Genomic DNA, 70,943 nt, shown 5'->3' on the forward strand with positions numbered 1-70,943 from the left:
ATCAAGCTGAGCAAATCACAGAGTGGAGGGGTGGGGGGGAGTATCAAGAATTAGATTGAGGAAAGGACGCAGACGAGCCCCTATAGTGACTCAGAAAGTTAACATCCCGATTTAAACCATGTGTTAATGTTCCGAATTTGAATATATATGTCAATTCGTCCGCTTCCCTTTCTAGAAAGGAGCGATAATTTCTTTTCAGTAACACACATACCTTGAGGTCCTTGACAGAATGGCCCATTCCAGAAAAAGGTTGACTAACTGGTTTGTGGATGCGGAGTGTTTTAATGTCTGTTTTGCGCCGTTGACCCTTTGTCTAAGGGAGGTAGAAGTCTGTTCAATATACAAAGCATCTGGGCATTCTTGACACATGATGGCATATATGATGTAAGTAGAGGAGCATGAGAAAGTGCCCGTGATTCTGTGAGTTACCTGGTTAGGTCGAGTGATGGTGTTTGCAGAGAAGATACGTGGACAAAGCTGGCAGCTGGCTTTGTTGCAAGGAAAGGTTCCAGGCCTGGTGTTCCTGGGGTATAGACTGTGGCTGTTAGTAAGGATCCTCGTGAGGTTGGAAGGTTGTCTGCACGAGAGAACAGGCATGTCACCCAGGGCCTTCTGGAGTGTAGCATCCTGAATAAGAATAGGTTGTAGGTCTTTAATAATTGGTTGCAGTGGTCTGAGTTGGGGGCTGTAAGTGCTGAGCAGTGGTGTTCTGTTCTTGGCTTTTTTGGGCTGATCGAGGAGGAGCTGGTTTCTGGGTATGCGTCTGGCCCTGTCGATTTGTTTTTTTACTTCTCCTGGTGGGTAATTCAGGTTTATGAATATTTGGTTAAGTTCTTGTAGTTTTTGGTGTCTGTCAGTTGGATCAGAGCAAATACCATTATACCAAAGAGCTTGACTGTAAAGAATGGATCTAGTCACATGTGCAGGATGGAAACTGGAAGGGTGTAGCTAAGTGTAGCGATCCGTAGGTTTTCGGTACAGTGTGGTACCGATTAGGCCATCCTTGATTAGTACTGTAGTGTCCAGGAAATGTATCTCTTGCATGTTGTAATTGAGGCATAAGTTGATGGTGGGGTGTAGATTGTTAAAGTCTCTGTGGAATTCTTCTAGAGCCTCTGTCCCATGGGTCCAAATCATAAAGATGTCATCAATGTATCTTAAGTAGAGGAGTGGTAATAGGGGACGAGAGCTGAGGAATCATTGTTCCAGGTCAGACACAAATATATCAGCATATTGTGGGGCCATGCGGGTGCACATAGCAGTTTCACGAATTTGGAGGTCTAAATTGTCCCTAAAACGGAAATGATTGTGTGTGAGAAGAAAGTAACAGAAGTCAGACACCAGATTGGCTGTGGTGGCATCAGGGATGGTGTTCCTGATTGCTTGTAATCCATCTTTATGTGCAATATTTGTGTAGAGAGCCTCTCCATCCATTGTGTCAAGGATGGCGTTATGAGGAACTTTTCCGATGTTTATTAATTTCCTCAGGAAGTCGGTGGTACCTCGGATATAGCTGGGAGCGTTGGTGGCATAGGGTTTGAGGAGGGAGTCCACGTAACTGCATAGTGCGGTGGTAAGGGTGCCAGTACCTGAAATGTTAGGGCGTCCAGGGTTTCGAGGTTTTTGGATTTTTGGAAGTAAATAGAATCATCCAGGCTGTGGCTCAGATGGTGTGTGTGAGTGAATGAGGTCCCGAGTAGCAGCAGGAGGGAGTTCCTTCAGTCGTTGCTGTAATTTCCTTTGGAATTCCCAAGTGGGATCAGCGGAGAGAGGTCTGTAAAATGTGGTGTTGGAGAGTTGTCTGGCTGCCTCCTGTTCCTAGTCTGACTTTTTCAGGATTACAACAGCACCCCCTTTGTCAGCTGGTTTGATTAGGATGTCTTGGTTCTTTCTGAGACTCTGGACAGCATAGCGTTCAGCGTAGTTGAGCTTGTGTCTCCTTTGGCATTGTTTGTGTATAATGTCAGACTGAGCACGGTTGCGGAAGCACTGTACGTAGAAGTCCAGGCTTTCACTACCACCTTTAGGGGGAGTCCACGTAGAGTAGTTCTTGTTTTGTTGTTGGTAGCGGGGGTCGAGAGAGTCAGACTGTTGTTGCTAGGTGTGCTGGAAAAATTCCTTTAGACGGAGGCGGCGAAAGAAGGCTTCAGGGTCCCCACAGAATTGTATGAAGTTTGTGGGGGAAGTAGGGCAGAAGGAGAGACCCCGGGATAAGAGAGACTGCTCTGCAGGGCTGAGCTGGTAGTTTGAGAGGTTAACAATGTTGTTGGTTGAGCTACTGTTATTGTGGTTGAAGTATCCTGAGGACTGAAGTTATGAAGAAAATTTATTCTCTTTTCTTTTTTATAGATTCATAAATATCTTGTCTGGCACTGGTCAAGCTTCGTACTGTGGGGTCTTGTGTGGATGCCTGTTCGTTGATGATAATTTCAAGTACAGAGAGAGAGAGTCCTGAGAACTGATTCTCAGGGCTCCCACTTCTTTGGAAGCTGGCAGCCTGCATGCATGCAAAAAAAGTTTCCTTTTAGATCTCACTCTTGCCTCACTGCTTTGACCTGCAGCCTTGGACCTTTGGGGGACAATGTACCCCAGGGGAAAGTGGCTTCCCCGAACACTGGCGCTGTGAGCATGATGGCTTGGAACTCCAGCCGGAGAGGTCGACGATGAGGAACAGGATCGGGCCACAGCACGCATTTGAAGGGTAAGGGATCCATTTAAAATTCCCTGGTCCGCCTCCCGGTTCTCGTCCCCGACTGAACCAGCTGGCGGTAAGAGTCATCTTTTGTTCCTAAATTTTCTCCAGGAGGTTTGAGAGAGATTTAAAACGTTGGGAAAAGCTAACATAAGGTATTGGGTTGGTGCTGACTGACTGGTGGCGAGTCCAAGCGCATGGTTTTGAGTGAGTGAAGTCCGGAACAGAACCGGAGCTGCACTGGCACTGTCAGTGCTACTGAACAGCTGCTGAAAGGAAGGGAGTTTTCTCCCTGGCGCATAAGAAGTCTGAGTGATGCTGACAGTCTGTCTGGACTCCCACACTATCCTTGGAGACGGTTGTGTTGCTGGACGCCTGTGGTGCCCTTTGAGAGGGTAGTGCTGCTGGGCTATTGTGCTGTCCTTGTATGGGTGGGAATCCAAGTGATACATGATACTGTGCTATCATGGGTGGGAATGCTCCCTCGAGATGGTCTCCAGCTGAGGGGAAAGGCATCTCATAGCCTGGGACTCCCTTGTCTCAGATGATCAGAACTTCGAGTGAGCTAGGGAAACTGCCAGCAGGTTTGAAACTTAGGAGACAAGAAATTGATGAACATTTGGAATGACTAGGCTTACGGGAATGCCTGGAAACAGTGGCCACTAGGGGGAATTTTTGATTTGGAAAAGCTTGCCTGTCTTAGAGGTTTCCTCAAGGAAACACATCCTAACCAGATGGAATGTTGGTACCTCTGGGAGGATGTGGTAGAAAAGAAGAAGAACCAAAGCATAATGGCTCGCCAGAAACACTTTATTGAAAAGCTGCAGCAGGAACTGGGTACTCTAAGGAAACAGTCTGATTCCCCAGAATCAACGTCTGTGCTCCCCACTCTACTCAGCAATGGCACAATTATATCCTCAGTTGCCTGAGAATAAGGCTACCCCAACCCCAGTCCCTGACCTGCCAGAGGACCTTCTGGATCTGTGGACAGGCGGGCTACCACCACCCCTGCCTCCCACACATCCACCGCCTCCACCAGATCAGGCTTCTTCTGCACAAATAAGCCAGACACTGTCTAATCAATCAGAGCAGACCCCATCTCTGCGCCAGAGAGAAGCACCCTTCACCCCACTTGAACCGGGCCATCCTGACATGATTTATGACCCCATTAAGCCCCTAAGGGAACATACTCTTCAGGAGTTGATTCCTAGCTTTTACCTTGAGTTGCTTAAATCTGGCTGGAAGCCAACCGGTATTTGCACGGACACAAACATTGTTATCATTGCGAAGGATGCTTGCTCATTTGAAGTTTCGTTTCAGCAACGCTGCTTCCCGACTTTATGTAAGAACTCACAAGAGTCACCAGCCATCGATGTTTCTGATGAGGGAAACTCATCACAAGTCATAGAGGCTCCCCTTAGTATGTTTCCAGGGGCTTCAGGAGAGGCTCCACAGCGGATCCACATCCCATGCAGTGCTGCTGACATTTGAAACTTGAAGAACATTTTGCTTCCTTTCCAAGACAACCCCCAAGGATTCCGTGAGGAAATACAAAGGCTTCTTAACATTTATAACCCCGCTCATCGGGACATGGGTTGGCTTTTAAGAGGTAATCTGCCTCCACATGACAATGCAGCTTTAATTTGGCAACATCAGTTAGCAACCCCACATCATGAGGCTGCTCAACAGGCAAATGATCCTCTCCCTGGTCCACCCCCCCACTAATGATTATTAACAAAATGATTTGAACAATGACTTGAAGGGATTCCTTAATGCAATTACAGAGCTTGTCCCAGTGCGGAAGGACTGGTCAAAAATACAAGCTGTTAAGCAAAAGCCAGATGAACCTCCTGTCTCATACATTGAACGCCTCCTGTCTGCCTTTCGCAAATTTTCCCAAATTGACCCAGAAGTGGAAGATAATCATCCCATTATTATCACAGTTATAGTGGGCAATCTCCTCCCTGAAATCAGAGACAGGATTAAAAATAACGTTGCAGGCTTGAGAGAGCACACAATCCTTCAGATGCAGGGGGCAGCAATGCAGTTTGGGAAAGCTTGCAAGCTGACAAAGCAAAGAAAAAGGAATTAGAAACAACTCCCATGGCCATGCAAATAACAGATGTGCAGAAAAAGCAGAACCCTAAACAGCGCCCAACTTATGCACCGCCGTCACCTAGAAGTTGAAACGTTATTTCATTTTTTGTCCGACTGAACTTTCCCCAACAACAACAACAACGCTCACTAGCTAAGCCCCAGGGACCCCTAAGAACTGGGCACTGTCATTAATGTGGCAAAAATGGCCACTGGAAAAATGAATGCCACAAATGCCAGCAGGACGTGGCACAACAAAATCCAGGGTCTCTTACAACACCAGAGACAGCTCAATCCTGCTGCTGCTCCCTGGCCTGATCCTCCGAGCAGCCAAGATCTGCTTCAACAGACTATCCCCACGTGTTAGCCACTTGGGAACTGACCAACATTATGCCTGTAATTATTAACAGTGCCTTGAGGTCCTCACATTACCCCTTCGGACTTCCCCACAAGTTCCTGATCCTTTTATCTCAATACCTGTGAATGGACAACCCCACACATTTTTCCTTGACACTGGAGCGACCCTTTCTACTTTTAGACCATCTGAAACCTCCTGCCAAAAAGCTTCTTCTGTGATGAATGTTGTGCGAATAGGAGGTCAGTGTATTCCCCCTCCAGTCTCAGAAACCACACCTGTGACTCCTGGGCCCTTGTCAGCTGAACATTCTTTCCTGTTCTCTCCCTGTTCTCCTGCAAACCTTATGGGACGTGACTTGTTGTGTAAATTGGGAGCAAAGCTCTATTGTGGAGAGGAAGGGATATTTGTTGACGTTCCTCCCTATCAGACTCCAACTTTGATGGCATTACTACTCTCAGTGAAATCTCAGATATCCCAGAGACATTGTGGACCACCAACACAAATGAACTTGGGTTGCTTGCCTCTGCAACACCAGTACAAATAACATACAAACACAACATGCCTTTCCCAAGGGTACTCCAGGATCCGTTGTTGAGGGAGGCAGAAGAGGGCATTAAGCCTGTAATCTCTTCCCTCCTTGAACACGAGATAATTGTTTACACAACCTCACTATGTAATACACCTATACCACCCTTGAAAAAGGAGGGAAAATTTGATAACCAGGGGAAACAAGTCCATAGGTTTGTGCAAGACCTGAGAGCCATCAACAAGTTTGTAATCCCAGGTTTCCAGTTGTATCTAACCCTGCTACTATTCTTACCTCTATTCCAGCCACATCTAAATGGTTCTCTGTAACAGACTTATGTTCTGCCTTCTTCTCTCTTCCAGGTCATGAGGATTCCCAATTCCTCTTTTCCTTTTCTTTTTAGGGTCATCAGTTAACCTGGACACGTCTTCCCCGAGATTATTGTGAAAGCCTGACTTTGTTTTCTCAGTTTCTGAAAGATGACCTTGATTCCATACCTCTCCCCTGTGGATCTGAACTGGTTCAATATGTTGATGATGTGTTGATTGCCAATGAGACTGAGGAAGGATGTAAAACTGATGCTCTGCAAGTGTTAAAATGGTGAGCTGAAAGGGGTCACAAGGCCTCCAAAGCCAAACTGCAATTTGCAAAACAACAGGTTCAGTACTTGTGACATTTACTTTCAGGAGATGGCCGCCATTTAACACCTGAGCGGACCTCACAAGTACTCTCCGTTCCTCGCCCATTAACCAAACGTCAGGTCCCCTAATTGCTGGGTGCTGCAGGATATTGCAGATGGTGGCAGGGGGAATGTTATATTCTGTTCTCAAAGAAACATTGTTTTGTAAATGAATGCCTACTGATGTTCCCATGAAGTTCAATATTGTATTCAGCATTGTTAGTGAATCCTCCTTCATATTCTCAGGAAATTCAGCATTGTTTTGTTAATGAAATCCTGTTCATGTTCTATACGACTGAATAACTCTACCTCCCTGTAACTTACCTTCTGTTAATAATCTACAGGAACTTTACCTCCTGCTCCATAGGGAATTACCAAGCAGAATGTCATATGAGCGGTAGGAATTCAGTTTGAGCTGGAGGAGTGGACAAGGGAATTATGAGAAGGTCTCCCCTGGTTTGTTGGGAGGGGGGTGAACAAAGGAGGAGAGGAGGTATAAGTATTGCTCACTTCTTGTTGTAAGGTGGGCAGGCTTTGTGGAATATATCCCCCTGCACGCTATTTTGGAATACCAAATAAAGTACTTAGGCTAATCTCTTCCACTCTCGGTGTGTTATTGGGCCAGCGTTGCACACCGGGCAGGAACTGCCACTGTGCCACCTCGAGGAGGAGGCAACACAGACAATGGATTCCTAATTTCTCTGGACTCACCAGACCCCTTACTGTGCTACTCTTAGACTCAGCACCTGATCCTGCGAACTGGTCTCCGGATTGTGAATCTGCTTTCCTTTCCCTTAAAACCCTTCTCTCGCAGCCCCCAGCTCTTGATTTACCTGACTATAGTAAACCCTTCATCCTATTTTTGTCATGAGCAGGACGGAATCCCAGCAGGAGTTCTCTGTCAACTCTTTGGGCCCACAGCCTGCCCAGTAGCTTATTTTTCAGCAACCCTGGACACAGTAGCCGGTGGGTTTCCACCCTGCCTGTGAGCAGTTGCAGGTGCTGCTGAATTACTTGAACAAGCTCAACCTATCACATTTGGCGGAGCTGGCTTTTATATTCAAATTCGGCACATTAACACATGGTTTAAATTGTGATGGGAACATTCTGAGTCACAATAGGGGCTTGTCTGCATACTTGGCTCAATCTAATTCTTGACCTTCCCCCCCACCCCTCCACTCTCTTATTTGCTCACCTTGATTATCTTTTTCTGATCTGTCCTCCTTGCTTACTGTTTTTGGTTCTCTGTGTCTTAAATATTGAGTCTGGTCTGGTCTGGCTATTGTCAGGGAAGCCCCTTTTCCCTGGGGTACAGATTTCCCCAAAGGTCTGAGGCTGGAGATCAAAGCAGTGAGGCAAGAGAGAGATCCAGAAGGAAAGTTTATTTCCATATATGCAGGCTGCCAGCTTCCAGAGAAGTGGGAGCCCTGAGAATCAGTTTTCAAGCCCTTTTATACAGTTTGTTTAGATCGTTTGGTAATTAAATGGCGTTTTTAACATACGAAAGTCTCAGCCAAGTTATCCTGAGATCTGTCTGCAAACACCAGCTCTGCTGACTTCAGTTTACCTAACAAAGGTTCATGTTGACCAAAAGAAAGGAGTCTTTAGGGTAAATTGTCTCTAAGTGTCAATATCCGGGAGGGCGCCACCACGGCCGCAGGCCCCACCACCCGTGCCAGCGCCCACATGTACGGCTCCACGTGTAGCGAGGCAGCTGACTCCATGCCTCCTGATGAGCGAGGGAAAGGGGTCGCGACCCTCAGGAGAGGGTAGTCCTGGCTCAGGCGGAAAGAGCAGGGTGTGAGGCAGCGGCTGACACCTGCATGTACGACCTGGGGGCGGAGGAGTCAGAGGCCCCAGGATTGGTGGAGGAAACAAAGGGACAGGGAGAAGGGGAAGCTGCGCTGGGTGTTTGGGCAGCTGGGATGAGAGCCCCCGCCACGGGAGGTTTGGCCTTCCAGGTGGGGCTCTTGCCTTTTTTGGTCCCCTGCCCTTTTGGGGGGTGAGTTCGGGGCAGCGGTGCTGGAAGACGCCGCGGCGGGGGCAGCAGAAGCCCTGCAGCCTGCACTTGCACTCTCGACAGACGTGGTGGCAGAGTTACTGGCAGTCCTGGACGACTGGGCCACCTTTTCAGGGGTGGAAGGGGTGGCAGTGGAGGGGAGGGGGGCATCGCTGGATGACCCCCCAGTGAGCATGTAGGCCATAATAGTGGGTGTAAGAGGGAGGGAATTTGTTGAGGGAGGGGACCTTTAAGAGAGAGTAGGAGGAGGGGAGAAGAGAGGAGAAGGAAGGAGGAAAGTAGCTGCTCCCTCCCACTCCACTGGTTGGGCTGAGGACCCAGTCAGGTGGGGGAAGGGCAGGCGACAGGAGGAAGGGAAGTGAGACCAGGGAAAGGGGATCAGAAAAGTGGCCACAACTCCCAACACAAGACGGTAAGATGGCTCCTTTTTCTGCACTGGAACATGGGGGGGCAGAATTCAGAGAATGGGCGTGTGGTGGGGGGGGCTCAGGCACCTAACAAAGCAAAAAGGGGGGCCCACAGGCACACAAAAGAGGAGGTGGGGGTTAGGAGGAGGGGTGGCAGAGCCAACCCATCGGGGGGCGCTTAACGGGGAGAGAGTGTGCCCACGGGCGCCTGAGAGGTGGGCCCACAGCAGCTGCTGCAGAGCTTCACAGAGCGAGGGGGAGGAGGAAGGTGCAGATGGTTGGGGGGGCCCAGATATGGAGGGCCCCGGTGGTAGCTGGGTGTGGAAGGGCAGAAAGGGAGGTGTTAGCCGCATGGGTGGGGCAGGGACTACACCTTAACGCCCCACCCCCAGCTGTGCAGCCACCCCTCTGGAGCCCCAATGGGAAGGGGCCCCGCCCAAACTCACCCCTCCGTCAAACCACCAGCCACCGCCTGAATAAGTCCCTTACCACCTCCAAAGCAGTGAGGGTGCAGCAGCTGCCCGATGAAAGCATGGGCCCAAATACGGGGCCAGCAGTCTCCCCCCAGGGGATGAAAGGGGGGAGGGGGGCCCTCCTGCCAAGGGGCAGGGGGCAAGAGTCCCCCACACTCCACCCACCCAGCAGCTCTTGAGGAAACTAGCTGGAAAGGGTGGGGGAGTGTGGGGGAGGAAGGCGCTGCCTGTCCGGGGGAGGAAGGCGCTGCCTGTCCGAGGCAGGAGGGAACCTGGCACAAGAAGGAGGGGGGTGGGGGGGCAAAAAGACAGCCCCATGGGAGCTTGAAGCATTCAAGGGACATCCACCCCGCCCAGAACCGAACCTCCCAGTTGCTGGGGGTGGAGGGTCCCAAGGGGGATCCCATGGCAGCCCTGCAGGAACCAGCCATGAGAACGAGAGGGAAAAACTGTTGGAGGACGAGGAGAGACCTGCGAGAAGAAACGGCCTCACGTGAGTTCGGGGGACAACAAAAGAGAAAAAACAGGGATGTGAGTGAGGGTCAGAGGTTCAAAATGAGGGACCCAGAGGGGGACACTGAGCAGAGAACCCCAGAGAGCGCCCACCTCTCCTCCAAGGTATCGTGGGAGTGGGTGGACGCCGCCCAGAGGAACTCTGCCCAGATTCGTGACTGGAGGGAAGAGCAGAAGTAGGCCCCACAGTTGCCCCCTCTGCCAGCCTCCTCTCTCTAGTCTTATAAATGGCCTTTTCAGCCACAGCCAGGAGGAGGCTGACGAGGTGGTCTCGCGACTTCGTGGGGACATGGATTGGGTGTGAGAGGATGAGAAGATGTGGGTAGAAATGCAGCCAGACCCTCAGAAGGAGGTTCTGGAGGAGCTGGAGGAGGGGCTGCTGCCTTGGCGCATTTGATGTCAATGTGCGCCAGGTTCTCCCTCATGCTCCAAAAGGTGCAAGTGTCTGGGCTGGGGGTGAACAGCGCCAGGTACATACCAGTGCTCACCGCTCCATGGAGAACTCCAGCTGAAGCCCCCGGCAGGCCGCGGAACCAATGTGGCATAGAGGCTGGCCCACCGGGGCTCCCCACGCTCTGAAGGCATTGAGAGGTCCTGTCGTTTATGGTCAGGGTGGGACATGAGGGTGGGGAAGTGGAGCGTGTGAAGCACGAGCGTGTACAAGAGATGTCTAGGCGTGGTAAGGAAGGGGATCGGCTGCAGGGTATGCGGCCGGCTGGGATGATGAGGGGGAGGAGGGAGGGTGGGGGTGCGAGGCCGGGGGCCCACAGAGAGGTGCGGAGGGCAAGGAGTTAGAGGGGGCGGGGCACACCCTCTCACAGGACTCGCCCGAGGTAAACCTGAGCAGTAGGCAGCAGGGTGGCTTTCACCTCCTCGAGTAAGTGTCAGGGGGAGCATAGGGTGGAGAGCCCCAAGCTCAGGGCGAGCGCCGGGGCTCCCATCCAGTCCCCGACCACCAGGCCAGAGCTCTTGACCCAGCTGACCCGGGCAGAGGAGGCTGCCGAGTAAAGAGCTTGGCAGGCCTCCAGGCGCACCAGGTCTCCTGGATCATGAACCACAAGGAGCACGTCTTTGGCATACGCCGACAGGACCAGCCACAGCCTCGGCTATGGAAGCACCATCCCTGTCGCCCTTCGGCGAAGGAGGCACAGGAAGGGTTCGATAGCCAGGGCGTAGAACTGGCCTGAGAGCGGGCAGCCTTGTCGTACTCCCCGTCTGAAGCTGACCGGGGTAGTCTGGGTCCAGTTGAGCTTGACCATGCACTCTGAGGCAGCGTACGGCACCCGGAGAAACCTGAAAAAGTGAGGCCCGAAGCCGAAGGCCTGCAGGGTGCCCAGGAGATACCCATGGTCCACCCTGTCAAACGCCTTCTCCTGGTCTTAAGACAGGAGGGCAAACCACAGGCCATCCCTACACCTAAGCTCAAGGAGATCCTGGACCAAGTGCAGATTATGGAGGATGGTACGGCCCAGGACGGTGTAGGTCTGGTTGGAGTGAACCAAGTCGTGCAGCACGGACCCCAAGCGGCGGGAAATGGCTTTAGCGATCATCTTGTAGTCCATGCTGAGGAGTGAGATGGGACGCCAATTCCTGAGGTAGCAGGGGTCCCACTTCTTGGGCAGCAGGGTGAGGACGGCTCGCCTGAATGATAGGGGGAGGACCCCACTTTGCAAGGACTCGGAGCAGACTCTGAGCAGGTCTGGGCCGAGGACGTTCCAAAACACTCGGTAAAACTCCACGGTCAGCCCATCCATGCCCAGGTATTTATTGGCGGGCATGAGACGGAGGGCTTCCGAGAACTCGGATAGACTGAGAGGAAGCTCCAGCCGGTCCCGGTCGCCCACGCTGACTGAGGGGAGTTGGTCCCAAAGCACCCTGAAGGCATCGGCGTCGGTCGGATCTGGGGAGAAAAGGGTGGCACAGAAGGCACGGGCCCTCTCGCGCATCTCCACCAGATCCGTAAGAAGGGTGCCATCCTCTGCAAGAAGGCAGAGGATATGTTTCTTGCCAACCCTCTTTTTCTCCAGGGCATAAAAGAAGCGGGAGCCGCGGTCCATTTCCCAAAGGAGTTGGATTCGCGACCTCACCAAGGCCCCCTATGACTGAAAGGCGTTGAGGGCCCTGAGCTCGTCCCTCTTCTCTCAGTATGTGCCGTGAAGGGATGGATCTCTGTGGCTGGAGGCTAGGCGCCTCTCCAGCTCAAGAACCTCCCGCTCCAGCTGCCCTATCAGTGCATCCCGCCGCTGCCTGGCCCCCCCCGAGTACACTTGCAGCAAAAGAGCTGCGCGCGCACCTTTCCCAGATACCACCACCGCCGTGCCGAGGGTAAGGCGCACCGTTGCCAGTGCCACGCCAGCCAAAACTCCCAGAAGGACGCAATGAAGCCCACATCCTCCAGCAAGCTGTTGTTGACATGCCAGTAGGCTGACCCCCGTTTCCCCAGTGAAAGGGAAGCTTTTATGACCACCAAATTGTGGTCCAAGAAGGGGGCCGGCTGCAGGCTGGAGGAGTGGGCCCGAGAGAAATGTTGACGGGTAATATAAATGCAGTCCAACCAGGAGCATACAGATTTATGGCCCACCACCCGGACGTAGGTGAAGATGGTGTCCTTGTCTGGGTTGTGGCTGCGCCAGACGTCCACCAGGGAGGGATGGTTGATGAGCCCCCTGAGGATGTCCGCAGCAGCCTGGCACTGCTCAGTCTCCGTGCGGTCCCGTTCTTGGAGGGTGTAATTGAAATCCCCGCCGAGGCCAGGCACTCACGAGGATGAATAGTGCCGAGGAAGGCCGCCACCTGCCGGAAGAAGGGTGGTCTCTCCGGGGGGAGTGTCAGGGCATGGACGTTAAGAGGGTGAAGGGGTAGCCCTTCCACCCGCACCTGGAGATACAGCAGACGGCACGGCATGACCTCGGACGCTCCCCAGCACCTCGGGCTTCAGGTCTGAGGAGAACAGCGTCGCTACCGCAGCCCGGTGGGCCAAGAGATGGCTAAAATAGACCCTGTCTCCCCACTCCAGCCGCCACTTGGCTTTGTCGGCTGGGATAGTGTGGGTCTCCTGCAGAAAGGTGACCGAGTACCCTTCCCCGCCAGGAGGAAGGAGAGCACTCGGCACCTGTGGAGACCGGCCCCCTCAGCCCCTGGCATTTAGTGTGGCAAAGATGATCAGCGCCATTTGGAGGGCTGGGAAGGATCCCCGCCAGACGGAGCGCCGACGGTCCCCCGGGGCCACACAACAAACCGTGACCAACCCCAAAAGCAATTAGGGTGTCACAAAAGCTGCGGGCCCACTGGTAGGCTGTGGCATCCCTCTTCCCGGTCCCCTTCCCCTCCTTCAGAAGGGCCCTCACGGACTCTAGGCTGGAATGGAAGTCGCCCCAGTGCTGGAGGGCGAGAGCTACCTTGTTCTTGGAGCCGCGAACATCCTCCAAGAACTGGCGCATCTCGCCCAGCAGAGCGTGGGGGGCCGAGCCCTTGGGATCCTGGGTACGCATTGGCCTTGTGTTCTTCTAGGGCCCATGGCTGGAAAAGAGATCTAGGCAGGGGCTTGGGTTTAATTTTGGGAGGGACGGGGGCGGCGGAGGGAGAGCAGCCCCAGAAGTGCTGAGAGAGGGCGATGCAAGGCGGGCCTCCTGAGGAGTCGCAGCCTCAGGGGCAGTTATTGATAGGAAGGGATGTGGGGGAGGGGTGGGGAGAGGAAGGGTGGGGACAAGGAGGATGGAGATTATACGGGGAGGGGGAGGGTCGTGGGGAGAGGAGGGAGGGGAGTAAGGGGAGGGTCTGGAGGGGGTAAAGTTGCAGGGTCTGGAGCAGGACATTGGTTGGATGAAGGAGTTGGGGTGGGAGTGAGGGGAGGCGCTCAGGTGGGAGGGGGGCAGGGGATGTGAATGGAAGGGGTGTCGGGGGGGGCTTCCTCAGGTGGTGGGACAGGAGGAGGGGTTAAGGGCAAGGTGCCAGTGCACTCAGCGGCAGGCACCAACAAAAGTGGAGGGGTGGGTGTCAGGGTTTTTGGCTCCAGGAGGGGAAGTGTGGTACAGGGAGAACGCCAATTCCTTCGGGGCATCCAGGGGCTGGCCAACCCACGCTGGGAAGTCACCCCTCATTGGGGGAGCGGGTCTCACCCTGCAATGTTCTGGAACAAGGTGGGGGTGGTAGTTGGGAGGTCACTAATGGGCAGGAAGAGAGGGAGTGAGGGGAGTGAATGAACGGCCCGCAGGCCTCCAATAGTGTGCCGTCTGCGTCCAGGGCCACCAGGGTAAGACCAGGGCTTCGACCTCCTGTGACAGGAGGGCGAGGCCAAGGCTCACCTCCTCCGGACGCTCCACAGTGGCAAGCTGGGCTGCTTCCAGAGCGGGGTGAGGGAGCAAAGGAGGCCATCTCCACTTTTTGGGGTTCTGGCTCCAGAGCAGAAGGGATGGTATCGTTCATTATCTCCATGGCGGCGGCGGCAGTCATCCCTGGCAGGTGGTCAGTGGGTATTCGGCTGGTGGTCTCGGGCTAGCGGCCCTTTTGGGTGCCTTGCGGGGCACATCCACCCCGTCCTTCGATGGGATGGACTGCCAGGCATGCACATTCCTTTTCTTCCTCTTGCTCCATGCTAGCACCCAGTCCTCCAAGGAGGGGGGCTGGGCGGGAGAAGCGGAGGGGCCAGGGGACTGAGGCAAAGAGGGGGGAGGGAGGAAGGGAAAGAGAGGGCAGGGCAGCAAGGGAAGGGGGCAATCCTCTCCTCCACGGGGTTGGCTTTAGTGCCCGCTTGGGCACAGACACCCGCTTCTTCTTGCTCCTCACCTCACGTTCGGGTGTCCTCCATCACCCAAGTGGCCATAGATCCATCCAGGGCAGGAGGAGGGGCAGTCCCAGGGCCTGCTGTGGTTGGGGTGCCGCCGGTCTCATGGCTGACGCCCCTCCGGGTCAGAGGTGGTCCCGGGCTCCTCTTTGTGCCAGGCCAGGGGGCAATCCCTCCGGACATGCCCTGCCGCCTGGCACACAAAGCACCGGGCCTCCCCCAGCGTGTAAAAGACCCGGTACTGGACCCCTTGATAAGGCACCAGTATAGTTCCCTCTTGGACTACCCAGCCCTGTGCTACTGCCGGCGGAAGTTGGACATGGGCCTGCCGGCGGGAGGAGAGCACATGCCGAAGGGCGGGGTCTTTACAGCCTTGGCCGAGGGGATTCAGGACCAACAAAGGCCGTCCCAGGGCAGGAAGGAATGGCAGAAGGGCGGAGTTGGGGAGGAAGGGTGGGACAGAAGAGAACACCACCCACTTACCCAGGTCTTCAAGCGGCTCCAGGGGCACATGAACGCCCCCAACCGCCAGGCCCCTCTCCACCGCCTCCTGGGAGGCAGCCTCCGATGCCAGGAACAAAACGAATTTTTGGAACATCCGGGAGGCCGCCACCACAGCCACGGACCCAACCTCCCGTGCCAATGTCCGCACGTAGGTCTGCACGTCGGGCGAGGCAGCCACCACAGGCAGCGGACTGCGTGCCTTCTGGTGAGTGCGGGGAAGGGGCCACGACCGTCAGGGGTAGTAGTCCTGGCAAAGGCGGAAGAAGCAGAGTCCGAGGCAGTGGCCGCCACCTGGGCGTACGACCTGGGGGCCGAGAAGTCAGATCCCCCAGGATGGGTGGAAGCAACTGGGGGCGGGAAGAAGGGGGAGTTGCATCGGATGTATTTGAAGCTGGGGTGAGAGTGCTTTTTTGGTCCCCTGGCCATTCCTGTCCTTTCGGGGGGGGGGGGTGACATCGGGACGGGGTCGCTGGAGGACGCTGCCACGGGTGTGGCAGGAGCCCCAGATCCTGCGCCCTTAGCTGCTATGATGGTAACAATCCCGGCAGCTCTGGACGAGTGGGCCACCGTTTTATGAGTGGGAGGGGTAGCAGTGGAGGCAAGAGGGAGGGGGCATCAATGCATGACCCCCCAGTGGGCATGGAGGCCATGATGGCAGCTGTAAGAGGGAGGGAATTTATTGAGAGTGAGGGTCTTTAAGAGAGTGGGGGAAGGGGGAGAGGAGAGGAGAAGGAGGAATGTAGCTGCACCTCCAACAGTGGCCAGGGACCTGGTCAGGTGGGGGAAGGGCAATGGAAGGGAGAAAGGGAAGTGAGAGAGGTAAAGGGGAGCACAGAAATGGCCACAACTCCCAGCACTAGATGGTGAAGATGGCTCCTGTTTCTGCACTGGGACGTGGGGGGGGGGATTCAAAATATGTGCATGTGTGAGGGTGTGAGTGGGGGGGGCTCAGGTGCCTAACAAAGCAAAAGGGGGGAGCGTGGGCACTCAGAAGAAGCGGGGGAGTGGCAAAGCTGACCAAGGGGCGGGCCTTAAAGGGAGGGATGTGCCCATGGACATCTGAGGGGTGGGCCCACAACAGCTGCTGCAGAGACTCACAGAAAGAGCTGGGGAGGAGGAACGGGCATCTGGTTGTGGGGGGCCCACATGGAAAGGGCCCCGGCAGCAGCTGGAGGTGGGGAGTGCAATAAGGGAGGCAGTGGCTGCAGGGGTGGGGCAGGGACCGAGCCCTAACACCCCACCCTGGCTATGCAGCCACCCCTCTGGAGCCCCAGTGGAGAGGGGCCCCACCCAAACTCACCGCTCCCCAAGCCACTCCACAGGAGGCTGTGGAGTGGAGCCCAACTGCCGCTTTAAGAAAGCCCCTTACCTCCTCCGAAGCAGTGAGGGTGCAGCAGCTGGTAGATGGGAGTGTGAACCCAAACAGGGGGCCAGCAGTCTCCCCCCCAAAGGATGGAAAGCAGGGGGCCCTCCTGCTAAGGTGCAGGGGGCAAGAGTCCCCCACACTCCAGCCACCCAGCAGCTCCTGAGAAAACTAACTGGAAAGGGTGGGGAAGTGGGGGGGAGGCAGAAGCAGCCTGCCTGCCGGGGCAGGAGAGAAACTGGCCCAAGAAGGGGCTGGGGTCCCAGGAAGACAGCCTCACGGAGGCTTCAAGCAGCCAGGGGCTGCCCACCCCCAGCACCACACCTGCCCACCATGGGAAGGGTTTCCAAGGGAGGGGACAGACCCCACAGCAGTCCTGCAGGTCTCCTGCAGGCTGGGAGCACCTACTGGAAGGCTTTGTGGGTTGGTGGACGCAGCCCGCCCACAACTGAAAGACCCCTCTCAGGACAAGGAGGGACCCACTAAAGGAACTGTGGCTCCAAATAGACACGGGGGACAACAAAAGAGAAACCAGGGCAGGGGTGAGGGTCAAAATTTAAACTGAGAGAACCAGAGCGGGACACCGAGCAGAGAACCCCGGACAGTGCCCACCGCTCCTCAAAGATGTCCAGGGAGTCAGTGGGCGATGCCCAGAGGAACTCTGCTGGGATTCGTGAGCAGATGGAGGAACGGAAGTAGCCCCCACACTCGCAGGTTGCCCCCTCTGCCAGCCTCCTCTCCCTGGTTTTGTAAATGGCCACTTTGGCCATGGCCAGGAGGAGGCCGACGAGGAGGTCCTGCCACTTTGTGGGACCACGGCTAGGGTGTGATAACATGAGGAGGTGTGGGGAGAAGTGCAGCCAGAACCTCAAGAGGAGGTTGTGGAGGAGCCGGAAGAGGGGCTGCAGCCTGGCGCACTCAGTGTAGATTTGCGCCAGGTCCTCCCTCATAGCACAGAAGGTGCAGGTGTCTGGGGTAGTGGTGAACCGCGCCAAGTACACGCTCATGCTCACCTCTTCGTGGAGAATCCTCCAGCTGATGTCCCCGGCGGGCCAAGGAATCAAGATAGACTAGAAGCTGCCCCACCCTCCGATGGTGGCAACGGGTCCCGCCATTTATGGTCAGAGCGGGACAGGAGGGTGGCGAAGTGGAGCGTGTGAAGCACGAGCATGTTCAAAAGATGTGTAGGCGCAGTTCGGAAGGGGACCGGCTGCAAGGTGTGCAGCCAGCTGAGATGATGATGAGGGGCGTGGTGGGTGGGGTCATGAGGCTGGGGGCCCAGGGAGAGATCCGGAGGGCCAGAAGTATGAGGGAGGCGTGGTGCACCCTCTGGCAGGACCCAATCGAGGTAGACATGAGCAGTGGGCGGCAGGGCAGCCATCACCTCCTTGAGTACGCGCTGGGGGAAACATAGGGTGGACAGCCCCATACGCCGAGTGAGGGCCGGGGCCTCCATGCAGTATCCCCGGTCGTAGTCCAGGAGGTCTCCGACCCTGATGATTCCACCGAGGACCAACCTCCAGTGCACGGCGGGAGACTCTGATGCCTGCACATAAAGGTAAGGGTTGTGTAGCAGGGGTTCCATGAGGAGGTCTTCCCCCGTGGCGACCTCTAAGGACCTGGAGGCTGCGAGCAGCCGCCAAGTGTGCAGGAGGTCCTGGTAGAAGGCCGGCTGCTCCGAGAGGCCTCGCGGACAGTCTCTTGGGTAAATAAAGGAGCTGCTGGTCGTATTGGAGCCCCCGGTAACGGTGGAGGAAAGCATGTGCCAGCGTACTCCATGCCGGACTTTCTGCATTGCTGGTGTGGAGCAGTCCCTGCAAGGCCTGCAGGCGGAAGACGTGGACCTGAGTGTGCATGCAAGTCATGCCCTGTCCTCCCTCCTCCAGGGGAAGATGGAGTACCCCTGCAGGGACCCAGCACAGTCCTGGCCAGAAGGACCCCAGGGTTGAACTCTGAAGCTGGACCAGGAACTCCGGGAGTGGGACCAGGGTGTTGAGGTGGCACCAGAGCATGGACAGGATCAGCTGATTGAGAACCAGTGCCCTCCCGCGCAGGGAGAGACAGCGGAGGAGTCCTGTCCACCTCTGCAACGTCTCAGCCACCCTGCTCCCTAAACCTTGCCAGTTTTTCCGGCGGGGAGGGATGCTTGGTGGATAAATGAACGCCGAGATAGAGCAGCAGACCCGCGCTCCACCAGATGGCCTGGAGCGTGGGTGGGGGCGCGGCTCGTCTACCATCCAGCTCCGACCACCAGGCCAGAGCTCTTGACCCAGTTGACCCAGGCGGAGGAGGCTGCCGAGTAGACGGCTTGGCAAGCCTCCAGCCGCTCCAGGTCCCCCGGGTCCTGAACCACGAGAAGCACGTCCTCGCCATACGCCAACAGGACCAGCAGCAGCCTCAGCTCTCAAAGCACCAACCCCGTCAGCCTTCGACGAAGGAGACAGAGGAAGGGCTCGATGGCCAGGGCGTAGAGCAGTCCTGAGAAGGGCAGCATTGTCGTATCCCCGACTGGAGCGGTCAGGGTCCAGTTGAGCTTGACCATGCACTCCGAGGCAGCGTACAGCACCCGGAGACAACCGACGAAGAGGGGCCCGAAGCCAAAGGGCTGCAGGGTGCCCAGGAGATACCCATGGTCCACCCTGTCGAACACCTTCTCTTGGTCCAAGGACAGGAGGGTGAACGACAGGCCATCCCTACATCCAAGCTGTAAGAGATCCTGGACCACGTACAGGTTGTGGAGGAAGGTGCGGCCAGGGACGGTGTAGGTATGATAGGGGTGGACCACGTCCTGCAGCACGGACCCCAAGTGGCGGAAGATGGCTTTGGTGATTATCTTGTATTCCGTGCTGAGAAGCGAGATGGGACGCCAGTTCCGAAGGTCGCGGGGGTCCCCTTTTTTAGGCAGCAGGGTGAGGACAGCCCAGCTGAACGACAGAGGGAGGACCCTGTTTGCAAGGCCTCAGCCCAGACGCTGAACAGGTCTTCGCCAAGGGCATCCCAAAATGCGGTAAAACTCCACGGTCAGCCAGTCCATGCCCGGGTATTTATTGGCGGGCATGAGACGGAGTGCTTCTGAGAACTCAGCTAGAGTGAGAGGAAGCTCTAACCATTCCCGGTCACCCGTGCTGACCGAAGGGAGTCGGTCCCAAAGCACCTTGTGGGCGTCGGCGTCAGTGGGATCCGGGGAGAAAAGGGTGGCGTAGAAGGCGCGAGGCATCTCGTGCATCTCCGCTGGATCCGTAAGAGGGGTGCCATCCTCCGCAACAAGGCAGAGCATATATTTTTTGGCACCCCTCTTTTTCTCCAGGGCTTAGAAGAATCATAGAAGCCATGATCCATCTCCCGAAGGAGGTGGATTCGCAACCTCACCAAGGCCCCCTGTGCCCGAAGGGCATCGAGGGTGCTCAGCTCATCCCTCTTCTCCCGGTTTGTGCTGCAGAGGGATGAAGCTCCGGGGCTGGCAGCTAGGCACTTATCCAGCTCAAAAACCTCCCGCTCCAGCTGCCCTATGAGCGCATCCCGCCGCCGCTGGCCCCCCGGGTATAGTCACGGCAGAAGAACTGCAAGGAGGGAGGGTTGCAGGTTTTTGGATGGCACGTTGATTGGAGAGGGGATCAGGGATGGGGGTAGGGGCTGGGATGGGAGCGGAGGGGATCTCGGGAGAGGCAACTTTCACGGGCGGTGGAAGGGGAGTTGGGGTTAGGGGGAAGGTGTCCGCACACTCGGTGGCGGGCACTGATGGGGTGGGGGAAATGGTGGTAGGGTCTTCAGGTCCAAGAGGGGAGAGAGGGCATAATGGGAACACCAGTTCTCCCGGGGCGACAGAGGGAGTCTCTGTTTTTTGAGGCTCCGGCTCCGGGGCAGAAGGGGTGGTGTCCATTCTGGCCATCCTGCGATGGGGTGGGGCGCCGGTCACACGCACCTCTTTTTTTTCTTTTTCCCTCTACCAGCACCCAGTCCTCCAAGGATGGGGGCTGGGCGGCAGAGGAGGAAGGTCCAGGGGGCTGAGGCAACAAAGAGGGAGGGAGGCAGGGAGGGGCCGGGACAGCAGGGAGAAGGGACGGCCCACCCTGGGGTGCGCCCTGCCCAGGTCCTGCTCCCGGCCCTGCCTCCCTCTCCTCCACAGACCCGGCTCTTGTCCCCGCTCGGACGCCAGAGTCTGCTTCTTCTTGCCCGGCACCACCGGTTTGGGCACCCTCCGAGGCCCCAGCAGCAATGGATCTGTCCGGGACGAGAAGAGGAGGGGCGGTCCCAGGTTCTGTCTTGGTTGGGGCACTGCCGATCTTGTGGTTGGCACCCCCCAGGTTAGAGGATGTCCCGGGCTCCTCTTCGCACCAGGCCAGGGGACAATCCCTCTGGATGTGCCCCGTCGACCAGCACACGAAACTCTGGGCCACCCCCAGGGTATAAAAGATCTGATACTGGGCCCCTTGGTAGGGCACCAGTATAGCCCCCTCCTGGGCTACCCTGCCCTGCTGTGCCATAGGGCGGGATCCTTGCAGCCTCGGTGGAGGGGGCTCAGGACCGACAGAGGCCGGCCCAGGGCAGTGAGGAAAGGCAGAAGGGCGGAGTTGGGGAGGAAGGACGGGACGGAGGGGAACACCAACCGCACACCCAAGTCTTCCACCGGCTCCAGGGGCACGTGTATGCCCCCTACCGCCAAGCCCCTGTCCACCGCCTCCTGGGTGGTGGCCTTTGAAGCCAGGAAGAAAACAACCTTCCCGAAAATCCGAGGGCCGCCACGAGAGCCGCGGGCACCACCACCCGTGCCAACGCTCGCACGTCGGTCTCCACGTGCTGCAAGGCAGCCCCCAGGAGGCAGCGGACTCCGTGCCTCCTGGTGAGCGTGGGGAAGGGGCCGCGACCGTCGGGGGTGGTAGTCCTGGTGGAGGTGGAGGGAGCAGGGTGGGAGGCAGCAGCTGCCACCTGGGCGTACGACCTGGGGGCCGAAGAATCAGAGCCCCCAGGCACGGTGGTGGGAACAGTGGGGCAGGGAGAAGCGGGAGCTGCGCTGGATGTTGCAGCAGCAGGGGTCAGAGCCCCTGTCACGGGAGGTTTAGACTTCCGGGCTGGGCTCTTGCCTTTCTTTTTCCCCTGGCCCTTCGTACCCTTTTGGGGGGTTGGGTTCAGGGCAGGGTCGCTGCAGGATGTCGCAGCGGGGGTGGTAGGAGCCCCGCAGCCTACGCCCTTGGCCAACAAGATGGCGAGGACCCGAAAAGCCCTGGACGAGGAGGCCACCATTTCAGGGGCAGAGGGGGTGCCAGTGGAGAAGGAGGACATCACCAGATGATCCCCCCAGTGGCTGTAGAGGCCATGATGAGGGGTGCAAGGGTGAGGGAATTTATTGTTGGGGCACTTTAAGAGATTGGGGGAAGGGAGGAGGAGAGGAGAAGGGAGGAAGGAAGTGGCTACCTACCCCTCCCCCACTGGCCAGGGTGAGGACCTGGTCAGGTGGTGGCGTGGAAGGAGGAGAGAGGGAGGTGCAAGGAAGGTCACAACTCCCAGCACAAGATGGTAAGCGGCTCCTGCGAGTGCTCTGGGATGTGTTGTCGGGGGAGGGGCTCAGGCACCCAACAGAAACAAAAACAGGGGGGGCTGTGGGCACAGGAAGGGGGGGGCAAAATGGAAGGGGGGTAGAACCAGCCAAAGGAGGGGGGGTTGGGGGGAGGAGTGTGCCCACGGGTGCCAGAGGGTGGGCCCACAACAGCTGCTGCAGAGCCTCACAGGAGCAAGGGGGAGCAAGGGGCAGCTGGTTAGAGTGGGGCTCAGATGGGAAAGGCCCCAGCAGTGGCTGGGTGTGGGAAGGCCAGTGGGAAAGGCTGTGGCTGCAGGGGTGGGGCAGGGACCACAACCAAACACCCCACCCCCAGCTATGCAGAAACCCCTCTGGAGCCCCTGTGGACAGGGGTCCCACCCAAACTCACCGCTAAGGAGCAGGAGGCAAGAGTCCCCCACACTCCAGCCACCCAGCAGCTCCTGAGAAAACTAGCTGGAAAGGGTGGGGGAGTGGGAGGAGGCAGAAGCAGCCTGCCTGCCGGGGCAGGAGAGAAGTTGGCCGAAGAAGGGGTGGGGGTCCCAAGAAGAGGGCCCCACAGGGGCTTCAAGCAGCCAGGGGCTGCCCACTCCCAGCACCACGCCTGCCCACTTCCTGGTCTCCAATATGTGGGGAGGGTTCCCAAGGGGGGGGAAAGGACCCCACAGGAGTCCTGCTGGTCTCCTACAGGGTGTGAGCAGCTGGGGAGGGGGCTGCCCTGAGAGAATAGGGAATAGCTGGTCTCACTTAAGCTTGCTTTTAGCTGAACAGAACAGAACAGAAGGAGGAGTTTTCCAGAGGCAGCAGGAGGAGGAGAGCAATGCTCATCCACAAGGGGCTAAAGTGCTGCCCAGGAGGCCCTGGGATTGGAGGAAAGGCTAAGCGGGCTCAACACACAGGAGCAGCCAAGCCAGAAAGAAAAACAGGCTCCTGCTGCTGCTGCTGCTGCTCCAGAAGGAAGAACAGGCAGCGGCTGCTGCTGCTGCCATGACCACGGCCACTACCTGGAGAAGGTACAGGTGGGAGGACTGGTCTGGGGAAGTGACCCTGGGAAGAGCTGCAGTGCTCATAACAAGGGGAACCCTCCCCACCCGCCAGCAGCCACACAGGCCCCCTGGGTCTGAACTGGGAACGAGTGGGGAGGGCCTGTGTCATGATCATGAGGGTTAGCCAGCTGCCTGGGAGTAAAAGGGTTAACCTCCTTAGCCAGGTGGGGTTGGCCTATAGGAATGTAGGTAAGAATTGAATTTTGGCTCCTCCCTCTTCTGTTCTCTGCTTTCTTTTCTTCTTCTTTCCAGCCATAAGGGAGAGAGACACAGAATATCTCCCTCCAAGAACAGGCCCTCCAATCTTCTGTAAGTCGGCTAAAGTTTAGATAGATGCATAAGGCTTGATTGTTTTATCGTTTGGGAAGAGGGGTCTGATGTCTGGGCCCTTTTTAGAAATGTCCTTTTACTTTCTTTGTAACTTTCTTTGTAATCTAGTCATGAGGTTTGCAACACAAATACTGTTGTCAAAATAAAAGTTCTCTCTTTTTCTTTTTATTAACTTGGTATTGGTTAATATTTGTGTCCCGGTTTTTACTTCTGGGGCAAAGATTACCCAAGTCGTCTCTCCCTGGTTTCCTTATTATTACTTGGGTGGTGGCAGCGAATTTTATCCCCAAAATCTAAGGTTTGTAGGGTTTTTGGGGAATGTTTATACCAAACCCTGGTAGATGAGGTTTTGGAGGTACTTTTGGTGGCCCCCACTTCTGCATTTATCTTGCTAGAGTGGGGAAGGAGCCATGACATGGTGGCAGTGGTGTTGAGAACCCAGGATTTTTAAAAGGACACAAGTTTCTCTTTTGTGCTGCAAGATATGCAGTTTTTTTTGTTTTCTTTTTTCCCCTTTGTTTTTGTTGTTTGTTTTTGTGCTGCCTCAGGGTGGGGCAGACAGAAGGTTAACTTTTAGCCACACACAGACCATCCCAAAGAGTTGGGGTTTTTTCCTAGCTTTCAGGACAACTGGATGGTTAAGCTAGAAGAGGGCAGGGAAGGAGCCCAGTACATACTTTTGCTATTGGGCGAAGTAGCCCTAGAGCAGCCAACCCTTCCTAAACAACACCCTGAGGTGGAAGCAGCCTCAGAGCAAGGCAAGATGTCCAGCTCCAGGGACGATTCACACCCTGGAGAGGGGAAACATGAGCATGCTCTGAAGAGTCAAAGGGGAAGTGACGTTGAGGAGGCAGGAGGGGTTGGCAGCTGCCCTAATTCCCCCTCCCCAGCTCTCTCTATGTGGGATTATGCCTCAAGTGCAGGCCGGACTCTAACCGACAAAGAGATGGAGTTCCTCATGCAGATGGAGGACAGGCGTGCACAAGTAAAGCCGGCCAAGAGAGCCGCAGAGACGAGGAGCGCGGAACTAGAGGCCCAAGTTGCACTGGAAAAAGCTAAGCGGGCGGATGTTTCAGGTACTCCACCCAACAACCCCATCACCATTCTGCCCCCCAGGAGACTCCCCGTGTACCAAGTAGGGGATGATGTTGAGGACTTTTTCTTCAACTTTGAGAGGGCCTGCCATGGGTACAACATTCCTCCTTGTCAGTACATGATGGACTTAAGATCACGAATCACTGGTCCTCCACTAGTGGTGGCAGCTGACCTGCCAGGGGGCCTGGCAAATGATTATGAACTGTTTAAGCAAGAGGCCAGACTCAGGATGGGACTCGCTCCTGAAGAGGCCCGGTGTCGCTTCAGGGCCTCCAAGTGGACCCCAACCATACCCTTCCCCAAACATGCCAGTAGTGCACTAAAAAAACTGGGAAACATGGCTCTCTGGAGAGAAAGCCCACACCCAGGAAGAAATATCTCTCCTGATGAAGAGGGAACAGTTCCTTGAGGGGGTTCCGGGAGAAATTAGAGGATACATCCTGGATGAAAAACTGAAAAACCTAACAGAGGCAGGAATGCTCAGTGCCCAACGGATGGAGCTGAGGGGGAAAAGCAGCCAGGAGAGCAGTCCGAGAGGGACCTTCAACAACCGGGAACCATCCAGACCCCCACTTTGAAGGAAAGAGCACAACACACCTCCAGCAAGACTCTGGGGTTCCCCCTGTCCCTCCATTCCAACCCCTGGGAACCTTCCGCACTCCAGTGGCGCGCCCATGGTGCGATGATTTAAATGTAAGGAAATGGGGCATGTCAAGGCCAACTGTCCCAAGAGTACCAATAGGCTGCAGCTCATCACTCTGGGGTTGCCTCCGGAAGCCTCACGCCCTGATGTCTCACACATCCCCCCAGAGCAGCAGGAGACTGTGAGTGTGGGAGGGTGGGAGATTGTTGCATGGAGGGACACCGGAGAACAGGTGTCAGCGATCCACCAATCTCTAGTGCACCCCAAGGCAATAGACCCACAGACACTGGTCACCATTCAACCCTTCAAGGATAACCCCTTTGACCTCCCTCCTTCCTAGTTACCAGTGCAGTACAAGGGCTGGTCAGGGACTTGAACTTTTGCAGTCCATGATGACTACCCTGTTCCTATGCTACTAGGGGAAGATTTAGCCAACCACGTGAACCAGGTTGACGGGGTGGGAGTGATCATACGAAGCAAGGCTAACCAGACCTCCACACCTAAAACCTCTCCTGAGCCTAACTGGGATCAGGCTGTATACCCAGACACACTGGATCCTGCAGTGATGGTGCCTGAACTCAGGCCAGTAGCTGCAAATACGGCCTGTGACACAGTTCCTGAGCCCCAGGCCAGGTTGGCTCCAGACCCAGAGCGGGTGGTGCAGCCAGTGCCAGGGTCAGAGTTCGCCACGGGGGACACCATGGAGTCAGCGGCGACGGCTGAATCTACAATGCTCCCCCATACCTCAGAAGAAAGTGATCCCTCCTCCGTACAGGTGCCCTCTGCTCCTACATGGCCTCTTGTGGGACCCGATCTGACATCTCCAGCTCTCAGAGACCACTCCCAGGCAGAACAAGAAGGAGATGAGAGGCTCCAAGGATCTTGGACGGCGGCCAGAAATGACCCACTGCCTCTCAGCCCTTCGAACAGAACAAGGTTTGTGTTAGAAAGAGGACTTTTATACAGGGAGTCCCTTTCCCATGGGCACCAAGAGGACTGTCATCCTCAGAGACAGTTTGTGGTCCCTACTAAGTACCAGGAAAACCACTGAGGCTTAGCCCATGATCATCCTACTGGCCATACTGGGGTGAGCCGAAACAAAGCCCGGTTGAGAATGTCATTCAACTGGGAGGGGATGGGCCAGGAGGCCACTAGCTAATCCTTATGTGGAGGTATAAATTGTCCCCAAAACGGCAATGATTGTGTGTGAGAAGAAAGTTACAGAGGTCAGACACCAGATTGGCTGTGGTGGCATCAGGGATGGTGTTCCTGATTGCTTGTAATCCATCTTTATGTGGAATATGAGTGTACAGAGCCTCTCCATCCATTGTGGCAAGGATGGCGTTATCAGGAGCTTTTCCAAAGTTTTGTAATTTCCTCAGGAAGTCGGTGGTACCTCGGCTATGGCTGGGAGCGTTGGTGGCATAAGGTTTGAGGAGGGAGTCCACGTAACTGGATAGTGCGGTGGTAAGGGTGCCTATACCTGAAATGTTCGGGCGTCCAGGGTTCCCAGGTTTGTGGATTTTGGGAAGTAAAAAGAATAATCCAGGCTGCGGCTCAGATGGTGTGTGTGAGTTAATGAGGTCCCGAGTAGCAGCAGGAGGGAGTTCCTTCAGTAGGTGTTGGGAATTCCAAAGGAAATGACAAGTGGGATCAGCGGAGAGAGGTCTGTAAAATGTGGTGTTGGAGAGTTGTCTGGCTGCCTCCTGTTCCTAATCTGACTTCTTCAGGATGACGACAGCACCCCCTTTGTCAGCTGGTTTGATTAGGCTGTCTTGGTTCTTTTTGAGACTCTGGACAGCATAGCGTTCAGCGTAGTTGAGCTTGTGTCTCCTTTGGCATTGTTTGTGTCTAATGTCAGACTGAGCACGGTTGCGGAAGCAGTGTCCGTAGAAGTCCGGACTTTCACTAGCAGCCTCAGGGGGAGTCCACGTAGAGTTCTTCTTCTTTTGTTGTTGGTAGGGGGGGTCGAGAGAGTCAGACTGTTGTTGCTAGGTGTGCTGGAAAAATTCCTTTAGACGGAGGCGGCAAAAGAAGGCTTCAGGGTCCCCACAGAATTGTATGAAGTTTGTGGGGGAAGTAGGGCAGAAGGAAAGAGCCCGGGATAAGAGAGACTCCTCTGCGGGGCTGAGCTAGTATTTTGAGAGATTAACAATGTTGTTGGTGGAGCTGCTGTTCTTGTGGTTGAAGTATGCTGAAGACTGAAGTAATGAAGAAACTTTATTCTCTTTTCTTTTTTGTAGAGAGAGGAAGTGTGTTTTCTAAATATCTTGTCTGGCACTGGTAAAGTTTCGTATTGTGGGGTCTTGTGTGGACGCCTGTTGGTTGAGGATAATTTCAAGTTGAGAGAGTTCATTTTTGATCATCCTTTGTTTATTGTAGAGGCTTTTGATCGAGTGGTTCTGCAGTTTCTTCGAAAGCATCTTGCATAGATGTTGACTGTAGTCAGTGTAGTATGTTGATTGTAATGGGTTTTTCACTGCCAGTCCCTTGGCTATAATGCCCATTTTCTTGCCTTTGGAGAGAAAGATGATGCGTGTCTGGATCTGGGCGAGTTTTTTTCGTGTAGTTGATGGATCTCCATTCCAAAGGGCTAAATGTAGTCTTGCCTTGCATGTTGAATAGTAACAGAGAGTAAGCCTTGCTAGTCTCTACACTATCAAGTCCAAAAGCAGTCAAGTAGCATTTTCAAGACTAGCAAAATAGTTGATTAGGTGAGCTTTCGTGGGACAGACCCACTTCTTCAGACCATATCCAGCCCAGAAGAGACTCAATATTTAAGACAGAGAGAACCAAAAACAGTAAGCAAGGAGGACAAATCAGAAAAAGAGAATCAAGGTGAGCAAATGAGAGAGTGGAGGGGTGGGGGGCAAGATCAAGAATTCGATTGAGTTAAGTACGCAGACGAGCCCCTTTTGTGACTCAGAAAGTTCACATCCCGATTGAAACCATGCGGTAATGTTCCGAATTGGAATCTCAATGTCAATTCGTCCGCTTCCCTTTCTACAAAGGAGCGATAATCTCTTTTCAGTAACACACATACCTTGAGGTCCTTGACAGAATGGCCCATGCCATTCAAATGTTGACTAACTGTTTTGTGGCTCTGGAGTGTTTTAATGTCTGTTTTGTGCCCGTTGACCCTTCGTCTAAGGGAGTTCGAAGTCTGTCCAATATAGAAAGCATCTGGGCATTGTTGACACATGATGGCGTATACGATGTTATTAGAGGAGCATGAGCAAGTGCCGGTGATTGTGTGAGTAACCTGGTTAGGTGCCGTGATGGTGTTTGCAGAGAAGATACGTGGACAAAGCTGGCAGCGGGCTTTGTTGCAGGGAAAGGTTCCAGGCCTGGTGTTCCTGGGGTATAAACTGTGGCTGTTAGTAAGGATCCTCGTGAGGTTGGGAGGTTGTCTGTAGGAGAGAAGAGGCAAGTCACCCAGGGCCTTCTGGAGTGTAGCATCCTGATTAAGACTAGGTTGTAGGTCTTGAAGAATTCGTGGCAGTGGTCTGAGTTGGGGGCTGGAAGTGATGAGCAGTGGTGTTCTGTTCTTGGCTTTTTTGGGCTGATCTTGGAGTAGCTGGTTTCTGGGTACGCGTCTGGCCCTGTCGATTAGTTTTTTTACTTCTCCTGGTGGGTAATTCAGGCTTATGAATATTTGGTCAAGTTCTTGTAGTTTTTGGTGTCTGTCAGTTGGATCAGAGCAAATGCCATTATACCGAAGAGCTTGACTGTGAAGACTGGATCTAGTCACGTGGGCAGGATGGAAACTGGAAGGGTGTAGCTAAGTATAGCGATCAGTAGGTTTTGGGTACAGTGTGGTACTGATCAGGCCATCCTTGATTAGTACTGTAGTGTCCAGGAAATGTGTCTCTTGCATCTTGTAATGGAGGCATAAGTTGATGGTGGGGTGTAGATTGTTCAAGTCTCTGTGGAATTGTTGTAGAGCCTCTGTCCCATGGGTCCAAATCATAAAGATGTCATGAATGTATCTGAAGTAGCGGAGTGGTAATAGGGGACGAGAGCTGAGGAGTCGTCGTTCCAGGTGAGCCATAAATAGATGAGCATATTGTGGGGCCATGCGGGTGCCCACAGCAGTTCCACTAATCTGGAGGCATAAATTGTCCCCAAAACGGCAATGATTGTGTGTGAGAAGAAAGTAACAGAGGTCAGACACCAGATGGGCTGTGGTGGTATCAGGGATGGTGTTCCTGATTGCTTGTAATCCATCTTTATGTGGAATATGTGTGTACAGAGCCTCTCCATCCATTGTGGCAAGGATGGCGTTATCAGGAACTTTTCCGCTGTTTTGTAACTTCCTCAGGAAGTCGGTGGTACCTCAGATATAGCTGGGAGCCTTGGTGGCATAGGATTTGAGGAGGGAGTCCACGTAACTGGATAGTGCGGTGGTAAGGGTGCCAATACCTGAAATGTTCGGGCGTCCAGGGTTCCCAGGTTTGTGGATTTTGGGAAGTCAAGAGAATAATCCAGGCTGCGGCTCAGATGGTGTGTGTGAGTTAATGAGGTCCCGAGTAGCAGCAGGAGGGAGTTCCTTCAGTAGGTGTTGGGAATTCCAAAGGAAATGACAAGTGGGATCAGCGGAGAGAGGTCTGTAAAATGTGGTGTTGGAGAGTTGTCTGGCTGCCTCCTGTTCCTAGTCTGACTTCTTCAGGATGACGACAGCACCCCCTTTGTCAGCTGGTTTGATTAGGCTGTCTTGGTTCTTTTTGAGACTCTGGACAGCATAGCGTTCAGCGTAGTTGAGCTTGTGTCTCCTTTGGCATTGTTTGTGTCTAATGTCAGACTGAGCACGGTTGTGGAAGCAGTGTCCGTAGAAGTCCGGACTTTCACTAGCAGCCTCAGGGGGAGTCCACGTAGAGTTCTTCTTCTTTTGTTGTTGGTAGGGGGGGTCGAGAGAGTCAGACTGTTGTTGCTAGGTGTGCTGGAAAAATTCCTTTAGACGGAGGCGGCGAAAGAAGGCTTCAGCGTCCCCACAGAATTGTATGAAGTTTGTGGGGGAAGTAGGGCAGAAGGAAAGAGCCCGGGATAAGAGAGACTCCTCTGCGGGGCTGAGCTAGTATTTTGAGAGATTAACAATGTTGTTGGTGGAGCTGCTGTTCTTGTGGTTGAAGTATGCTGAAGACTGAAGTAATGAAGAAACTTTATTCTCTTTTCTTTTTTGTAGAGAGAGGAAGTGTGTTTTCTAAATATCTTGTCTGGCACTGGTAAAGTTTCGTATTGTGGGGTCTTGTGTGGACGCCTGTTGGTTGAGGATAATTTCAAGTTGAGAGAGTTCATTTTTGATCATCCTTTGTTTATTGTAGAGGCTTTTGATCGAGTGGTTCCGCAGTTTCTTCGAAAGCATCTTGCATAGATGTTGACTGTAGTCAGTGTAGTATGTTGATTGTAATGGGTTTTTCACTGCCAGTCCCTTGGCTATAATGCCCATTTTCTTGCCTTTGGAGAGAAAGATGATGCGTGTCTGGATCTGGGCGAGTTTTTTTCGTGTAGTTGATGGATCTCCATTCCAAAGGGCTAAATGTAGTCTAGCCTTGCATGTTGAATAGTAACAGAGAGTAAGCCTTGCTAGTCTCTACACTATCAAGTCCAAAAGCAGTCAAGTAGCATTTTCAAGACTAGCAAAATAGTTGATTAGGTGAGCTTTCGTGGGACAGACCCACTTCTTCAGACCATATCCAGCCCAGAAGAGACTCAATATTTAAGACAGAGAGAACCAAAAACAGTAAGCAAGGAGGACAAATCAGAAAAAGAGAATCAAGGTGAGCAAATGAGAGAGTGGAGGGGTGGGGGGCAAGATCAAGAATTCGATTGAGTTAAGTACGCAGACGAGCCCCTTTTGTGACTCAGAAAGTTCACATCCCGATTGAAACCATGCGGTAATGTTCCGAATTGGAATCTCAATGTCAATTCGTCCGCTTCCCTTTCTACAAAGGAGCGATAATCTCTTTTCAGTAACACACATACCTTGAGGTCCTTGACAGAATGGCCCATGCCATTCAAATGTTGACTAACTGTTTTGTGGCTCTGGAGTGTTTTAATGTCTGTTTTGTGCCCGTTGACCCTTCGTCTAAGGGAGTTCGAAGTCTGTCCAATATAGAAAGCATCTGGGCATTGTTGACACATGATGGCGTATACGATGTTATTAGAGGAGCATGAGCAAGTGCCGGTGATTGTGTGAGTAACCTGGTTAGGTGCCGTGATGGTGTTTGCAGAGAAGATACGTGGACAAAGCTGGCAGCGGGCTTTGTTGCAGGGAAAGGTTCCAGGCCTGGTGTTCCTGGGGTATAAACTGTGGCTGTTAGTAAGGATCCTCGTGAGGTTGGGAGGTTGTCTGTAGGAGAGAAGAGGCAAGTCACCCAGGGCCTTCTGGAGTGTAGCATCCTGATTAAGACTAGGTTGTAGGTCTTGAAGAATTCGTGGCAGTGGTCTGAGTTGGGGGCTGGAAGTGATGAGCAGTGGTGTTCTGTTCTTGGCTTTTTTGGGCTGATCTTGGAGTAGCTGGTTTCTGGGTACGCGTCTGGCCCTGTCGATTAGTTTTTTTACTTCTCCTGGTGGGTAATTCAGGCTTATGAATATTTGGTCAAGTTCTTGTAGTTTTTGGTGTCTGTCAGTTGGATCAGAGCAAATGCCATTATACCGAAGAGCTTGACTGTGAAGACTGGATCTAGTCACGTGGGCAGGATGGAAACTGGAAGGGTGTAGCTAAGTATAGCGATCAGTAGGTTTTGGGTACAGTGTGGTACTGATCAGGCCATCCTTGATTAGTACTGTAGTGTCCAGGAAATGTGTCTCTTGCATCTTGTAATGGAGGCATAAGTTGATGGTGGGGTGTAGATTGTTCAAGTCTCTGTGGAATTGTTGTAGAGCCTCTGTCCCATGGGTCCAAATCATAAAGATGTCATGAATGTATCTGAAGTAGCGGAGTGGTAATAGGGGACGAGAGCTGAGGAATCGTTGTTCCAGGTGAGCCATAAATAGATGAGCATATTCTGGGGCCATGAACATAAGAACGTAAGAATGTCCATACTGGGTGAGACCAAACGTCCATCCAGCCCAGCATCCCATCTGCCGACGGTGGCCAATGCCAGGTGCCCCAGAGAAGGAGAACAGAAGACAATGATCAAGTGATTTATCTCCTGCCATCCATCTCCTGCCTTTGTTCTGAAGGCTAGGGCACCATACTTTATCCCTGGCTAATAGCCATTTGTGGACCTAACCTGCAAAAATTTATCAAGCTCTTTTTTAAACCCTAATAGAGTCCTGTCCTTCACAGCCTCTTCGGGCAAGGAGTTCCACAGGTTGACTGTGTGCTGTGTGAAGAAAAATTTCCTTATATTAGTTTTGAAACTACTACCCATCAATTTCATTTGATGTCCCCTAGTTCTTGTATTATGGGAAAAGGTAAATAATATTTCTATATTCACTATCTCCAAACCATTCATGATTTTATATACCTCTATCATATCGCCCCTCAATCGCCTCTTTTCCAAACTGAAAAGTCCCAGTCTCTCTAGCCTCTCCCCATATGGGACCCGTTCCAAGCCCCTAATCATCTTAGTCGCCCTTTTCTGAACCTTTTCTAATGCCAATATATCTTTTTTGAGGTGAGGACACCACATCTACACACAGTACTCAAAATGTGGGCGTACCATAGTTTTATATAGGGGAAGTATGATATCTTTTGTCTTATTATCGATCCCTTTTTTAATAATTCCTAACATCCTATTTGCCTTACTAACTGCCGCTGCACACTGCGTGGATGTCTTCAGAGAACTATCCACTATAACTCCAAGATCCCTTTCCTGATCTGTCATAGCTAAATTTGACCCCATCATGTAGTACGTGTAATTTGGGTTATTTTGTCCAACATCATTACCTTACACTTACCCACTTTAAATTTCATTTGCCATTTTGCTGCCCAATCACTCAGTTTGCTGAGATCTTTTTGTAGTTCTTCACAATCCCTTTTGGTTTTGACTGTCCTGAACAACTTGGTGTCATCTGTAAACTTTGCCACCTCACCGCTCACCTCATTTTCTAGATCATTGATGAACAAGTTGAACAGGATCGGTCCCAGGACTGACCCCTGGGAAACACCACTAGTTACCCTCCTCCATTATGAAAATTTACCATTTATTCCCACCCTTTGTTTTCTGTCTTTTAACCAATTCCCGATCCATGAAAGGATCTTTCCTCCTATCCCATGACCGCCTAATTTACATAAATGCCTTTGGTGTGGGACCGTGTCAAAGGCTTTCTGGAAATCTAGGTATATTATGCCCACTGGGTGCCCCTTGTCCGCATGTTTATTAACCCCTTCAAAGAATTCTAATAGATTAGTTAGACACGACTTCCCTCTGCAGGAACCATGCTGACTTTTGCCTAACAATTCGTGCTCTTCTACGTGCCTTGCAATTTTATTCTTTACTAGTGTTTCTACTAATTTGCCTGGTACTGATGTTCGACTTATCGGTCTACAATTGCCAGGGTGTCCTCTAGAGCCTTTTTTAAATATTGGTGTTATATTGGCCGTCTTCCAGTCATTTGATACCAAAGTGGATTTAAAGGATAGGTTACAAACCACTGTTAATAACTCTGCAATTTCACATTTGAGTTCTTTCAGAACCCTTGGGTGAATGCCGTCTGGTCCTGGAGACTTGTTACTATTCAGCTTATCAATTAACTCCAAAACCTCCTCTAATGTCACTTCAATCTGAGTGAGTTCCTCAGATTTGTCACCTAAAAAGGCTGGCTCAGATTTAGGAACCTCTGTAACATCCTCAGCCGTGAAGACTGAAGCAAAGAAATCATTTAATCGCTCCGCAATGGCACTTTCTTCCTTGATCGCTCCTTTTATATCTTTATCGTCCAAGGGCCTCACTGCTTTTTTAGCGGGCTTCCTGCTTCTAATGTATTTAAAAAATATTTTACTATCATTTTTTGAATTTTTGGCTAGCTGTTCCTCAAAATCTTTTTTGGCTTTTCTTACTACATTATGACACTTAATTTGGGAGTGTTTATGTTCCTTTCTAGTTTCCTCACTAGGATTTGACTTCCACTTTTTAAAAGCTGCCCTTTTCTCTCTCACTGCCCTTTTAACATGGCTGTTAAGCCATGGTGGTTCTTTGTTAGGTCTCTTACTGTGTTTTTTTTATTTGGGGTATACATTTAAGTTGGGCCTTTAGTATGCTGTCTTTAAACAGTTTCCATGCAGCTTCCAGGGATTTTAGTTTAATTACTCTACGTTTTAGTTTCTGTTTAACTAGCTTCCTCATTTTAGTGTAATTCCCCTTTTTGAAATTAAATGCCAGAGTGTTTGACCGCTGCGGTGTTCTTCCCAACACATGAACATTAAAAGTTATTATATTGTGGTCACTATTTCCAATGGGGGTGCCCGTAGCAGTTCCACTAATCTGGAGGTATAAATTGTCCCCAAAACGGCAATGATTGTGTGTGAGAAGAAAGTAACAGAGGTCAGACAGCAGATTGGCTGTGGTGGTATCAGGGATGGTGTTCCTGATCGCTTTTAATCCATCTTTATGTGGCATATTGTAGCCAGACATCCAGCCCCCTCTCAGACCAGCATTGCTGGGAACACAAGGGAGCCAAAACAACAGGGCACTTAACATAAATTCCAGCACAGCCTTTGAAGCTGTGAGAAGCACCGGTGTGCTGCTATAATGTGCCTCTGGGAACATATACAAGATTAGGTTCACAGCAGACAAAGAAGCTGTGACAGGTATGGCTCTTAGCCCCTACTAAATAACGTGATGCACACACACCAACATCCTAGGTGGGAAAATATTTACCCTAATAAAAGGAATGTCCAGTAGTCGAAACTCATTGTTTCTCTCCCTTGCAAGTGTAAACTACTCTTGCGAGAGCTGGCGTCGCCCAGACAGACCAGCCCCAATTTGGCATAAGAAAGGAGAAAGAGAATAAAGGAGTACAGAGGTATAAGTATGGGACCTACAGCACCATGATTTTTGAGTGCTTTTCACTATCTATCTGCTGGTCAGATAAGTGACAGCCTCCCAAGGCTTCTGCAGCTAAAAGGGTCCCTTAGCCTTGTCCCTTATTCGTCTTTCCGCGGAATTGAGTGACCGATCCTGGCTTGGCACCGCTGGAATCGAGAGATGCAAGGAGGGTAAGAAGCACCCACACCTGATCTCCTATCTTTAGTGTACACATATTTTGAAATAGAGCTCTATACTTTGTTTTCTTTCTTTGGGATCGTGGCTTCAGTTTTGTAACTTGTTTGTGTGTGTAACATCTATACATTTAAATAAGTAGGCACTAGCAATTTTGTAACCGCATGATTAGAATCTAGTTTAATAAATTTTGGTAACCGTTTGTGCATAAGCCTGACTTGTTTCTCTGGTTTACTGTAAAGCAGCCAACACAATTAAAGAACCTCAGCCGTTTGGGCTATAAAGCCTGGCCATTAGGTGAGAGTACTAAGAGCCTAGCGTTGAGTTGTGCCGCCTCCACGGGGCGAACTCTTGGGGCGCCTGTCAGTCAATCCTGACTGCCCACTGCGAAGGGGCTCTGAGCTCTAGCAGTTAAAGTCACGGATGGTATAAAACGGGCATAGCTGGCACCTCACCAAACGTCCTTGGCCATCGGCTAACAGATTTGGCGTAGTCGAGCAGGGTTGTGATATAGGCTGCACTACAGTAACACAATGAAACCAGTCATGATGAACACCACAGAATTCCCTGAGCTAGAGAAAAGTTTGACCCAAGAGGGATGGGGAAATCCTCTGTGGAGCAAAGAACTGCTGGAGAAATATTGGGGAAAACCAGCAGAGATCTGGCAGCATTTCTGTAACTGGAGAACTGCCTGCAAGATGAAGAAAGGGAAAGGAAAAGGTGCTTGTATATGGCTGCTTACTAACATTTGGCAAGCTGCCTGTAAGGATTATCATAGTCTGGCAATAGAATTTAATAGGCTACAACAGGAAAGGGACACACTGCGCAAGGAATGCCAGAATTTAGATACCCGAGTAAGAACACTGAATAGGGATATGGAGCATCTTCAGAAAAGATTACTTCCCTTAATTGAGAAAGAAGGGATAGAACGAAGGGAAAAGCTGGAGACTAAAACACGCAGAATCAACCAGGCTAAAGTTGAGACTGCTCTCTGGCTAGACCCTGAGGAATGGGACGGAGACATCTGGGACTCAGCAGATGAGTCCCCCTCCTCTGAGGAGGAAGGTCCCTCTGTAAAATTAAGACCAGCTATCACACATCACAAATCAGAAGAACATGAGGGAAATTTGAGTGGGGCAGAGCTGGATGAGGAAGGGGATGACAATGATCCATCCACCTCTTCAAAAACAAAGAAGGGAGGTAAAAAGGGAAAAGGGAGTAAAGCTCCAACACACTTTACCAAAATTGCCACCCGCCAATATACTCCCATGGAGTTAAAAACAATCCAGGGAGATTTTGCTAAAAAGCCTGAGGAAGGTATAATAGATTGGCTGGTCCGCCTCTGGGACACTGGGGGTGGATATATACGCCTGACAGCCCAAGAAACTGAGCGCCTTAACTTAGGTGCAGGAATATTCCTGGAACATTCAGAGGGGAACACCCCTAAAACACTTTGGTCTCTGGCTTGTCGATGGGCAAGAGGAATTTACCCAGCAGACCGAGATGAACCCACAGTAATGCACTGGACCAACATAGATGAGGTAAAAACAGCTCTATTAACTGTGGCTGTCATTAGCATGCTTGGCCAAAACCCTCAAGATTTAGCCTATGAAAGTCCATGGGAGGGTCAGGTATATGTAGATAATCTCAGACCCCTGCTTAAGGGAGCTCCAAGTAACCATAGGGCTATGGCACTGTCCCTTAGATCAGATGCTGCAGCACATAACAGAACCTTTCGGGCACTGCTAAACCGTCTGGTGTCATACTTTAGAGAATTTGGAGACATCAGAGCACTGACAGGCAAAGCTAAGATGCGTTCCCTTCAGGGAAACAAGGGGGCACCATCTAAAGGACATAAAAACAAGTGAGAGCCAACCCAGGAGGAAAAGGAGCTTAGAGCCAAGTTGTGGAGACAATGTCTGGCTTAAGGTTATCCCAGAGATGTGATAAATGGACTGCCCACAGAGCGGCTAAAATTATTAACCACCTTTAAAAGAGCTGACTGGGAGAAAACTAATGCTACTCCCAGTGCACCTCCGCAGCTCTCACCTCCTCCCCCACCTGCAGACACCCTGTATACACCATTGCTGCAGCAACTGCAAGAGTTACCAGAGCAGGGAAACTAGCTTGCGGGGGTCAATCTCCTCTCCTAATAAACCAGCTTAAATCCAAAGAGGAGAAAACAACAGCAAAAGACCCCCGGATACATGTAACTGTAAATGACAAACACATTGTTCCTTTCTTAATGGACACAGGGGCTCAAATGTCCATGATTAAGCGAGAAAGTTTTCAGGGCCCGCCACCTACTGTCCGAAAGCAGGTACTTGTTACAGGAGTAAATGGCAGTACCATAACTTACCCATTAGTTAAGATAAAACCGGATATCCCATTGCAACCCCACCATCAGCCCGAAAATATGAGGTGATTTTGGGCAATGCCAACATACTGGGCATGGACGTTTTAAGAGGAAAGGAGGGAAGGATTAATGGGGAAAGATGGGCTTTTGGAGTCACTTCTGTTCCTCATGCCACCCACCTGGAAGAGGAAAGCCCTCCCCACTATTCTGTAAACTTACTTAGCAGCGCGCCTGCTCTCCCGCCCTCAACAGTAACAAACATAAAGCAGTATAATGTCCCAGCTGAGGCCATAAGCCCTGTTACTGACCTGATCAAAGATCTGGAACAGCGAGGAATTTTAATTCGTACCCACTCTCGCTTTAATTCTCCTGTGTGGCCCATCAAGAAACCAAATGGCAAATGGAGACTCACTATAGACTATAGGAAGCTAAACAGTAACACTGGACCATTAACTGCAGCAGTCCCTAGCATAACAGATATTGTAAACACCATACAAACCTGGGATAAACCCTGGCTAGCAGTATTAGATGTAAAGGACATGTTCTTCATGGTCCCTTTGCAACCAGCTGACCAGGAAAGATTTGTTTTTACTTGGAGAGGTGTACAATACACTTTTACCCGAATGCCACAAGGGTTTAAGCACTCACCCACTATTTGCCATGGGGCACTGGCAAAGGTCCTAGATGACCTTATACTGCCACCCAATGTACAAACTGTGCAATACATTGATGACATCTTAATAGGTGGGAAAACCTCAGAAGAGGTACAGGAGGCTATGAATCAAATCAAAGGAGCACTAGAAGCCCTTAATTTAGAGTTACCAGCTGAGAAATGCCAAGGTCCCTCCCAAGAGATAAAATTCTTGGGTACTGTATGGATGGGAGGTAGGAGGTCTGTGCCTAATGACACTGTGCAAGAGCTAAATCAGGCACCCTCCCCTGAAAGTAAAGATCAATTGAGACAGACTTTGGGAACCCTGGGGTTTTGGAGAAAACATGTACCTGGCTTTGCCATTGTAGCCAGACCGTTGTACAATTTGTTAAAGAAAAGTGCTGCCTGGGAATGGGCTCCTGCCCATGAGGAAGCCCTCAGGCAACTGATAGGGGAGATACACACCTATCAGGCTCTGGGTCCCATACATCCTGAAGCCCCATTCCATTTGTACCTAACTGTGGGAGCCACTGGAATGTCTTATGCTCTCTGGCAAGAAAGTGACACTGCTCCCAGACGACCAATTCAGTTTGGTTCCAAGTCATGGCAAGGGTCACAGGCTAACTACACGCCTTATGAGAAGGTGCTTCTGGCAGCTTACACAGCCTTGAGAGAAACTGAGGAATTAACTCAGGATAAGGACATCACAATTCACACTCCTCTTCCAATCATTAAACCTATATTGGAAGGGAAAGAGTTATCACCTGGTGTAGCACAGAAAATGACTATCCAAAGATGGGCACTTTACATACACCACAGGGTAGGTGGTGCAGACACTGCACAAAACCCCACTATGATTCAGGAATCCCTATGGAAAGTAGGAATGCCTGATGAATACCGCCTACCTCCACAGCAGTCTCCCATTAAGGATGCTGCCCCATTTGATCCTTCTAAGCCTGAGGGAGTATGGTTCACTGATGGCAGTGCCAGGCTGGTTAAAGGAAAATGGAAGGGGAAAGCTGCGGCAGTGCCTGCAGACACCTCTGCAGCACCCCTAACTGCTGAAATTGATGGGTCAGCACAGCTTGCAGAATTGGCTGCAATTAAACTGGCCTGTGAAGCAGGAGCCATCACAGTATATACGGACTCCTATGCGGTGTGGGCAGGTGCCACTCAGTGGATCACTAACTGGAAAAATAACCACTGGGAAATAGGAGGTAAACCAGTATGGGGACTGGAATACTGGAAGTGGTTATATCAGCATGCCCTGCAACAACCCGTCTATAGGACATGTCTCAGCTCATCAGAGGAATAATACCCCAGCTGCACAGTTAAACAATTTAGCCGATGCAGCTGCCAGCTCTTTACCACACAAGTAGAATGGGAACGCTTATATTCATGGTTACATGATAATTTAGGACACACAGGAAGTGATGAGTTAGTGCGGCAAGCACATATCAGGGGGTGGCCTATCACCCACAGACAGGCTAGAGACCTGGTGCAAGCCTGCGCTATTTGTGCTGAGACTAGAAAACATAGCAGAAGGACAAAAGTTTGCCAGGCTAAGAGATGGAAAAACACTATGGGCAACCTGGCAGGTCGACTATGTCGGACCACTGCCCACTACAAGGCAGAGGTGGAAATACATCTTGACTGGGGTAGAAATTGTTTCAGGGATTGGTTTTGCATATCCAACCCGACTGGCAACAGGGTTGTCCACAGTTATGGGACTAAACCGCTTAACAGCAATTGTCCCAATGCCTCAAGAAATCCAATCAGATAATGGTTCGCATTTTAAGAATAAACTTGTAAGGGAATGGACCCTTAACCATGGAGTCCAATGGACCTTCCACCTTCCATATCGACCTCAATCTAATGGCATGGTCGAGCGCTGGAATGGGTTGCTAAAGAATCACTTGAAGCCTACTGATGGCACATGGGGAGACAGACTGGACGAAGTGGTGCAGAGATTAAACAACAGACAGACTCCTACAGGAAGTCCAATCAGCAGGGGATTCTTTCCTACAGGGAAAGCTATCTCCCCTGCCAGAACACCACTGCACAGTTCCAAGTATGCTCCCGGAGACACTGTTGTGATTAAACACCCAGCCTTGGGAACCTTTACCTGTGTTTTGCACGCCTATAAAGAGAAAGGCGTATGGAGTGCCTTAAATGCTGATAAAAGGCTAATAACAATTACAGAGGCTTGGATCACATCCAAGACCGGCTGACCATGTGATTTATTGCAGGAATGGTCCCATGGTTCCGAGCAACCTGCCAGCTAACCTGTCAGCAAAATGGACCATGCAGCAGACCTGTTTGATCACTAGAGACTACTATGAACTGTTGATATATTTGCCATTACTTATAATAGCAGGTATAATTTTTGCTTTTGGTTTTAAATAAGTTTTTTAGCTAGAATCCGACCCACCAGAGATATGTTCCTGCAAGCCCTCATGATCCTTCTGTTGGCTCCAGTCACCTTGGCAATACCAGAACATCCTCTTTGGGGAGCAATCCAAACCATCGCCTCAGTTGCTGGTGCTACAAATTGCTGGATGTGCACCTTGCTAAATTCAACCAATGGACTGGGAATTGAATTTGTACCACTCAGCCTAAATGATTGGTGGAACAAAAGCGACATCTTTCGGTGGGGACCAGCGTGGTACACCAACAACCTTCGCTTTGACTCGGGGGGGGTGGGACAATGGCATCGCACTGTTTGGGGACGTCCTGTGGAATATGTAAAGGGATCATCTAAAGAAGTATACCCTATTTGTTTTGAAACTCAGGGTGACATACAAATGGGTAGTCTAGATAAGCAGCAATGTGCCCATACAATTGTATTTGATAAAAGAAGTGGGGATTGGACTACCTACCCACCCATAAACGACAAAAGGACTTTAAAATGTTGGAAAGGTCCCATCAACGGCACACTTAAACATAGACCCCTTTTTAGAATATATAATGCCACAAGTGTTCCGCTGAATATGAGTAGATACCCTGAAAGCAGAGATTGGTATGACCAATCACTGTTCTTTATTCCCAGTTCCGGACATATTTATAACCCATTACTAATCAAATCTATTAACTCCTTATTAGATCAGTGTAATGAAGATGAACTTTTTGACTCAGATCAAATTTTAGAAGATTTGTTAATGGTTTTGCTCTGTACTAACATTAAGATGGGATATTGTATTCCATATCACCAACCCATACCTAAACCTGAGGGGGGCGGGTGGCACAGAGGACCTTATTCACCCATTCTTAGTAAAGAACCTGGCTTGTTCTTTATTTGTGGGGACAAGGCATATAAATATCTGCCTGTAGGTTGGACTGGAAGGTGTTCACTGGGACATGCAGTACCCGAGGGACTAACAGTACACCCTCATGTTGATGCCCCCGAAATAACAAATCTGGGAAGTTTTATACACCGATCCAAACGAAAGTTCACCTACAACCCCCTGATTTAACGGCCCTCTGGTTTTCACCGATTTACACGTGCACTTATACCTTGGTTAGGTATAACTGAGCTCGAGATGGCGATAGCAAACGTTTCTGGACAATTGGAAATTGCTCTTAGTCATACTGCTGATGCATTAGGGCTTTTAAATGAACAACTTCAGTCTGTGGCCCGATATGCTCTGCAGAACAGAATAGCACTAGACGCTATCCTAGCCCAGGAAGGAGGAGTGTGTGCTGTCATCAACCAATCTTGTTGTTTTTATGTAAATCATTCAGGGCAAATAGAGCAAGATGTGGTTGCTATAAAAGGTGCAGTTAACATTTTACATGCAGTGGCTGAGGATGGACAAACCTCATGGATGCAATGGTTAGCTCAACACGTGGGATTTTCCCTCTCCCCGTTATTACATTCGGTTGTAAATACTGTTTTAACCATTTTAATTATTGTAATTGTTTTTTGTGTAACTTTATGTATTATGAAGCGTTTGATTCAAACTGGTCTTTCCTCCACACAAATCAGATACCTAGAGCTAAAAAGGGATCCTAACCAATTCCGCGAACCCTCATCCTCTAATTTGTTTGTTGGGTATTTCTAGATTTCCCCAAGGAGGGCAAGAGGTGCTGGTATCACCACTACCTTGCAATCTGGGATGTAGTGTAGTGCATCAGGGGGTGGAATTTAGCCAGACATCCAGCCCCCTCTCAGACCAGCATTGCTGGGAACACAAGGGAGCCAAAACAACAGGACACTTAACATAAATTCCAGCACAGCCTTTGAAGCTGTGAGAAGCACAGGTGTGCTGCTACAATGTGCCTCTGGGAACATATACAAGATTAGGTTCACAGCAGACAAAGAAGCTGTGACAGGTATGGCTCTTAGCCCCGACTAAATAACGTGATGCACACACACCAACATCCTAGGTGGGAAAATATTTACCCTAATAAAAGGAATGTCCAGTAGTCGAAACTTATTGTTTCTCTCCCTTGCAAGTGTAAACTACTCTTGCGAGAGCTGGCGTCGCCCAGACAGACCAGCCCCAATTTGGCATAAGAAAGGAGAAAGAGAATAAAGGAGTACAGAGGTATAAGTATGGGACCTACAGCACCACGATTTTTGAGTGCTTTTCACTATCTATCTGCTGGTCAGATAAGTGACAGCCTCCCAAGGCTTCTGCAGCTAAAAGGGTCCCTAAGCCTTGTCCCTTATTCGTCTTTCCGCGGAATTGAGTGACCGATCCTGGCTTGGCACCACTGGAATCGAGAGATGCAAGGAGGGTAAGAAGCACCCACACCTGATCTCCTATCTTTAGTGTACACATATTTTGAAATAGAGCTCTATACTTTGTTTTCTTTCTTTGGGATCGTGGCTTCAGTTTTGTAACTTGTTTGTGTGTGTAACATCTATACATTTAAATAAGTAGGCACTAGCAATTTTGTAACCGCATGATTAGAATCTAGTTTAATAAATTTTGGTAACCGTTTGTGCATAAGCCTGACTTGTTTCTCTGGTTTACTGTAAAGCAGCCAACACAATTAAAGAACCTCAGCCGTTTGGGCTATAAAGCCTGGCCATTAGGTGAGAGTACTAAGAGCCTAGCGTTGAGTTGTGCCGCCTCCACGGGGCACACTCTTGGGGCGCCTGTCAGTCAATCCTGACTGCCCACTGCGAAGGGGCTCTGAGCTCTAGCAGTTAAAGTCACAGATGGTATAAAACGGGCATAGCTGGCACCTCACCAAACGTCCTTGGCCATCGGCTAACACATATGTGTGTACAGAGCCTCTCCATCCATTGTGGCAAGGATGGCATTATCAGGAACTTTTCCGCTGTTTTGAAATTTCCTCAGGAAGTCGTTGGTACCTCAGATATAGCGGAGAGCGTTGGTGGCATAGGGTTTGAGCAGGGAGTCCACGTAATTGGATAGTGTGGTCGTAAGGGTGCCAATACCTGAAATGTTAGGGCAACCAGGGTTTCCAGGTTTGTGGATTTTGGGAAGTCAAGAGAATAATCCAGGCTGCGGCTCAGATGGTGTGTGTGAGTTAATGAGGTCCCGAGTAGCAGCAGGAGGGAGTTCCTTCAGTAGTTGTTGTAATTTCCTTTGGAATTCCCAAGTGGGATCAGCGGAGAGAGTTCTGTAAAATGTGGTGTTGGAGAGTTGTCTGGCTGCCTCCTGTTCATAGTCTGACTTCTTCAGGATGACAACAGCACCCCCTTCGTCAGCTGCTTTGATTAGGATGTCTTGGTTCTTTTTGAGACTCTGGACAGCATAGCGTTCAGCATAGTTGAGATTGGGTCTCCTTTGGCATTGTTTGTGTATAATGTCAGACTGAGCACGGTTGCGGAAGCAGTGTCCATAGAAGTCCGGACTTTCACTAGCAGCCTCAGAGGGATTCCACGTAGAGTTCTTCTTCTTTTGTTGTTGGTAGGGGGGGTCGACAGAGTCAGACTGTTGTTCCTAGGTGTGCTGGAAAAATTCCTTTAAATGGAGGCGGCGAAAAAAGGCTTCAGGGTCCCCACAGAATTGTATGAAGTTTGTGGGGGAAGTAGGGCAGAAGAAGAGACCCCGGGATAAGAGAGACTCCTCTGCGGAGATTAGCTGGTAGTTTGAGAGGTTAACAATGTTGTTGGTGGAGCTACTGTTGTTGTGGTTGAAGTATCCTGCGGACTGAAGTAATGAAGAAAATTTATTCTCTTTTCTTTTTTGTAGAGAGAGGAAGTGTGTTTTCTAAATATCTTGTCTGGCACTGGTAAAGTTTCGTATGGTGGGGTCTTGTGTGGACGCCTGTTGGTTGAGGATAATTTCAAGTTGAGAGAGTTCATTTTTGATCATCCTTTGTTTATTGTAGAGGCTTTTGATCGAGTGGTTCCCCAGTTTCTTCGAAAGCGTCTTGCATAGATGTTGACTGTAGTCAGTGTAGTATGTTGATTGTAATGGGTTTTTCACTGCCAGTCCCTTGGCTATAATGCCCATTTTCTTGCATTTGGAGAGAAAGATGATGTATGTCTGGATCTGGGCGAGTTTTTTTGTGAAGTTGATGGATCTCCATTCCAAAGGGCTAAATGTAGTCTAGCCTTGCATGTTGAATAGTAACAGAGAGTAAGCCTTGCTACTCCCTACACTGTCAAAACAAAAAGCAGTCAAGTAGCATTTTCAAGACTAGCAAAATAGTTGATTAGGTGAGCTTTCGTGGGACAGACCCACTTCTTCAGACCATATGCAGCCCAGAAGAGACTCAATATTTAAGACACAGAGAACCCAAAACAGTAAGCAAGGAGGACAAATCAGAAAAAGATAATCAAGCTGAGCAAATGAGAGAGTGGAGGGGTGGGGGGGAAGATCAAGAATTCGATTGAGTTAAGTACGCAGACGAGCCCCTTTTGCGACTCAGAAAGTTCACATCCCGATTTAAACCACGTGTTAATGTTCCGAATTTGAATATCAATGTCAATTCGTCGGCTTCCCTTTGTTCAAAGGAGTGGTTTGTACAATCTCTTTTCAGTAACACACATACCTTGAGGTCCTTGACAGAACGGCCCATTCCATTCAAATGTTGACTAACTGTTTTGTGGCTCTGGAGTGTTTTAATGTCTGTTTTGTGCCCGTTGACCCTTCGTCTAAGGGAGTTCGAAGTCTGTCCAATATACAAAGCATCTGGGCATTGTTGACACATGATGGCGTATACAATGTTATTAGAGGAGCATGAGAAAGTGCCGGTGATTGTGTGAGTAACCTGGTTAGGTGCCGTGATGGTGTTTGCAGAGAAGATATGTGGACAAAGCTGGCAGCGGGCTTTGTTGCAGGGAAAGGTTCCAGGAATGGTGTTCCTGGGGTAGAGACTGTGGCTGTTAGTAAGGATCCTCGTGAGGTTGAGAGGTTGTCTGTAGGAGAGAAGAGGCAAGTCACCCAGGGCCTTCTGGAGTGTAGCATCCTGATTAAGACTAGGTTGTAGGTCTTTAAGAATTGGTTGCAGTAGTGTGAGCTGGGGGCTGGAAGTGATGAGCAGTGGTGTTCTGTTCGTGGCTTTTTTGGGCTGATCTTGGAGTAGCTGGTTTCTGGGTACGCGTCTGGCCCTGTCGATTTGTTTTGTTACTCCTCCTGGTGGGTAATTCAGGTTTATGAATATTTGGTCAAGTTCTTGTAGTTTTTGGTGTCTGTCAGTTGGATCAGAGCAAATGCGATTATACCTAAGAGCTTGACTGTAAAGAATGGATCTAGTCACGTGTGCAGGATGGAAACTGGAAGGGTGTAGCTAAGTATAGCGATGGGTAGGTTTTGGGTACAGTGTGGTACTGATCAGGCCATCCTTGATTACTCCTGTAGTGTCCAGGAAATGTATCTCTTGCATGTTGTAATGGAGGCATAAGTAGATGGTGGGGTGTAGATTGTTCAAGTCTCTGTGGAATTGTTCTAGAGCCTCTGTCCCATGGGTCCACATCATAAAGATGTCATGAATGTATCTTAAGTAGAGGAGTGGTAATGGGGGACGAGAGCTGAGGAATCGTTGTTCCAGCTGAGCCATAAATAGATGAGCATATTGTGGGGCCATGCGGGCGCCCATAGCAGTTCCACTAATCTGGAGGTATAAATTATCCCCAAAACGGCAATGATTGTGTGTGAGAAGGAAGTAACAGAGGTCAGACAGCAGATTGGCTGTGGTGGCATCAGGGATGGTGTTCCTGATGGCTTGTAATCCATCCTTATGTGGCATATGTGTGTACAGAGCCTCTCCGTCCATTGTGGCAAGGATGGCATTATCAGGAACTTTTCCGCTGTTTTGTAATTTCCTCAGGAAGTCGGTGGTACCTCGGATATAGCTGGGAGCGTTGGTGGCATAGGCTTTGAGCAGGGAGTCCACGTAACTGGATAGTGTGGTGGTAAGGGTGCCAATACCTGAAATGTTAGTGCGTCGAGGTTTTCCAGGTTTGTGGATTTTGGGAAGTCAAGAGAATAATCCAGGCTGCGGCTCAGATGGTGTGTGTGAGTGAATGAGGTCCCGAGTAGCAGCAGGAGGGAGTTCCTTCAGTAGGTGTTGTAATTTCCTTTGGAATTCCCAAGTGGGATCAGCGGAGAGAGGTCTGTAAAATGTGGTGTTGGAGAGTTGTCTGGCTGCCTCCTGTTCCTAGTCTAACTTCTTCAGGATGACAAGAGCACCCACTTGGTCAGCTGGTTTGATTAGGATGTCTTGGTTCTTTTTGAGACTCTGGACAGCATAGCTTTCAGCGTAGTTCAGATTCGGTCTCCTTTGGCATTGTTTGTGTCTAATGTCAGACTGAGCACGGTTGCGGAAGCAGTGTCCGTAGAAGTCCGGACTTTCACTCCCAGCCTCAGGGGGAATCCACGTAGAGTTCTTCTTCTTTTGTTGTTGGTAGGGGGGGTCGAGAGAGTCAGACTGTTGTTGCTAGGTGTGCTGGAAAAATTCCTTAAGACGTAGGCGGCAAAAGAAGGCTTCAGGGTCCCCACAGAATTGTACGAAGTTTGTGGGGGAAGTAGGGCAGAAGGAAAGAGCCCGGGATAAGAGAGACTCCTCTGCCGGGCTGAGCTGGTAGTTTGAGAGGTTAACAATGTTGTTGGTTGAGCTACTGTTCTTGTGGTTGAAGTATCCTGAAGACTGAAGTAATGAAGAAACTTTATTCTCTTTTCTTTTTTCTAGAGAGAGGAAGTGTGTTTTCTAAATATCTTGTCTGGCACTGGTAAAGTTTCGTACTCTGGGGTCTTGTGTGGATGCCTGTTGGTTGAGGATAATTTCAAGTTGAGAGAGTTCATTTTTGATCATCCTTTGTTTATTGGAGAGGCTTTGGATCGAGTGGTTCCGCAGTTTCTTCGAAAGCGTCTTGCAGAGATGTTGACTGCAGTCAGTGTAGTATGTTGATTGTAATGGGTTTTTCAGAGCCAGTCCCTTGGGTATAATGCCCACTTTCTTGCATTTGGAGAGAAAGATGATGTGTGTCTGGATCTGGGCGAGTTTTTTCGTGTAGTTGATGGATCTCCATTCCAAAGGGCTAAATGTAGTCTAGCCTTGCATGTTGAATACTAACAGAGAGTAAGCCTTGCTAGTCTCTACACTATCAAAACAAAAAGCAGTCAAGTAGCATTTTAAAGACTAGCAAAATAGTTTATTAGGTCAGCTCTTTTCTTTTCTGTAGAGAGAGGAAGTGTGTTTTCTAAATATCTTGTCTGGCAGTGGTAAAGTTTTGTACTGTGAGGTCTTGTTTGAATGCCTGTTCGTTGATGATGATTTCAAGTTCAGAGATAAAGAGTGCTGAGAACTGATTCTCAGGGCTCCCACTTCTTTGGAAGCCGGCAACCTGCATGGATGCAAAAATAGTTTCCTTTCAGATCTCACCCTTGCCTCGCTGCTTTGACCTCCAGCCTCGGACCTTTGGGGGACACTGTACCCCAGGGGAAAGTTGCATCCCTGACAACTGGCGCTGTGAGGAGGATGTCTTGGAACTCCAGCTGGAGCGGTCGACGATGAGGAACAGGATCGGGCCATAGCACGCATTTGAAGGGTAAGGGATCCCTTTAAAATCCCCTGATCTCCCTCCCGGTTCTCGTCCCCGACTGAACCGGCTGGCGGTAAGAGTCATCTTTTGTTCCTAAATTTTCTCCAGGAGGCTTGAGAGAGATTTAAAACGTTGGGTATAGCTAACACAAGGTATTGGGTTGGTGCTGACTGACTGGTGGTGAGTCCAAGCGCGTGGTTTTGAGTGAGTGAAATCCAGAACAGAACCACAGCTCCACTGGCACTGTCAGTGCTACTGAACAGCTGCTGAAAGCAAGGGAGGTTTCTCCCCGGCACCTAAGAAGTGTGAATGAAGCTGACTGTCTGTCTAGACTCCCACACTATCCTTGGAGAGGGTTGTGTTGCTGGACGCCTGTGCTGTCCTTTGAGAGGGTAGTGCTGCTGGGCTACTGTGCTGTCCTTGGATGGGTGGGAATCGAAGTGATACATGATACTGTGCTATCATGGGTGGGAATGCTCCCTCGAGATGGTCTCCAACTGATGGGAAAGGCATCTGATAGCCTGGGACTCCCTTGTCTCAGATGATCAGAACCTACAGTGAGCTAGGGAAATTGCCAGCAGGTTTGAAACTTAGGAGACAAGAAATTGATGAACATTTGGAATGGCTATGCTTACGGGAAGGCTTGGAAACAGTGGCCACTAGGGTGCATTTTTGATTTGGAAAAGCTTGCCTATCATAGAGGTTTCCTCGAGGAAACACATCCTAACCAGATGGAATATTGGTACCTCTGGCAGGATGTGGCAGAAAAGAAGAGCCACCAAAGCATAACGGCTAGCCAGAAAAACTTTATTGAAAAGCTGCAGCAACAATTGGGTACTCTAAGGAAACAGCCCGATTCCCCAGAATCGCCGTCTGCGCCCCCCACTCTACTCAGCAACAGCACAATTATATCCTCAGTTGCCTCAGAATAAGGCTGCGCCAGCCCCAGTCCCTGACCTGCCAGATGACTTTCTGGATCTCTGCACAGTTGGCTACCGCCACCCCTGCCTCCCACACATCCACCGCCTCCACCAGATGAGGCGGCTTGTGCACAAATAAGCCAGACACTGTCTAATCAATCAGAGCAGGCCCCATCTCTGCGCCAGAGAGAAGCACCCTTCACCCCCCTTGAGCCGGGCCATCCTGATATGATTTATGAACCCATTAAGCCCATAAGGGAACATACTCTTCAGGAGTTGATTCCTAGCTTTAACCCTGAGTTGCTTAAAGCTGGCTGGAAGCCAACCGGAATTTGCACGGACACAAACATTGTTATAACTGCGAAGGCTGCTCGCCCATTTGAAGTTTCCTTTCAGCGACGCTGCTTCCCGACTTTATGTAAGAGCTCACAAGAGTTGTCACCAGCCATCGATATTTCTGATGAGGGAAACTCATCACAAGTCATAGCGGCTCCACTTAGTATGGTTCCAGGGGCTTCAGGAGAGGCTCCACAGCGGATCCACATCCCATGGGCTGCTGCTGACATTTTAAACTTGAAGAGCATTTTGCCTACTTTCCAAGATGACCCCCAAGGATTCCGTGAGGAAATACAAAGGCTTCTTAACATTTATAACCCCGCTCATCGGGACATGGACTGGCTCTTCAGAGGTAATCTGCCTCCACATGACTATGCAGCTTTAATTCAGCAAGGTCAGTTAGCAGCCCCACATCATGAGGGTGCTCAACGGCCAAATGATCCTTTCCCTGGTTCACCTCCCCACTATGATAATGAGCAAAATGATTTGAACAATGACTTGAAGGGATTCCTTAATGCAATTAGAGAGGTTGTCCCACTGCGGCAGGACTGGTTCAAAATACAAGCTGTTAAGCAAAAGCCAGATGAACCTCCTGTCTCATACATTGAACGCCTCCTGTCTGCCTTTCGAAAATTTTCCCAAATTGACCCAGAAGGGGAAGATAATCATGCCATTATTATCACAGTTATAGTGGACAATCTCCTCCCTGAAATCAGAGACAGGATTAAAAATAACGTTGAAGGCTCGAGAGAGCACACAATCCTTCACATTCAGGAGGCAGCAATGCAGTTTTGGGAAAGCTTGCAAGCTGACAAAGCAAAGAAAAAGGAATTAGAAACAACTCTCATGGCCATTCAAATTCCAGATCTGCAGAAAAAGCAGAACCCTAACCAGCGCCCAGCTTATGCACCGCCGTCACCTAGAAGTTGAAACTTTATTCCATTTTCTGGCCAACTGAACTTTCCCCAACAACAGCAGCAATGCTCACTAGCTCAGCCCCAGGGACCCCTAAGAACTGGGCAGTGTCATTAATGCGGCAAAAAAGGCCACTGGAAAAATAAATGCCACAAATGCCAGCAGGACATGGCACAACAAAATCGGGGTCTCTTACAACACCAGAGCCAGCTCAATCCTGCTGCCTCTCCCTGGCCTGATCCTCCGAGCAGCCAAGATCTGCTTCCACAGACTATCCCCCCGTGTTAGCCACTTGGGAACTGACCAACATTATGCCTGTAATTATGAACAGTGTCATGAGGTCCTCACATTACCCCTTCGGACTTCCCCACAAGTTCCTGAACCTTTTATATCAATACCTGTGAACGGACAACCCCACACATTTTTCCTTGACACTGGAGCGACCCTTTCTACTTTTAGACCATCTGAAACCTCACGCGAAAAAGCTTCTTCTGTGATGAATGTTGTGGGAATAGGAGGTCAGCGTATTCCTCCTCCAGTCTCAGAAACCACACCTGTGACTACTGGGCCCTTGTCAGCTGAACATTCTTTCCTGTTCTCTCCCTGTTCTCCTGCAAACCTTATGGGATGTGACTTGTTTTGTAAACTGGGAGCAAAGCTGTATTGTAGAGAGGAAGGGATATTTGTTGACCTTCCTCCCTATCAGACTCCAACTTTGATGGCATTACTACTCTCATCGGAATCTCAGATATCCCAGAGACATTGTGGACGGCCAACACAAATGAAGTTGGGTTGCTTGGCTCTGCAACACCAGTGCAAATAACACACAAACACAACATGCCTTTCCCAAGGGTACTCCAGGACCCATTGTTGAGGGAGGCAGAAGAGGGCATTAAGCCTGTAATCTCTTCCCTCCTTGAACAATACTTGTTTACACAACCTCACCATGTAATACACCTATACTACCTGTGACAAAGGAGGGAAAATTTGATAACCAGGGTACACAAGTCCATAGGTCTCTGCAAGACCTGAGAGCCATCAACAAGTTTATAATCCCAGGTTTCCAGTAGTACCTAACCCTGCTACTCTCCTTACCTCTATTCCAGCCACATCTAAATGGTTCTCTTTGACAGACTTATGTTCTGCCTTCTTCTCTCTTCCAGTGCATGAGGATTCCCAATTCCTCTTTGCTGTTTCTTTTCAGGGTCGTCACTTAACCTGACACGTCTTCCCCCAGATTATTGTGAAAGTCCTACTTTGTTTTCTCAGTTTCTGAAAGCTGGTCTTGATTCCATATCTCTCCCCTGTGGATCTGAACTGGTTCAGTATGTTGATGATGTGTTGATTGCCAGTGAGACTGAGGAAGGATGTAAAACTGATACTCTGCATGTGTTAAAATGGCGAGCTGAAAGGGGTCACAAGGCCTCCAAAGCCAAATTCCAATTTGTAAAACAACAGGTTCAGTACTTCGGACATTTACTTTCAGGAGATGGCTGCCAGTTAACACCTGAGCGTAACTCACAAGTACTCTCCCTTCCTCGCCCATTAACCAAACGTCAGGTCCCCAAATTGCTGGGCGCTGTGTGGGGGGAAAAAGGAAAAAGAACAACTGCTGTAGGCATTAAAATTTTTACCTTTTTGCACAATAACCAGACCCCACTCTGTGAGAGGATATTAGGGGGTCATCTGCACCTCTTTGAAGTTGTTACCTTGTCACTTAGAGACAATTTACCCTGAAGACTCCTTTGTTTTTATTATCATGTACCTTTGTAGGGTAAACTGAAGTCAGCAGAGCTGGTGTTTGCAGACAGATCTCAAGATAACTTGGCTGAGACTTTGGTATGTTAAAGAAGACAATTAATTACCAAACTATCTAAACAAACTGTATAAAAAGGCCTGAAAACTGATTCTCAGGGCTCCCACTTCTCTGGAAGCTGGCAGCCTGCAGCTATGCAAATAAACTTTCCTTTTAGATCTCTCTCTTGCCTCACTGCTTTGACCTCCAGCCTCGGACCTTTGAGGAACTCTGTACCCCAGGGAAAAGTGGCTTCCCCGACAATTTGGCGACCACGAAGGGACGGCTTGGAACTCCAGATGGAGAGGCTGATGACGGGGAACAGGATCGGGCCACAGCGCGCACCTAAAGGGTGAGGGATCCATTTCAAATCCCTGGTCCGCCTCCCTGTTCTCCTCGCTGGCTGAACCGGTTGGCGGTAAGAGTCATCTTTCATTCCTAAATTTTCTCCAGGAGGCTCGAGAGAGATTTAAAAGGTTGGGTATGGACAAAATAGGGGCTGGGTTGTTGCCGACTGAGTGGTGGCGAGTCCAGGCGCATGGGTTTGAGTGAGTGAAGTCCGGAATAGAACCGCAGCCGCACCGGCGCTGTCAGCGCTACTGAACAGCTGCCGAAAGCAAGGGCGGTTTCTCTCCGGCGCGTGACAAGTGTGAGTGAAGCTGAGAGTTTGTCTGGACTCCCACACTGTCCTCGGAGAGGGTTGTGTTGCTGGACGCCTGTGCTGCCCTTGGAGAGGGTAGCACTGCTGGGCTCCTGTGCTGTCCTTGGACAGGACAGTGCTAACATGGGTGGGAATGCTCCCTCCAGTTTGTCTCCAACTCAGGGGAAAGGCACCTCACAGCCTGGGACTCCCTTGTCTCAGATGATAAGAATTTACAGTCAGCTTGGGAAATTGCCGGCAGGTTGGAAACTTCGGAGACTTAAGAAATTGATGGACATTTGGAATGGCTCTACTTCTGGGAATCCCCGAAAACAGTGGCCACTAGAGGGCAGTTTTGATTTGGAAAAGCTTGCCCACCTTCGAGGTTTCCTCGAGGAAACACATCCTAACCAGATGGAATATTGGTACCTCTGGCAGGAGGTGGCAGAAAAGAAAAAGAACCAAAGCATAATGGCTAGCCAAAAAGACTCTATTGAGAAGCTGCAGCAACAATTGGCTACTCTAAAGAAACAGCCCGATTCCCCAGAATCGCCGTCTGCGCCCCCACTCTCCTCAGCAACGGCACAATTACATCCTCAGTTGCCAGAGAATAAGGCTACCCCAGCCCCAATCCCTGACCCGCCAGAAGACCTTTTGGACATGTGGACAGGCTGGCTACCGCCACCCCTGCCTCCCACACATCCATCCCCTCCACCAGATCAGACTGCTTCTTCCTCACGAATAAACCAGACACTGCCTAATCAGCCAGAACAGCCCCCATCTCTGCGCCAGGTTGAAGTATCCCTCACCTTACTTGAATCTGACCATCATGATATGATTTTTGTACCCATTAAGCCTCTTAAGGAACATCCTCTTCAGGAGTTGATTAATGGCCTTAACCCTATATTGCTTAAAGCTGGTTGGAAGCCAACTGGAATCCACACTGACACAAACCCTGTTGCAATTGCGAAGGGTGCTCCCCCATCTAAAGTTTCCTTTCAGCAACGCTACTTCCCGACCTTATTTAGGAACTCACAAGAGTTGTCACCAGCCACCAATATTTCTGATCAGGGAAACTCATCACAAGTCATAGAGGCTCCCCTTAGACTGTTTCCAGGGGCTTCAGGAGAGGCTCCACAGCGAATCCATGTACCATGGACTGCTGCTGCTATTTTAAATTTTAAGAGCATTTTGCCTCCTTTCCGAGAGGACCCCCAAGGATTCCGTGAGGAAGTACAAAGGCTTATTAACATTGATAACCCCACACATCGGGACATGGACTGGCTCTTAAGAGGTAATCTGCCTCCACATGATTATGTAGCTTTAATTCGGCAGGCTCAATTATCAGCCCCACATCATGAGGGTGCTCGGTGGCCAAATGATCCTCTCCCTGGCCCCCCCACTAACGATAATGAGCAAAATGTTTAAAATAATGACTTCAAGGGACTCCTTAATGCAATCACTGAGATTGTCCCAGTGCGGCAGGACTGGTCAAAAATACAAGCTGTAAAACAAAAGCCAGATGAACCTCCTGTGTAATACATTGAACGCCTCCTGTCTGCCTTTTGAAAATTCTCCCAAATTGACCCACAAGTGGAAGGTAATCGTCCCATTATTATTGCAGTTGTAGTGGACAATCTCCTCCCTGAAATCAGAGACAGGATTAAAAACAACGTTGTAGGCTGGAGAGAGAACACAAGCCTTCAAATTCAGGGGGCAGCTACACAGTTTTGGGAAAACTTGCAAGCTGACAAAGCAAAGAAAAAGGAATTAAAAACGACTCTCATGGCCATGCAAATTGCAGATCTGCAGAAAAAGGGAAACCCTAAACGGCGCCCAACTAGTGCACCACTGCCACCTAGAAGTGAAAACTTTATTCCTTTTTCTGGCCAACCTAACTTTCCCCAACAACAACAGCAACGCTCACTATCTCAGCACCGGGGACTCCTAAGAACTGGGCAGTGTCATTACTGTGGGAAAAATGGCCTCTGGAAAAATGAATGCCGCAAGCGCCAGCAGGACATGGCACAACAAAATCAGGGTCTCTTACACCACCAGAGCCAACTCAATCCTGCTGCTGCTCCTTGGCCTGATCCCCCAAGCAGCCAAAATCTGCTTCCACAGCCTAACCCACGTGTTAGCCACTTGGGAACTGATCAAAATTATGCCTGTAATTATTGACAATGCCGTGAGGTCCTCACATTACCCCGTCAGACTTCCCCACAAGTTCCTGAACCTTTTATTTCAATAACTGTGGATGGACAACCCCACAAATTTTTGGTTGACACTGGGGCTACCCTTTCTACTTTAAAACAGTCTGAAACCTCCCTCCAAAAAAACTCCTTCTGTGATTAATGCTGTGGGAATAGGAGGTCAATGTATTCCTCATCCACTCTGAGAAACCATGTCAGTGACTGTTGGACCCTCATCAGCTGAGCATTCTTTCCTGTTATCTCCTAGTTCTCCTGTAAACCGTATGGGACATGACTTGTTGTGTAAATTGGGAGCAAACCTCTAGTGTAGAGAGGAAGGGATATTTGTTGACCTTCCTCCCTATCAGACTCCAACTTTGATGGCATTACTACTCTCAGTGGAATCTGATGAGGCCTCAGGACATGCACCCCTCCTGGACCTCTCAGATATCCCAGAGACATTGTGGGCAGCCCATGCAAATGAAGTTGGGTTGCTAGCCTCTGCGACACCAGTGCAAATAACATACAAACACAATAAGCCTTTCCCAAGGGTACCCCAGTATCCCTTGTCTAGGGAGGCAGAAGAGGGCATTAAGCCTGTAATCTCTTCCCTCCTTGAACAAGGGATACTTGTTTACACAACCTCACCATGTAACACACCTGTACTACCTGTGAAAAAGGAAGGAAAATTTGATAACCAGGGTAAACAAATCTATAGGTTTGTGCAAGACCTGAGAGCCATCAACAAATTTGTAATCCCCAGGTTTCCAGTAGTACCTAACCCTGCTACTATTCTTTCCTCTGTTCCACCCACATCTAAATGGTTCTCTGTAATAGATTTATGTTCTGCCTTCTTCTCTATTCCAGTGCATGAGGATTCCCAGTTCCTCTTTGCCTTTTCTTTTCAGGGTCGTCAATTAACCTGGACACGTCTTCCCCAAGGTTATTGTGAAAGCCCTACCCTGTTTTCTCAGTTTCTGAAAGCTGATCTTGATTCTATAGCTCTCCCCTCTGGGTCTGCACTAGTTCAGTATGTGGATGATGTGTTAATTGCCAGTGAGACTGAGGAAGATTGTAGAACTGATACTCTGCATGCGTTAAAATGCCTGGCTGAAAGAACTCATAAGGCCTCCAAAGCCAAATTGCAATTTGCTAAACAACAGGTTCAGTACTTGGGACATTTACTTTCAGGAGATGGCCGCCAGTTAACACCTGAGCAGATCTCACAAGTGCTCTCCATTCCTCGCCCATTAACCAAATGTCAGGTACGCAAATTTCTGGCTGCTGCTGGGTATTGCAGACAATGGATTCTTAATTTCTCTGTGCTCACCAGACCCCTGACTGAGCTACTCTTAGATGCAGCCTCTGATCCTGTGGAATGGTCTACAGATTGCGAATTTGCCTTCCTTTCTCTTAAAACTCTTCTCTCACAGCCCCCAGCACTTCGGTTACCCAACTATGTGAAACCTTTTACCCTATTTTGTCATGAGCGGCATGGAATTGCCTCAGGGGTTCTCTGCCAACCCTTTGGGTCCCCACCCCGCCCAGTAGCTTATTTTTTAGCAACTCTGGATTCAGTAGCCCGTGGGTTTCCACCCTGCCTACGAGCAGTTGCAGCTGCTGCTGAATTACTTGAAAAAGCGCAACCTATCGCATTAGGACAGAGTGTTATCCTACCGGTCCCCCACGCTGTCTCTGCTCTCTTGCAGCGACACCGCACACAGCATCTGTCTGTTCAGAGACAGACCCGCTATGAAAATGTTCTCCTTCCTTCTCCAAATGTTGTCATTCAAAGGTGTAATGTGCTTAACCCAGCTACTCTTTTTCCTTTACCCTCTGATGGTGAACCTCATATCCACGACTGTGAAGAGCTGCTTGAACACTGCGTTAAGCCTCGCGTTGATCTGTCTGATCAACCCCTGGAAAATGCAGATCTGGTATTGTACACTGATGGGTCATGTCAAAGAAATACATTTGGTGAACTAGACACTGGGTATGCCGTGGTTTCAGATAATGATGTTCTAGAAGCATTTTCTCTCCAAGGTATCAGATCAGCTCAAGCAGCTGAACTTATTGCTTTAACCTGTGCATGTCTCCTAGCTTCTGGACAGTCTGCTGCTATTTACACTGACTCAAAATATGCTCTCTCTGTTTGTCATGCTACAGGACAAATTTGGAAACAGCGAGGTTTCCTTACCTCCTCTGGCTCTGCTGTCTCCCATGGTCCCCTTATCTCCCCACTTCTCGATGTCATTCAGCTCCCTATGTCCTTTTCCATTACCCATTGCCTGGCTCTCACTGGTGCCACTGATCCTGTTTCTGTGGGCAATGCAAGTGCTGATGCTGCGGCCAGACATTCAGCAGCACATGGACTTCCGGCTCCTTTTCAGATTCTGGTCACTCTTTCTCTCCCTGTTTCTTTGCAGGACCTGATCGAGCTACAGAAGGCTGGTCCACCTGCAGAGAAAAATCTCTGGGAGAAAGCAGGCTGCTCCTTATCCCCAGCAGGGATCATGGTTGCACCTGACGGTCGCCCGGTCACCCCGAGAACTCTGACACGACAGCTTGCTCAGGTGTCTCACCAGATGACACACATGAGCAAAAGGGGGGTGGCCTCACAGATCCTCAAACAATGGTACGCCCCAGGCATGCACATAGAAGCTGCAAGGATATCTAATTCATGTATGACTTGTAAGCAGTTTAATGTTGCAGGAGGAGAAACTACAGCTCCAAGCGCCACTCCATGGCCAGAAGAACCATTTCAGTATTTGCAAGTAGACTTTATTGAACTTCTGAAATGTATGATGTATCAGTATTGCCTCGTTATAGTGTGTTTGTTTAGTGGCTGGACTGAGTGTTTCCCTTGCAGAAAAGCAGATGCTGTGACTGTAGCTAAGAAGCTGTTGACTGAGATCATTCCCAGATTTGGTGTGCCCTTACGAATTGATTCTGACCGAGGGAGCCACTTCACTGCGTCCCTTATGACTGCCATCTGCAAGGCTTTAAATGTCTCTCAGAAGTTCCATTCAACCCACAGGCCAGCGGCCACACAGAAAGAAGGAACCTTGACATAAAACGGCAGTTAGGGAAGATGCGTGCTGACACCGGACTGAAGTGGCCAGAAGCCCTACCCTGAACACTATTGCATCTTAGAAATACACCTAATAGAAAACACAACCTCACACCCCATGAAATAGTGTTTGGCCGACCCATGGCAGTGGGACTATCACCCCCTAGAGTTGTAAAAAGTTTAAGTGAGGAGTTTGACTCTTTAACCGAATTTGTTATCCAACTAACTAAGCTTGCTCCCAGCTTACATTTGCAGGTGAAAGAAGCCCTCCCAGTACCTACTGATGTACTGTGCCACAACATCTGACCAGGTGACTATGTGCTTGTGAAGGAACATCTCAGAAAGAACTGCCTTGTAGCCCTGTGGAAAGGACCATTCCAAGTGCTGCTTGTCACCCACACAGCAGTGAAGGTAAAGGAGCGACCCTTGTGGATCCACAAAAGTCATGTACACCGAACTGTAGACCCAGCAGAGCTGATTGACCCCGTCACCCAGAACCCCTCCCTGGAGGAATCACCTGAGGACGAGGTTCAGCAGACCGAGGAGGCAAACTCCCAAGCCAGACTGCTACCAGACAGGCCTCCACCGGGAGCTTTAAGATATAAACCGAGAAGTAGAACTGTGCCACCAAAGAACTGCAGGTAATCCTACCACCCTGTAACTTTCATAAAAAGGAAACTTCCTGCAGTATTGAGTGAAATAAAAGACTACGAAATCTCGAAGCGTGCCTGCAGAGGCAAGCCAAACAATACTAAATGACTGAGCTTTACTAAGGGGACTGTTGTGCTATTTGCTTACTGTGCTATTACTATCCTTTCTATTTTAGAGCTTTAAGATACAATAATAAGATGAGTTAAGTATCTTAGTAGAAGAAGAGCACCTAAGATTGTCCAAAATAGAATTAGAGTGATACTCCTGTGGAGTATCAAAGGGGGGATTTGTGGGGGAAAAAGAAAAACTGCTGTAGGGGTTAAAATTTTTACTTTTCCACAATAAGCAGACCCCACTCCGTTAGAGGAAATTAGTGTGTCATCTGCACTTCTTTGAAGTTGTTACCTTGTCACTTAGAGACAATTTACCCTGAAGACTCCTTTGTTTTGGTCATCATGTACCTTTGAAGGGTAAACTGAAGTCAGCAGAGCTGGTGATTTCAGACAGATCTCAGGATAACTTGGCTAAGACTTTGATATGTTAAAGAAGGCAATTAATTACCAAACTATCTAAACAAACTGTATAAAAAGGCCTGAAAACTGATTCTCAGGGCTCCCACTTCTCTGGAAGTTGGCAGTCTGCATATATGCAAATAAACTTTCCTTTTAGATCTCACTCTTGCCTCACTGCTTTGACCTCCAGCCTCGGACCTTTGGGGAACACTGTACCCCAGGGGAAAGTGGCTTCCCCGACAGTAGCAGGGGCTCTGTGAGGAGGTGTTCCCCTGCGGCAGCCCCTAAGGGCCTGGCAGGTGCGAGCAGCCGCCAGGCACAGAGGAGGTCCTGGTAGAAGGCCGGCAGCTCTGAGAGGCCTTGCGGATGGTCTCTCAGGGATAAATAAAGGAGCTGCCGCTCATATCAGAGACCTCGTGAACAACGGAGAAAAGCGTGTGCCAGTGTGCTCCATGCCGGACTATCTGCACTGTTGGTGTTAGTAATGACAAGTGCCTGCAGGGCCTGGAGGCAGAAGACGTGGACCTGAGTGCGCAAGCAAGTCAGACCCTTCCCTCCCTCCTATGGGGGAAAAGGGAGAATCCCTGCAGAGACCCAGTGCAGTCCTGGCCAGAAGAACTCCAGGGTTGACCTCTGGAACTGGGCTAGGAACTCTGGTGGCGGGACCAGGGTGTTGAGATAGTGCCAGAGCATGGACAGCATCATCTGTTTAAACACCAGTGCCCTCTTGCGCAGGGAGAGACACCGGAGCAGTCGTGTCCACCTCCGCATCCGCTCAACCACCCTGCTCCTCAAAACTTGCCAGTTTTCCGGTGGAGAGGGATGCATGGCGGATAAAAAGATGCCGAGATAGAGCAGCGGACCTGCGCTCCATTGGATGGCCTGAAGCATGGGTGGGAGGCAGCCCGCCTGCCATCCAGTCCCGACCACCAGGCCAGAGCTCTTGACCCAGCTGACCCGGGCAGAGGAGGCTGCCAATTAAAGAGCTTGGCAGGCCTCCAGGCACGCCAGGTCTCCTGGATCATGAACCACTAGGAGCACGTCGTCGGCAGAGGATGGTGTAGGTCTGGTTGGGGTGAACCACGTCCTGCAGCACGGACCGCAAGCAGCGGGAAATGACTTTAGCGATGATCTTCTAGTCCGTGCTGAGGAGTGAGATGGGACGCCAATTCCTGAGGTCGCAGGGATCCCGCTTCTTGGGCAGCAGGGTGAGGACGGCTCGCCTGAACGATAGGGGGAGGACCCCGCTTTGCAAGGACTCGGAGCAGACGCTGAGCAGTTCTGGGCCAAGGACATTCCAAAACACTCAGTAAAACTCCACGGTCAGCCCAACCATGCCCAGGTATTTATTGGCGGGCATGAGACAGAGGGCTTCCGAGAACTCGGATAGAGTGAGAGGAAGCTCCAGCTGGTCCCGGTCGCCCACGCTGACCGAGGGGAGTTGGTCCCAAAGCACCCTGAAGGCGTCGGCGTCGGTCGGATCCGGGGAGAAAAGGGTGGCATAGAAAGCATGGGCCCTCTCGCGCACCTCCGCCGGATCCGTAAGAGGGGTGCCATCCTCTGCAAGAAGGCAGAGGATATGTTTCTTGCCAACTCTCTTTTTCTCCAGGGCATAAAAGAAGCGGGAGCCGCGGTCCATTTCCCAAAGGAGTTGGATTCGCGACCTCACCAAGGCCCCCTGTGACTGAAAGGCGTCAAGGGCCCTGAGCTCATCCCTCTTCTCCCAGTACATGCTGTGGAGGGATGGATCTCTGGGGCTGGCGGCTAGGAGCCTCTCCAGCTCAAGAACCTCCCGCTCCAGTTGCCCTGTCAGCACATCCCGCCGCTGGCTGGCCCCCCGGGTATAGTTGCAGCAAAAGAGCTGCGCGCGCACCTTTCCCAGATGCCACCACTGCCGTGCCGAGGCTAAGGTGCACCGTTGCCCGCGCCAGGCCAGCCAGAACTCCCGGAAGGACGCAATGAAGCCCACATCCTCCAGCAGCCTGTTGTTGAAATGCCAGTAGGCCAAACCCCTCTTCCCCGGTGAAAGGGAAGCTTTTATGACCACCAAATTGTGGCCCAAGAAGGGGGCCGGCTGCACGCTGGAGGAGTGGGCCCAAGAGAAATGTTGACAGGTAATATAAATGCAGCCCAACCAGGAGTGTACAGATTTATGTCCCACCACCCGGACGTAGGTGAAGATGGTGTCCTCGTCGGGGTGGTGGCTGCGCCAGACGTCCACCAGGGAGCGATGGTTGATGAGCCCCCTCAGGATGTCCGCAGCAGCCTGGCACTGCTCAGTCCCCCTGCGGTCCCATTCCTGGAGGGTGTAATTGAAATCCCCGCCAAGGACCAGGCACTCACGAAGATCAATAGTGCCGAGGAAGGCCGCCACCTGCTGGAAGAAGGGTGGTCTCTCCGGGGGGAGTGTCGGGGCATGGACGTTAAGAGGGTGAAGGGGCAGCCCCTCCATCCGCACCTGGAGATACAGCAGACGGTGCGGCAAGACCTTGGACGCTCCCCAGCACCTCGGGCTGCAGGTCTGAGGAGAACAGCGTCATTACCCCAGCCCGGTGGGCCGAGAGATGGCTAAAATAGACCCTGTCTCCCCACTCCAGCCGCCACTTGGCTTCGGCGGCTGGGATAGTGTGGGTCTCCTGCAGAAAGGTGACCGAGTACCCTCCCCCCCCCGGAGGAAGGAGAGCACTCGGCACCTGTGGAGACCCGACCCGCAGCCCCTGGCATTTAGTGTGGCGAAGATGATCAGCACCATTTGGAGGGCTGGGAAGGATCCCCGCCAGACGGAGCGCCGACGGTCCCCCGGGGCCACACAACTAACCGTGACCGACCCCAAAAGTGGTTAGGGTGTCACAGAAGCTGTGGACCCAGTGGTAGACTGTGGCGTCCCTCCTCGGGGTCCCCTTGCCCTCCTTCAGAAGGGCCCTCACAGACTTTAGGCTGGAATGGAAGTCACCCCCGTGCTTGAGGGCGAGAACTACCTTGTTCTTGGAGCCGCGAGCATCCTCCAAGAACTGGCGCATCTCGCCCAGCAGAGCGTGGGGTGCCGAGCCCTTGAGATCCTGGGTACGCATTGGCCTTGTGTTCTTCTAGGGCCCATGGCTGGAAAAGAGATCTAGGCAGGGGCTGGGGGTTAATTTTGGGAGGGATGGGGGTGGGGGAGGGAGAGGTGCCCCAGAAGTGCTGAGAGAGGGCGATGCAAGGCGGGCCTCCCGAGGAGTCGCAGCCTCGGGGGCAGTTATTGATAGGAAGAGATCTGGGGGAGGGGTGGGGAGAGGAAGGGTGGGGACAGGGAGGATGGAGATTATAGGGGGAGGGTCGTGGGGAGAGGAGGGAGGGGAGGAAGAAGGAGGTCTGGAGGGGGTAAAATTGCAGGGTCTGGAGAAGGACATTGGTTGGAGGAAGGAGTAGGGGTGGGAGCGAGGGGAGGCGCTAAGGTGGGAGGGGGCAGGGGATGTGAATGGAAGGGGTCTCGGGGGGGGCTTCCTCAGGTGGTGGGAGAGGAGGAGGGGTTAAGGGCAAGGTGCCAGAGCGCTCAGCGGCAGGCACCAACAAAAGTGGAGGGGTGGGTGTCCAGGTTTTCGGCTCCAGTAGGGGAAATGGGGTACAGGGAGAACGCTAATTCCTTCGGGGCATCCAGGGGCTGGCCAACCCCTGCTGGGAGATCACCCCTCGTTGTAGGGCGTCACACCCTGCGATGTTCTGTAGCAAGTGGGGTGGTAGTTGGAAGGTTACAAATGGGCAGGAAGAGAGGGAGTGAGGGGAATGGTGGTGTGGAAGTATAACATTGTATAAGTATAACGTTGTATAAGGGGACCTGCTGGATACATTGTATATGAGAGGGACATGCCAGAACATGTTACAATGTATCTGAGGGAGCACACGTAGGGACAGTTAGCTTTTGAATGGAGAAGCAATTAAGATGGAGCCAGCACGTCTAAGAAGCAGGCATCAGAATGGAAGGTGTGAAGGGCAATTAGTTAAGTTAACTGGAAGCTGTTAAAGGAGATTGTTAAGGGTGGCAGGTAATTGAAGATACGTGACTGGTCTCAGGGATCTCGAAGGGTGGTGACTAAAATCTTTTTCTTCTTTTGTCTGTAACTTCTCTGTAACTTGTTCTCCAAAAAACTGTATAAATTAAGAGACACAAGCCCCACTCGGGGGGCTCACTTCTAAATGTATTAGCAGAGCGGCTTTGCTAATAAAACAGAGTGGTCTGATAAATTGTGAGTCTGAGTCAAACTTTGACAATTTGGAGGTCCCACCGAGATGGCAAGCGGCTTCGCTGAGTCTGTGTGATCCCTGACTGCCTTGCAGGACGATCGTGGCAGCCGGCGCCTGGACGCTTAGTCCAAGCGATCCTCCACAAGACAGAAAGGTACACAGCAGCAGCGCAGTCTACGCCATTGAACTTGTTGGTTCCCACTCTGTTCGGGTAGGGGTCTTTGGATCCAGCTTCTGGAATCAGACGTCTCAGGTAATTATTATTTTTGTGCTTTAACTGGTTTGAGGACTGTCTTGTCTTTGTGTCTATCCGTCTTCCCTGTGGTGTGTGTGTGAATCTGGGAGCCATCTCTGTCCGGAGACTGGCTGACCAAGGGGTCGCCGTCCCCACGGTCTGAATAAGTGGAATCTGCACAGCTGCAGCCGCACCACACCTTGGGTATAACCCCTGGTGTGAAAGCAAGGGCAGTTGAGGCAGTAGCCTGTGGGCTCCTTTCTGTGTGTTGCACCGGGTACCGCTCTGCCAAGCCCGAATTTCCTTCTTGTGTGAGTGCTGTGTGAAGTCCTCCTGGATGGGTAATCAGAAGTCTAAGGTAGAACAGTTCCCGAAGGGAACTCCGGCTTATTTTATGTATTTTAGGAGGGGTCCGGACTCTTGTAGGTTTCTTGAAAAATGGTCCAAATTAGCTCTAGAGAACCCCAAATTACAGTGGCCACTGTTAGGTTCTTGGGACAAGGATCGAGTGGACGCTTTAAAAAGCAAACTCGTCCTCCCAAAAACCAAATTGGAGAGAGGAGAAGTAGACTGCTTCATGCAGTGGTGGGAAGAGGTAAATCGTAGATGGACTGAGTCAAAACTCACCTATCTTAAAAAATTCAAGCAAAAAACTAAAAGTTCAATTGGATGCAGTCTCTCCCACCACTAGTCCGAGCGCTCCCCTTTGCCCAGTCCTGTGCAATGATCCGGATCAAACCCGACCCCCACCATACTCCTGCGCAAATAAGAAATCAGAAAAAGAAAAATCTTCAGTGACTACAGATAATGAAAGTGAAGAAGATACCCTCATTGGCCTCGCAGCTCTGCAAAATATTATGAAGAAGAAATCCAAAGCAGACTGCAAAGATACTCTTGACATCTCTTCTTGGAAAAGAGAACCTGATGGGAGGTTAATGAGAGACTCTGATCAAACTGTTGTGGCACCCTTACGAGTCCTTAAAATGGGAGAAAGTGAGTCCATATGGGATTATAAGCCCTGGACTCGTACGGAACTTTTATCTATAGTTAAAGGTTTTCCCAAACCACAGGAAAACTCTGTCAAATTTGCTGAGGAGTTTCTGTTCATCTGTGAAACCTATGAACCCTCTGAGACAGATCTCCTCCAACTGTGCAAATTGTTAGCTCCTGCCAGTTATTATGAAAAATGGTTGGCTGCCGCAGACTGGCCAGCTGAGGCACGCCACTCAACCATAAAAAGTACTGGCCCAGATTCGGTGTACAGAGACCGGTGTATGGCTCTTTGGAAGCGCCTGCATCAAGCCATTCCCAAAGTGTGGTCTCCTAAAACAAACTGGACAGCAATACGTTGCTGTAAGCAAGGGCAAGGAGAAAGCCCAGGTGACTATAGGTCCCGGCTAACTGATATTTTCCTACAACATTCAGGAATTCAAGAGCGTGATGTAAATGGGCAGGGGGGCCTTGGCACACGCATTTGTTGATGGTCTTCTCCCTGCCACAGGCAGCATGTTAAAACGAATAAGTGTGGGATGGCAGACTGAAACCATGGACAAATTGCTGGCAGTAGCAGAGCATTGCCACCGCACTTTAAAAGGAAAGGAGGAACAGTCCTCCCATAAGTTAATGGCTCTGCAGATACAGCATTGTTCAGGGCTAAGCAGACCACACCGGGGACAGGGACGGGGTTGCGGAAGGGGGCGGGGGGCTGGATTAACTGGGGTTTGTAACTACTGTAAACAGCCTGGACACTGGAAAAGAGAGTGTCCAAGACGACCTAATAATTGTATGGGAAATCAAGTGAACCCCCCGCTGTTTCCTCCAGCTGATCCCCAACTCTGTTTTTCACCCCAACAATGACGGGATGCTGGGGAACCTCAGAAAGTTTTAGCTCCCTTATTACCTCTGTCCCCTACTGGAGAATGTGTCCTGACTGTAAATGATCTCTCTCTCCCTTTCCTTGTTGATACTGGAGCTTCTCTTTCTACAATCTGCACCACTGACTTGCCTGTGGTTCCCCGATCTGGAAAATCTGTGTCTGCTGTTGGCATTACAGGGATCCCTACCTCTTTTCCCCTCTCAAAACCTTTGTCTGTTCAGGTCGGTCCCCTCTCTGAGGAACATGCACTCCTCCTCTCTGATTCCACCCCTGCAAACCTTCTGGGACGGGACTTGCTATGCAAACTTGGCTGTTCTATTTACTGCTCCCCAGATGGTGTCTATCTGCAAATCCCTCAGTCTTCCTTATGTGATTCTGTAGCCTCCCTGCTGTCTGAAACTTCCCTCTCCACTCCGGTCCCTTGCTGTCCCTTAACTCCGTCCCTAGAGCACCTAATCTCTCAGGTTCCTTCCTCCCTATGGCCATCTCACCCATCTGAAGTGGGCCGATTAAATACTGACCCAGTTCGGATTACTGTAGACAATTCCAAACCTCTGCCTCGCCTGTCTCAGTATCCTTTGAATCCTGAGGCAGAGGCTGGGATTGCTCCACTTATATCTGCATTAAAAGAACAAGGAATTATTGTCCCTTGTTCCAGCCCCTGTAACACCCCTATCCTCCCAGTTCAAAAGGCTGATGGCAAATCGTGGCGATTTGTTCAAGACCTTCGAGCTATTAACCGTATTGTCATACCTTCTTTTCCAGTGGTTCCTAACCCCGCTACAATACTAGCGTCTATTCCGCCAAATGCAACCCACTTTACTGCTGTAGATTTGTGCTCCGCTTTCTTCTCTGTCCCAGTTCACTCTGAATCCCAGTATCTCTTTGCCTTCTCCTACAAGGGTCAGCAATATACATGGACTACCCTTCCCCAGGGGTATACAGAGAGTCCATCCTATTTTTCTCAAGCCCTAGCCAGGGATCTCGCTGATCTGGTTTTCCCATCAGGATCCACACTGATCCAATATGTGGACGACTTACTCCTGTGCTCCCCCTCTCTGTCTGCCTCAGAAACTGATTCACTAACACTTCTCACAGCTTTAGCGAACAAGGGTCATAAGGCTTCTCGCACAAAATTGCAGCTCTGCCAAACCTCTGTCACATACCTAGGCTTCCTTCTCTGCCAGGGCTCCCGTACACTCTCTCCAGCCCGGGTACAAGCCATCCTTAGCTTTCCCCAGCCTTGCTCTCCACGCCAGCTCAGAAAATTCTTAGGCATGACAGGGTTCTGTAGGCAACGGATCCCCCAATATGCTTCTCTGGCTAAACCGCTCCAAGAACTCACTCGATCCTCTGTACCTAACCCCATGCCATGGCCACTTGAAGCAAATGCTGCTTTCATCTCCCTCAAGCAGAATTTAGCCTCTGCCCCTGCCCAAGGGTTATCTAACTGTGACAAGCCTTTTACCCTTTTCTGTCACGAACAATCTGCTTGTGCCCTCGGGGTTCTTACTCAGGAGCACGGTGACAGAAATCGCCCGGTGGCTTTTTTCTCTGCAACCTTGGACCCTGTAGCCCAGGGTTTACCCCCTTGCCTACGCGCTGTAGCTGCTGCAGCGCGCCTGGTCGAGATGTCTGAGTCCCTTGTCCTCCGCTCTCCTCTCACTCTCATGGTTCCCCATTCTGTGGAAACTCTCCTTCTGCAACGCAACACTGCTCACCTCTCCTCTGCTCGCCTCACTAGGTATGAACTTTTGCTGCTTTCAGCCTCACATATCACTATTAAGCGCTGCTCCCGGTTAAACCCTGCTACCCTCCTTCCTTTACCTAGTGATGGTGAACCCCATGACTGCCTTGCAACTGTCTCTGCTATCACTGTCCCGCGCCCCGACCTTTCAGATGTACCTCTCCCTAACTCTGACCTGGTATTATTCACTGATGGGTCCTGTTATAGAAATGACCAAGGCCACCTTCTTGCAGGGTACGCTGTGGTCTCTCTCTCTGAAACCATAGAAGCTGCGCCCTTACCCTCTGTGACCTCTGCCCAGGTGGCTGAACTGATTGCCCTAACCCGTGCCTGCTTTCTAGCCGAGGGGCTCTGTGCCACTATTTTTACTGATTCTCGGTATGCCTTTGGGGTTGTGCACGACTTTGGCACCCTCTGGCAGGCTCGAGGTTTTCTTACCTCTACTGGTACCCCTATCAAGAATGGCCCCTACATTGCCGCCCTCCTGTATGCAGTTTTACTACCGTCTGCCTTGGCAATTGTTAAGTGTACTGGCCACTCAGCGGCAGACACCGAGCTGGCAAAAGGTAATGCACTTGCTGCTGCTGCTGCTGCAAAACATGCCGCCACTATAAAACCTTCACCAGAAGCGTTTCTTGGTCCCCTCTCTGTCTCTGTAACGCCACCATCCCTGTCTCATCTCGCTCAGCTCCAGGATTCTGCCCCAGAAACAGAGAGAGACTCCTGGAGTGCTTTGGGTTGCTCTTTGCATTCTGATTCCCTTTGGCGATCGCCCACCGGTACCTTTGTAGCCCCCCTCTCACTCTACCCGTCTCTAGCCACCCTGCTACATGGTGTTTCGCATGTCGGCAAGGAGGGGATGGTCTCTGCTATGAGTAAGGCGGGGTGGTGGGCTCCCCATTTCAGCTCCTTTGCAACCCGCCACTGTGCCACTTGTGTTACTTGTCAAAGCCACAATGTAGGCAAATCTGTAAAAAGTAACACAAGGGTTCCGGGGTTTGCCTCAAGCACCTTTCCTACACTGGCAACTTGATTTTGTACAAATGCCAAAGTGTCAGAAATATGAATTCATTTTAGTTATAATATGTCTATTTTTGGGTTGGATTGAAGCCTTTCCCTGTCGCAAAGCTGATTCATTGTCTGTTGCAAAATGTCTGTTAAACCACATTATCCCGACCAAGGGAATTCCTGCCACTTTGTCTAGTGATGGGGGAACACGTTTTACTGGAAAAATTGTTCAACATCTAAACCAGGTATTACATGTCACCCACCTGTTGCACTGCCCTTACCATCCACAGAGTGCAGGGGCAGTTGAAAGGCGAAATGGTGTGCTTAAAAATAAGCTGGAAAAATCTGTAGTTCCACAGGGTTAAACTGGCCAGCTGCTTTACCACTGGCCCTTATGGAAATTCGGTCATCCCCATCCCTGAGACACAAATTGAGTCCATTTGAAATCATCATGGGACGCCCTATGCGAACAATGGGTACTATTACCCCAGTCCCAGACCTAAACCTAACTCACAGCATGCTCCTCCAGTACTGCAAAGGGTTAATGCAAGCTGTGAGCTCCTTCCATTCACAGGTGCGAGCAGCTTGGCCGACGGAACCCACCTCTGCTGCCTGTCACACTCTTGAGCCTGGTGATTGGGTCTACCTGTGGCACCACCTCCGGAAGCGCGCCTTGGAACCCCGGTGGAAGGGTCCATACCAGGTACTGCTCACCACCCAGACAGCAGTGAAATTATCCGGCATCGCTGCATGGATCCACGCCTCACAGTGTAAGCCAGCGCCACCTCCAGGGGACCAAGCACCTCTGCAAAACCACGCAGAACCAGCTTCAACCCCAGAAGACAAAGAGGAACAGCCTGCAATACCTTACAATCTGCGCTCTCGTAAGGGTTGCCAGAAGCAGAGGGTAAGCAAACAGCAGGACCCAACAAACAAGAAGCAGTAGTGAGCCTAGCGCCTGCTGCCTGGTGGACGTAAAACCGTGACTGCGGTTCCCTCGAAAGGGGTTGTCAGAACCAGAAAGGGTCCTGCTTCGAACATGTGTCCTTTGAGAAGCTTAATCCTCAGCTACTGTGTCCTGAGGGTCTGGGAAATCCAGAGTAACAGTGACAATTCTTTCATCCAACAACAGGTGCAGATAGCCCAGATCCTAAATATTTCTAGTTGCTGGGTCTGCAGCCACATGCCAGCTCACTCACAAGCTAGTATCCCCACCATGGCAATCCCTTTGAATTCCTCAGAGCTTGCTGAAGAACCCTATCCACTTAAAAGGACATGGAAGGAAAATAACACTTGGGGCAGGGAAAAACATATGTTCCTAAACTTATAAGTGTGGTGAAAGGAAAGGGCCACTAGTGCTGTGTGTGTAATGGGACAGGGCTGAATCTAGGGAGGAGCAGCTGTCTCCAATACAGCGTGTCCCATGGTGTATGGAACTATTCAAACAAGGTTGAAGAATGGCGAACCGGGTATGGAAAAATAAACTTCCTCTCAACCTGGGATCAAACCAGAGTGCTAATCTAATGTTGTTAAATGTCACCAGTGAAAGTAATAAAAAAAAACAAACGATTAATGTATGAAATCCAGTAAGTCGTTGGTCATGGGCGTAGCCTTGACCAAAAGGGGGGATTGTGGAAGTATAACATTGTATAAGTATAACGTTGTATAAGGGGACATGCTGGATACATTGTATATGAGAGGGCATGCCAGAACATGTTACAAAGTATCTGAGGGAGCACAGTAGGGACAGTTAGCTTTTGAATGGAGAAGCAATTAAGATGGAGCCAGCACGTCTAAGAAGCAGGCATCAGAATGGAAGGTGTGAAGGGCAATTAGTTAAGTTAACTGGAAGCTGTTAAAGGAGATTGTTAAGGGTGGCAGGTAATTGAAGATACGTGACTGGTCTCAGGGATCTCGAAGGGTGGTGACTAAAATCTTTTTCTTCTTTTGTCTGTAACTTCTCTGTAACTTGTTCTCCAAAAAACTGTATAAATTAAGAGAGACAAGCCCCACTCGGGGCGCTCACTTCTAAATGTATTAGCAGAGCGGCTTTGCTAATAAAACAGAGTGGTCTGATAAATTGTGAGTCTGAGTCAAACTTTGACAGGTCGCAGGGGTCCCACTTCTTGGGCAGCAGGGTGAGGACGGCTCGCTTGAACGATAGAGGGAGGACCCCGCTTTGCAAGGACTCTGACCAGACGCTGAGCAGTTCTGGGCCTAGGTCGTTCCAAAACACTCAGTAAAACTCCACGGTCAGCCCATCCATGCCCAGGTATTTATTGGCGGGCATGAAACGGAGGGCTTCCGAGAACTCGGATAGAGTGAGAGGAAGCTCCAGCCGGTCCCGGTCGCCCACGCTGACCGAGGGGAGTTGGTCCCAAAGCACCCTGAAGGCATCAGCGTCGGTCGGATCCGGGGAGAAAAGGGTGGCATAGAAGGCACGGGCCCTCTTGCACATCTCCGCTGGATCCGTAAGAGGGGTGCCATCCTCTGCAAGAAGGCAGAGGATATGTTTCTTGCCAACCCTCTTTTTCTCCAGGGCATAAAAGAAGCGGGAGCCGTGGTCCATTTCCCAAAGGAGTTGGATTTGCGACCTCATTAAGGCCTCCTGTGACTGAAAGG

The 70,943-nt window shown here is 50.8% G+C and overlaps 2 long non-coding RNA genes across 6 annotated transcripts in view; both read left to right on the top strand.

The window, feature by feature from the left end:
- Positions 1 to 6,933, top strand: part of LOC142004986 (uncharacterized) — a 13,510-nt gene extending 6,577 nt beyond the window's left edge. For 3 of the 5 annotated variants that reach the window (XR_012643039.1, XR_012643040.1, XR_012643041.1), the window contains 2 exons: positions 2,350 to 2,701; positions 6,033 to 6,933. This is a non-coding gene — a long non-coding RNA (uncharacterized LOC142004986). Of the gene's footprint in view, positions 1 to 1,508; positions 2,254 to 2,349; positions 2,702 to 6,032 lie in introns of those variants that run through there. The other 2 variants (XR_012643042.1, XR_012643038.1) reach the window with 2 other exon arrangements.
- Positions 6,934 to 22,718: 15,785 nt separating this feature from the next.
- LOC142004987 (uncharacterized) lies at positions 22,719 to 59,471 on the top strand. The gene is made up of 3 exons (XR_012643043.1): positions 22,719 to 22,958; positions 48,037 to 48,209; positions 57,428 to 59,471. It is a non-coding gene; the product is annotated as an uncharacterized LOC142004987 (long non-coding RNA).
- The last annotated feature ends 11,472 nt before the right edge of the window (positions 59,472 to 70,943 follow it).

This window comes from Carettochelys insculpta, chromosome 32 (genome assembly GCF_033958435.1).
Source record: "Carettochelys insculpta isolate YL-2023 chromosome 32, ASM3395843v1, whole genome shotgun sequence".
NCBI lineage: Eukaryota > Metazoa > Chordata > Testudines > Carettochelyidae > Carettochelys > Carettochelys insculpta.